The sequence below is a fragment of the Macaca fascicularis genome, chromosome 12, assembly GCF_037993035.2.
Source record: "Macaca fascicularis isolate 582-1 chromosome 12, T2T-MFA8v1.1".
Lineage (NCBI taxonomy): Eukaryota > Metazoa > Chordata > Mammalia > Primates > Cercopithecidae > Macaca > Macaca fascicularis.
In genome coordinates, this window is record NC_088386.1 from 49,192,647 (window position 1) to 49,264,735 (window position 72,089).

At 36.9% G+C, this 72,089-nt stretch overlaps 2 pseudogenes; both read right to left on the minus strand.

The window, feature by feature from the left end:
* Positions 1-28,964: 28,964 nt before the first annotated feature.
* LOC123567898 (large ribosomal subunit protein uL10 pseudogene) lies at positions 28,965-30,106 on the minus strand (annotated as a pseudogene).
* A 249-nt stretch (positions 30,107-30,355) lies between these two features.
* On the minus strand, positions 30,356-36,818 carry LOC102139253 (dnaJ homolog subfamily A member 1 pseudogene; annotated as a pseudogene).
* Positions 36,819-72,089: the final 35,271 nt, after the last annotated feature.

The window sequence follows — 72,089 nt, forward strand, 5'->3', positions numbered from 1 at the left end:
CATGAAATCAACCCAAATGTCCATTATTAAATGATTGGATAAAGAAACTATGATATATATATATAAGGGTATATAAGGGTGTGTATATGTTTGTGTCTGTGTGTGTGTCATATATGATGTATTTATATGTGTGTCATTTATATTTCACATATATGATGTATTATATAAAATATATTGTCATATATATGTTGCCTTTTGAAGCAACATGGATGAAACTGGAGGCCATAATCCCAAATAGAATAACTCAGAAAATCAAATACTACATGTTCTCATGTATAAGTGGAAGCCTAGTGATCTGTACACATGGACATCCAGAGTGGAATAATAGACTTCGGAGATTGCAAAAAGTGAGACGTGGGTAAGGGATGAGAAATTATCTATTAGGTACAACGTCCACCATTTGGATGATGGGTACACTAAAAGCCCAGACTTTACCTCTACACGATATATCCTTGTAACAAAACTGTACTTGTATACCCTGAATCTGTTAATGATAATATAATAATAATGTGTAGTGTGCATGGCTCCATGAACTCATTTTGCCACATCCTCATCCAACAGTGAAGCAGGATATTACTGATGCATAGTAACTATGGCACAGGACTATAAACATAGGATTCAAACTTTACCTTATAGGAGGCATTGGTTGATTAAATATACTTTTTAGATAAGTATTAATTGTTATTGAAAAACTAAGGTTTCAAGCAAAAAATTGGCATAGGAAATATTTTCTATTTGCCAATTTTGTATTTTGACATCATTTTTTTTCTGCAGTGCAGAGCTGCTATAAACTACTGTTGAGAAAGACGCTCTCCAAATAAAACTGGAGAACAGATCCTTGCCAGATATAAGACTAAATGCAGACAAGTGTTTTGTGTTGTTTGTTTTATATAAAGTAATGTGTTCTACTGTGGTATGTGGCACGACGACTGATGCTCGTTGTGCTACATACTGCACATGCAGTCACAACGACTGACTTTATAGTGATAAAGTCATGTGTTGCTGTTTTGAAATAAATATAATCCTCTCTCTTCTCATTTTAGAAAAAGGAACTACATTGTGAGTTTTTGAATTATCGGATACTCTACAGGAGCCATACAATGAGTAGTGGATCTCAGAAAATTTAACATTCAGAAAGATTTTCTGGACTAAAACTATCATTAGGTTATATGTAAATTTAGATAAATTTATACATCCTAAATCCACAGTAAATCATTAAGTGGGGTTCAAGGATACATCTCTCATGTTTTGAGATGGGTGTCACAGAAAAAAAATGATACCTTCTTGTTTCAGTGCCTTTTGAGTTCACATTTAATAGTTTTGAATCATTTGCCTAACTGATGTGATTTTTAGTATTTGCCTAATTCGTGAGCATGTGAGTGTATAATACTAATAATATTAAAATAATACGAACAGACATTATATATTATAATTTTGTTTTGGATTAATTACCACCACAGTTGATTTTCATACGTGTTTAATGAGGCAGAGGGCATGGATTTAATTTTTGGTTAGACCAGATAGCTTTTGTGTTGTAATATAACCATGAACTCTACCCTAGCACCTTTAAGACTTAAAAATGTGTACAACAGCTGAGTAAAGGTCAAGACCCGTGTAAGAAGGTAAAAATGTATCTGTTATACTAAGCATATAATTTCAAGTAAAAACAAATGAGAATATATTCATGTAAGTTGAAAAATCTGCAAATGAGTATTGAAACATGTACAGAAACTATGATTGGTTATCCAAGTATTATCTTATTAACTAACCCAACTCTGATTATTTTTTAGATAACAAGTTGGAAGACTTTGGATCCCAAGAAAAGTGGATTTGGCCTCTACCCTAGAGATAGGTATGTAATCCAATACTAGCCAATAAAATATAAGGAAATGTTTGTTAGTAGGAACTTACGGGATGTTTTGTTTTGTAATAAAAATAGAGACAGAGAAGAACTGCTTACTCTCCTAGCTTTTCTTGCTGCCTTTGAAGGTAGCTGTGTTTCTATGAGTTGAAATAGCCATATTGCAAATATGAGGCAACATATCTAAGGATAAAAATTCAACATGTAAAAATGTCAGAGTGGCAGAGTAGAAAGATGTTGAGATCTTGATGAATCATTGAGAAGATAAGCTAAGCCAACTACTACTTACCTTCATATTTCTTGTAATGCAAGGAAAAATAAACCCTTCTTTGTTTGTTTGTTTGTTTGAAAAACAAACCCATGTGCTTGTTATTATGGGTGAAAGTATTTCTACCAAACAAAACATTGGCATAATTGGGTTATAGATAATCTCACTTCATTTATCATGTATCCATTGACCTAGATTAGAATATGGAAGAAATTAAGCTACTGAAGTTAGCCTGCCCCTCAAGTTGTTCTGAACACTTCAAGATGGCAGCTTAATTTGTTTATTCATATGCAGCTACTAGCAACATTCCTTAAAGCCTCAATAAATATATGTAGAATGATTTTCTTTGTGCCATAGTGACAAAAATCAGTTGGATACAGCCCCTATTTTCCTAATTGTCTCTCGCAATACCCCCAGGCACACATATTTGCACATTCATCATGCCATGTTTCATGATGAACTCTCTATAAAAGGGCTATTTCCGCCAACCTTGTAATTCTGCCTTTTTTAGCAAAGACTTTTAGAATGAATGTTATTAGATCTTAAAGTCCTTCCTCTCTGTGTAAGGCATTTAAATCTGCTATTGGGCAAATGGTTATTGGCAGTAGCGTGATGGTGGAAAGTGGAAGCCACTGCAGGCACGTAGTGGTAGTATTCATTTCATAGCAGGTGAACATGTGGAGTGAGACTTAATCTAAGTCAAATAATTTTGAATAAAGCAAGAGTATGAACTCAGGGTCTTTAGTGGATTTTCCAGCAGACTGTCCTTTTAAAACACCTAAATCCCCTCTGCTACACAACAGTGTTCTCTTTCAGATTGCTGAATTCATCTTAAAGCCATCCCCTTTTTATTTCTTCAGTGTCTACATTGTGTTTCTCAGGAAAGCAGTCAGGTTGCTTCTTTGTCTCAGAAACACTGGTACAGCTCAGGACAATGTTGGTTGTCTATGTCTTTGCTTAAATCATTATGTCAGGTGACTGTCCTAAGACACACATGGTCAGAAGCCATGCTCCATGCAACTCAATTAAGTTTTCTGGCTTCTGGTGCCCGCCGTGTGCACTCAGATGTGCTTGTTTTTCATGTTGCACTTTGAGGTCCTCTCTTCTACGCTGTAAGACGTTGATCAGGAGAGGTTTTGCTTTTCAGTTTTCATGTGTTATAATGAATATCTCACATGATTGTTTTGACCTTTTCTCTTATGTGTGAACTCTTTGTAATAGTATTTACTAAGTAAATCAAAGCGTGCAGTGGATAAACAAAGAGGCAGTCACCTGAATTGTAATTGTTTTGACTTGTTGACTTACCAAAACAGAAATCTGGTAAGTCTAATCTGAATTTAGTGTAGGCAAACAAGAATGGAGTGGAATCTGAAGAAACATAAACAAGGGATCAGGGATAAATTTGCATATACAAGCAGCCTTCTTAAACTGCAGGCCCTCTAATTATTCAGTGTTATGCATACGTATTAGGTTGGTACAAACATAATTGCAGATTTGCTATTAAAAGTAATACTAATATTTTCAATTGGCTGCAAAAGGGGTGGATTCTGCCCTGTAACTCAGAGCTACTTTTCCTTTTAGGAGAAGCAACGTGGCTTAAACCTGCGTGGCACTGATTCCTCCCTAGGCTGTGACGCTAGATGCAAGTGTATCCTGTGCTACTTTTGAAGTTAGAAATTATATTCTGATCATGCTGACATTTTGGCCTAATTCATAGTTAAACATCTTGAGATATAAGTTGTATTATTTTCCCATAATTGTTGGCATTGTGTTTTTTAACTGGAAATACCAGCTTTTGTATTTTGGAGAGTAACCTCCTAGAGGGCCACAATCAAGATGTAGAGCTGTCTTTTCTCTTGCACCTCCCTGAGTACCTGACAATGCAGACTTGAACTGTGACAACTCCTTCAAAACCTGCAGCTTCCTGGCTGCCAGGCAAAGTGAAAGAACCACTGATTGATATTACCCGAAGGACAAACCCTAAGTCACAGCTACAGGGCTTCCACTCTGCAGTGTTCCATGTCTTGTTTGGAGCTGCATTTCTAAATTTTTATTTTCAGAGAGTTTAATTAAAATACATGGGCATGCTCTACCTGATTTTATTTCTAACAGCCAGTCTTGTTCAACTGAATTTTTAAAGTAAAAGAACTTTGAATTTTGTCTCTAGGGCTTACTGTTTTGTTTTTTTTAATAGTTTTAGTTTGTTGTTCAGCAGAGAGAATATACCTTTTCCCCCAAGATTTCATGCATCAAAGGCATTAAGTTGTCACATACATAGATTTTAGTGAGTAACACACAAAATAAGCTGCCTTTTTAAGCGGTTGCAATGAAAAATAGGTAAAGTTGATATTACTGAAAAAATTTGTAAATATTCTTTTTAGCATGTTATGATGATACTGCTAGGCCATCTTGATATGGACAGGCACAATGAATTTGCTTTTGTAATAACTATGGTAAGATAGATTACCACTATAATTCCACAGATCTTGCTCAAGCTTCCCCAGTTGTCTTAACAAGGGTCTTTATAGGTAACATATCCAATCCTGGATCATGTGCCACATTCCGTTGTCATATTTGTTGAGGCTCCTTCAATCTAGAAGGTATTCCCAGTTCCTCATTGACATTTAAGATCCCATTGTTGTTTAAGATCACAGAGCAATAATTTTGCAGAATATCCCTCAACCTGGTTTGTCTGCTTTCCAGGATTAGATTTGGGCCATTTATTTTGGACAGGAATATCACAGAAGTGATGCTGTGTTCATTCCATTGCTTTCTACCAGGTAGCGCATGATTTTAATTTGTCCCATTACTGGTCATGTTAACTCTGATCACTGATCACTTGATTTAAGTTGGTAGTTACCAAGTTTATCCTCTGTAAGATTATTTTCTTTTCCTCTTTGGAATAAATGTTTTGTGAAAGGGTACTCTGAAACTATGTAAACATTCCATTCCTTATCAAACTTTTATCCACTAATTCCAGTATCAGATAATGTTTTTTTAGTTAAAACAACAGTCACCATGACAGTTACCAAGTGATGATGATTCTTTGTTTCCCTCATCATTTCTTCTACATTTCTTCAGTTGGCACTCCATCGTAGATAAAAGCTTTGTTTCTTCCTCATTTACTTATTCATCCATTCATTTAAATCAGCATGCACTCATGGATTCTCACTCTTCTCCATGGGTTTTAGTCTGTTGCTACTGTTATTTTGATGTCCAAATTATCTCATATTTGGCCAACGGGAGCCCTTCAGGATAGCTCCTGTGTCCTTTTGACATGCTGCTTCAATCTTTAAGATGTTGCAAGTTCACCTGTGCTTTCCCTACTTCCCCAATGTAATCAAGTATTTCTTCCTCTCAAGAACTTTCGTTCTTTTTAATGGTGAATTCTGTTTAAAAACAAAGATCTAGCCACTAGATGTTTTATTGTTGTTGGTATATTGCAGTTCCTTGTGCCCTGTCAATGCACCATACTTAGGAACATGTATATGTTCATGTATATTAGCACCCAAATATCCACATTTTCATATGTTTTCTCTATATCATTATCTATCTATCTATCTATCTATCTATCTATCTATCTATCTATCTATCATTTATCCATCTATTTCTCTATAATCTATTGTTAAAAGTTTAGGTTCACACCAATACATCCAGTCTGAACCTAATACCAGATAATTCATTTTACATTTTACCTTCCCAGGTATTCTTGTTTCTTCCTTCCTTCTTTGACATTATCTTCAGTCTATTTTCATTTTCTTCAGTCTCTCTGAATACAACCTAGCTCCTGTGACTGCTGCCACCACCTCCCACCCCGGCCAAATGGATGCCCTCCTCATGTTGCCACCCACTTCGAGTGCAGTTGCCCTTTTCCAACAACCTCTGACATTCTATGTAGAATTGCTACTGCCTTTCCCACTGCCACCATCACTCTTCTGGGAGGGCAGTCCTCTGCAAGCCCACTTGGGATCCAATATTCTATGTTGTTCTATCATCGGGCTGGCACACACATCCACTTCATCCTGTTTATGTTCCAGCAGTCCACACTGGGCCATGCTGGGCCTTTCAAGCATGCGTGCCTGGTGGTTTATGAACCTAATTATTCAGGGAGGAAGAAGGGAGCACAGGCAGGCAGAAAGGGAGACAGGGTAGTAACAAAAAAGAGAATTTTAAATGATCAGGAAAGTCGGAACCTAAGAGGTCTTTATGAAAGTGTTATTATATTTTTTAATGGTTTGATTTTGAGACTTTTTTATTCTTGTTTTCTCTAGTCTTGTTACCTTTGTTCAAATATGTTGTTTTTCAACCTGTCTTGTATATATTTATTAGAATTGTGTTTTTTTTCCAATTTTTTTTTTTTATTTTGGTGGCCTTGTGTATTATCAATTTTTGGACATTCCTTATGTTATTTTTAAAATAAAGCACATTTTCTGTTTTCATTGTGTAATATATATAAATATCTCCTAGGTTGCATACATTCATTATAATATCCAGATTTTCTTCTTCCTTACTTATGTTTATCTACTCTATTTTTAAAAACTTAGGAAATCTATCAAAGTCTTCCTTACATAACAATTCTATTTCGATATCTCCTTCATCATCTAGTAGTTTTGTTTCCTATATCATGAAAATATATTATTTAGCATGTAAAGTTTGGCAAGAGTTTAGCATAGTGTTTAAGAGCAGAAAACAGGAGTCAGACTTACCTATTGTGTTACTTAAACTACAGTTTCCTCACCTGTAAAATAATAATTATAATTACCTCCTGGGTTTTTTATTTGTATCTAATTGTAAAGTTCCTAGAATAATGTCTAAGTTCTAATATAGGCTACTTGAGTTGTATTATAGAAATAAATGTAAGTAATATGTTTATGGGAATTATATATTTAACAAATATGCCAAACCATGTTAATCGTTTGCTGGTCTACTTAATATAGTCTATCTTGTGTTTAACTGTATCTAATGTTACTCTTTTTCTCTTGTTCTGTTTTGTTTTGCTCTTGGGTCTCATTTTTCCAGTATATCTTTGTGAATATTTTTATTTTTCTGGATCTTTTTTTCCTCTTACTTAGAACATTATGTGGGTTTGTTTACTAATCATGTTAAACTCTTTGCTTTTAATACATGAATTGAATATACCTGTGCTTATTTTTATAACAAACTTTGAACTTTCTATTTTCATTATAATTTACAGTTTCTGTTTTTATTCTTACTAGGTCTTTCTTGCCATTTCAACCTTTTACTGTATTTTCCATGTTTTATTGAAAGTAGCTCCACGCTCCCCATGCCCCAACAAGGAAATTTGCAAGTAGTATAGTTCACATCTGTTAATTTCATGATTACTTTTAAAGCCTTACATATTTGGGTGTAAACTTACACTTTTTATTTAGCAACTACTGAAATCTTGCCTCCCTTATGAACTACTTAAAAAATTAATTTCTATTTCTTCCTACTCTATCTGTGCCACCTCTGATTTCTTCACAATAGACAATGAGCTTTTTGTTTTACTCTCTTAGTATTGCTCTTTTATTTACATAAGTTTATGCTTTTCAAAAACTTTAGTATGTATATGTTATTTTACAATGAAACATGTAAAAAATATGATATCTACACAACTTCCTTTTTTTCTATTGGTTGAAATATGTCTTCGAGTTGATTTTTTAGGACAAACACATAAGCAATAGAGTTCTTGGGCTCTTTAATATTTGAGCATGTGTATCTACTGCCTATACATGTTATAATAAATTTATCTTAGTATACAATCCTGGAGTCACCCACTACTCTAAAACATTATAAAAATTGCTCCATTGTCTTCTTTTTCCTTCAGTTTTTTTTAAATTATAAAAATGTCCATATGTAGAGCAAAGTCAAAAGAATTTTACAATGAACACCCCAAAACTAACCAGTTATATTCTACCATTAGCACTTTACCATCTGTGCATGATCACACATGCATCCATCTATACATCTGTGCATCCATTCATTTATCCATTTTATTTTGTGATTCTTTTGAAATAAATTCAATTTAATAGTGCATTTCTCCCTCCAAATACTTCACATTTATATAACTAACTGGACTCTAATGTGTTTATAACTTTTAAATCAATAAATTACATTCAATGACATGTATAAATCTTAAATCTATATTTGCAACATTTTGGCAAGTGGATTTATCTGTGTTACCCAAACTCCTCTTTAGACACAGATAACTAGTACCATCACAAAGAGTTCCCTAATACCTCTCCCAAGTCAATTCACATCCTAGTCCCCTAAGCTTATAATTAACAACTGCTTTTTTGTATCAATATATGTTAATTCTATGTTTTTAGATTCCATGAAAAATGGAATTATATACTCTGTATCCTTGTGTGTGAGGTTTTCCTCATTTTCCATACTTTGAAGATGCAGCTAGTTGTGAGTATTACTATGTGCTTTCATCTTTGGTCTTCTTGAATTAGATTTTTATTTTATTTATTTATTTTTTAAGCTTTAGTCTTTAAATAATGTACGTTACCTTAATTGATTTATCAATGTTATCACATAAACTTACTTTGGATGAATTTTACTTGATCATGATAAATGATAATTCATATATGTTGTTCATTTTGATTTCTTAATATTTTGCAAGAAATGTTTACACCTGTAGTCGTGAGGCATATTGGTGTATAATTATCTTGTGAGTAATGTCTTTATCAGGTTTTGATTATAGGTTTAGGCTAGATTTACCTTCTAATACAGTTTGAATAATGTCATTTTTCATTTATTAAATATTTAATAGAACTCACCAATGAGAACATTTGTACTTGCAGTTTTATTTGTGGAAATGTTTTTTCTTCATAAAAATTGTATTTCTTCAATAGGATGTAGAAGTATTCAAATTTTCTATGTGATCTTGTGTCAGTTTTGGTATTTTGCAAAGAATTGTCTATTTTATTTAAGTTCTAAGAATTCTTTGCGTAGAGTTCTTCAAGCTTTTTGAATCTTTAAATTTGTCTTTTGCTATACTCACGAAATTATCTTCAAATATATTTTCAACCTGGCTACTTTTTTTCTCTTCTACTGGGACTCTGATTACATCTACACTATGTGGTTTGATATTGATGACACAAGTCCCTGAGGCCCTGTTCATTCTTTATAAATGTTGTTTCTATTTTATTCATATTGGACCAATATTCAAGGTCACTGATTGTTTTCTCTTCTACTCTATTCTGGTATTAAACCTATACAGTGAATTTTAAATTTTAGATATTATATTTTTAAGCTCTAGAATTTTTATTACATATTTCTACGCATACCTTGAAAATTCTTACTTTTTCATTAATTGCAAGCGTGTTTCCTATTACTAAATGGCTGCTTTTAAATTTTTGTGTGCCAATTCTAACATTAGTTCATTTTGGCATTCATCTTTTCTCTCTAGCCTTATTAAAATTTTCTGAACCATTATATGTATAATTTTGGATTTTATCCTGTACCTTATGAATGTTTTGTTTGTTTGTCTGTTTCCTTTTTTTGTGGAGACTTAGGTCTGCTAATATTCCTTTGGAGTTTTCTGTGGTTTTAAAAGGCAGTTAACTTCATTTAACTCGAACTGCAAACACTGATTTCTGGGTTACAGCTCAAAAGTTGGCTGATGGTTGGGCTAGTTTGTGAATGCTCTGTATATATGCTTTGTTCATTTTCCATTAGATAGTTGAGCAGAGTTTATGCATATCATTTGTGGCAGACCCCTTTCAGCTCTCTCCTTTGCAATATTCCTCTTTCACTTTCTGGTGGCTCACTTCTTAAACTGTGAATTTTCTAACAGTGTTTTAGCCTTTCTGTGTAGTGTTTGCACTTAAACTAAAAGTTATAAAAGTGGGAATTTTAGCCACACTAGAAACGGAAGTCCTACTCCACTGTTTTCTGTCATTAAATGTTGGTTAATAAATGAATGCAAGTATCCTTTGTATTTCTCCAGCTTCTTCTATCCATATTTCCTAAGATTCTTTCTTTGATTTTGAAATTTGGTAAATTCAACAATGTAAATCTCACTATCACATTTTATTTTTTTCTGGATCACTGTGAGTTATTTCAATCTATTTATTTATAAATACTATCTGTATTTTCTATCAAATATACTTTTCTATTTCATTATTTCAATTTTCTTCTCCAGTCATATCAACTATTCATATATTAATATGCTTTGCTTTTCCATTCTATTAGCTCCTCTCTAAACCTTTCATATCTGTCTTTTCCTCTGCTCTTTAAGAGATTTTTCTTCAATCGCTGTTATGTAAAATTATACTCTGATTCCTACAGTTTTTAAATCTATTTTTGACACAATGGTTTTGCATATAATCTATGTTTATTTTCTTCATTTCTTGGTATTTCTTGATTCCTAATTACCAGGGAATATAAGTACTTAATACATCTTAGTTGCTGATTAATACTCAGGAGTGGGGTTCCTTAATTATATAATTTTATTTTAGTTTTTTTATTTCAATTTTAATTTTTTATTTTGAACCTACTTTATTTTAAGGGCACTTTTTTTGAAGCTTTTGATTTATTTATATATTTTTATTTTTTGCGGATATATTGTAGAGGTATATATTTATCAGGTACAGAAGAGGTTTTGATACAGGCATGCAAAGATAATAATCACACCATAGAAAAGGGGGTATCCATCTCTTCAAATATTGACCCTCTGTGTTTCAAAATATTCAATTCAATTATTTTAGTTATTCCAAAATGTACAATTAAGTTATTGACTATAGTCACCCTGTTTTGCAATCAAATAGTAAATCTTAGTCATTCTTTCTATTTTTCGTACCCATTAACCTTCCCCACTTCCCACCCCTACAACACTCCATGACCCTTTCCAGCCTCTGATAAGCATCTTTCTACTCTCTGTCTCCATGAGTTCAACTCCTTTGGTTTTTAGATCCCACAAATAAGTAAGAATATGCCATGTCTGTCTTCCTATGCCTGGCTTCTTTCACTTAGCATCATGACCTCCAGTTCCATCTATGTTGCTGTGAATAACAGGATTATATTCATTTTTATGGCTGAAGAGTACTCCAATCCATTATGTATATGTACAATTTGTTTTTAATAGAGAAAGAAAAGTGATCCCAGGGGACCGGCACTCAGCATATGGAGGACCCACACCGGCACTGGTCTCTGAGTTCCCTCAGTATTTATTGATCATTGTCTCTACTGTCTCAGAGAGTGGGATGTGGCAGGACAATAGGGTAATAGTGGGGAGAGGTTCAGCAGGAAAACATGTGAACAAAGATCTCTGTGTCATAAATCAGTTTAAGGAAAGGTGCTGCGCCTTGATATGCAGGTATGCAAACATCTCAAACATCTCCGTGCATTAAAGAGCAGTACTGCCGCTAGCATGTCTCACCTCCAGTCCTAAGGTGGTTTTCTCCTATCTCAGTTAATAGAACATACAATCGGGTTTTACACCGAGACATTCCATTGCCCAGGGAGGAGCAGGAGACAGATGCCTTCCTCTTATCTCAACTGCAAAGAGGGGTTCCTCTTTCACTAATCCTCCCCAGCACAGACCCTTTACGGGTGTAGAGCTGGGAGACGCTCAGGTCTTTCCCTTCCCAGGAGGCCGTAGCTCAGGCTATCACACGGGGAGAAACCTTGGACAATACCTGGCTTTCCTAGGCAGAGGTGCCTGCGGCCTTCCACAGTGTATGTGTCCCTGGGTACTTGAGATTAGAGAATGGCGATGACTTTTAACAAGCAAACTGCCTTCAAGCACTTTTTAAACAAAGCATATCCTGCATAGCCCTAAATCCATTAAACCTTGAGTCAACACAGCACACGTCTCTGGGAGCACAGGGTTGGGGCTAGGGTTACAGATTAACAGCATCTCAAGGCAGAAGAATTTCTCTTAGTACAGAACAAAATGGAGTCTTTTATGTCTACTTCTTTCTACATAGACACAGTAACAGTCTGATCTCTCTTTCTTTTCCCCACATTTCCCCCTTTTCTTTTCGACAAAATTGCCAACGTCATCATGGCCCGTTCTCGATGGTCGCTGTCTCTTCGGAGCTGCTGGGTACACCTGCAGACTAACAACAGACAGAACAGGCACACAAGGATTAATATGAAATTTACAATAGTAGTACTTCCGATGGTCTTAACCCAAGTGACAGGGTTAAGATTTGTGAGACCGTAAGCAACTCCTGCTATTGCCTCAGTTCCTGGCACCAAATTTTAATGGGTTTTTGATGCTTCGAAAATTTGTTCTTTTAATTTGGAAATGTCTAAAGTGAGATTATCTTCTCTTCCCTGTAGATGGCATCTAACCATGTCCCACTGGTGCTCAGACTCAGTATAAACTCAGGGTTTAATACAAAAATCTGATGTATTCCAGTCACACTGTAACTGGAAAGGATGTTCTAAGCTCATGAGCCTATCTCCCATCCAAATGACAGTTTGTCTAAGATCATTAATTTAATTTCCAATTTTTGATCAATACCAGATTATGAATTCCACAATCTTGTAGAATTCTTTTGCCAATCGTTAACAAAGTTTACTGTCTGAAAAGAAGGGTGCAATGCAACTCCTGCCACAGCGGCTGTAGCTGTGACTGCAATTAATCCCATAATCACTGCAATTAAAGTAAAAATGAATCTTTTGGATCCATTTAAAATGTCTTTTAATACTTCAGTCAAAATATGGACAGATGGTGAAACGTCCCACGGTCAGTCCCTGGACACAGGGATCCACACGCCTTCTCTTGCTCTTACTAGCACAATACTGTGCTGCCAATTAAAAGTCAAATCAATACAAGTAAACAATCTGCAGTTTTCACAGGTTATAGTTTGGGAATCTCATTTAATAACTATATTTCCTACAACTAGCATATAAGGGGGCTTTACACAACTTTGCAAAGGAACTGTGAGACTGGAATTTTGGGCAATATGTAAATTAGTACAACCACTATAGAGAACAGTTTGGAGGTTTCTCAAAACAACTAAAAATTGAGTTACCATATGATCCAGCAATCTCATTGCTGGGTATATAGCCAAAAGAAAGAAAATCAATATATTGAATAGATGTCTATACTCCCATGTTTATTGCAACACTATTCAAAATAACCAAGTATGGAAGCAACCTAAGTGCCCATCAACAGGTGAATGGATAAAAAAAAAAAAGATTGCACAGAGGTTTTTTTTTCCTCTTGTTCTTGGCAGGTAATTTTTATTATTTCTGCAATTTCCATTTCTAAATTCACTGAAAGAAATTCTCAAATGATTGATTGAGCCTAAAATTCTAGTTTGGATTCATTCTTATTAAGCAAAAGTTTATTTAACATTAAACTTCAAATTTTAAGCATAGGTTAATATAGGCCAAAATATCAGTTATTTGTTTGTTTGTAGCTCCTATTTTTGGTTTGTTGTTTGTTTTTTCAAACATGGTCACACTCTGTCACCCGGGCTGGAGTGCAGTGGGGCAAACATGGCTCACTGTAGCCTGGACTTCCTGGATAATCAAGTGATTGTTCCACCTCAGCCTCCCGAAGTGCTGGGATTACAGGCTTGAGCCACCAGGCTTTGCCTGAAGCTACTGTTCTGTATATTGCAGTTTAAATATTTCATCAGAGTTGTTATTAACATCAGAAAACCTGAAACTGCTACTTATGATACATGGCCATAATATGGTACTGGTTTCCTAGAATGTAATAGAAAGTACATTGTTTATGATGTATATACCTGCCTTACAATAGTGATATGCTATGCTTCACTGAATAAAAGTAAAATTTCTTAATACACTCATTGTATAAATGACATTTTCTACTCATTGAATTATGATATACATGCATAGCATTGCAAATATCATAAGTGTATAGTTCAATATATTTCCCAAACCTGAACACACCTATATAACCGGAGCTCAAATTATTTTTTAAAAACAAAAATACCAAATAATACCAGCCACTAGTAAGTATATACCTCCCAAAGGTTACCACTATCCTAATTTGTGGTATCATGGATTAGTTAGGTAATGGATTGGTTTTTTTGTGAAATATTAATGGTTTTGTTGTGAAATATATATGTAGATATGTATGCAATTATTGAATCGTATAGTATGTCCAAATATTTCTCCCAATATTGTTTTAAAATTCACCCATAATATTAAAGAGATTCATAGTTCATTTACTCTTCTTGTGTAATATTTTATTTGGTATATTTTCCACAGTTCATTTACAGTAATGAATATCTGGATGGTTTCTGATTCAGCACTATTCTGAATGGTGCTGCTATGAACATTTTAGTACATGGCTTTTGGAGAACTCATGTATTTCTATTGGGTGCAGTGAAATTTCTGGACCATAGGTTATACTTATGTTAAATTTTAGTGGAAGCTGCCAAATAGGCAGGTCTTGAGAGTTTAAGTTATTCTGTATCCTTGCCAATATTTATTACTTTCAATTATTATAATTTTAGCCATTCTAGAGCCTGGGGACTGAAAACTTTCATTTCTCTAATGGCTGATGAAACTGAGCAACTTTCAATATGTTTATTAAATATCTGGATATAATTTCTTTAAAAATATTTGCTCAAGCCTTTTGTTCATTTTTCTGTTTGGCTGCCTATTGTTTTTTAAAATTGGTTTTGAGTCTTTGTGTATTTGATATGAGTCCTTTGTTGATTATTTGTCGCACAAATATCTTCTCCAACTTTCTGGGTTGCCTTTTAATTTTTTTGTAATTTTTAAAATTTTTAATCTTTGTGGGTTCATAGTTAGTGTATATATTTATGGGATACATGAGATGTTTTGATACAAGTATGAAACGTGAAATAATCACATCATGGAGAATGGGGTATCCATCTGCTCAAGCCTTTATCCTTTGTATTACAAACTATCCAATTACATTCCTATAGTGATTTTAAAATGTACAATTATCATTGACTATAGTCAACCTGTTTTACTATCAAATAGTAGGTCACATCCATTCCTTCTATTTTTTTGTACCCATTAACTTTCGCCACATCCCACCCCCTGAAGCCCCCACTACCCTTCCCAGCCTCTAGTAATCATTCTTCTATTCTAAAATCTCCAAAAGTGCTTTTTTTTTTTGAGGTATAGTCTCACTCTCGTCCAGGCTGGAGTGCAGTGGAGCAATCTTGGGTCACTGCAACCTCCGCCTTCCGGGTTCAAGCAATTCTTCTGCCTCACACTCACTAGAAGCTGGGATTACAGGTGTGCGCCACCATGCGCAGCTAATTTTTGTGTTTTTAGTAGAGACAGGATTTCAGTATGTTGGTCAAGCTGGTCTTGAACGCCGGACCTCAGGTCATTTCCTGCCTCGGCCTCCCAAAGTGCTGGGATTACAGGCGTAAGCCACTGCACCTTACCCAGTTGTTTTGGTTATTAGATCCCACAAATAAGTGAGAAAATGGCGTGTTTGTCTTTCTGTGCCTGGCTTATGTCACTTAACATAATGATCACCAGTTCCATCTATGTTGTTGCAAATGACAGGATCTCACTCTTTTTGTGGCTGAATAGTATTCCATTTTATGTATGTACCATTGTGTCTATGTATCTGTTGTTAGGCACTTAGATTGCTTCCAAATCCTAGCTAATGTAAATAGCACTACAATAAACATGGGAATGCAGATATCTTTTTGATATACTGATTTACTTTCTTTTGAGTATATACATTATAAGTATACATAAAATATTAGTTTGGTGCAAAAGTAATTGTGGTTTTTGCTGTTAAAAGTAATGGCAATTTGATCTTGTTGTGTAATATTTCATTTGGCATATATTCCATAGTTCATTTATCCTAAGGAACATCTGAGTGGTTTCCGATTCAACACTATTATGAATTTGGAGTTTCTTCAAAGAACTAGTTTTCATTCTTTAGAACTTGTGTGAGCAACTTTCAAAATGTTTATGAAATGTGTTCAAAAGTTGCTCATACCCAGCAGTGGTATTGCTGGATCATATAGTAGATACAGTTTTAGTTTCTTTAGGAATCTCCAAATTGTTTTCCATAGTAGATGTAATAATTTATATTCTCACCAAAAGTGTACAAGGGTTCCCTTTTATCCATATCCTTACCAACATTTGTTATTATCTGTCTTTTGGACAGATCATTTTAGCTGAGGTGAGATGATATCTCATTATAGTTTTGATTTGCATTTCTCTGATAATCAGTGATAAGTACCTTTTTCTATGCCAATATGATATTTGTATGTCTTCTTTTGAGAAATGTCTATTCAAATATTTTGCCAATTTTTTATTGGATTATTAGATTTTTTTCTATAGAGTTGTTTGAGCTCCTTATATACTCTGGTTGTTAATCCCTTGTCAGATGACTAGTTTGCAAATATTTTCTTCCATTTTGTGAATTGTCTCTTCACTTTGTTGATTGTATCCCCTGCTGTGCAGAAGCTTTTTAACTTGATATGATCCCATTTGTCCATTTATGTTTTGATTGCCTGTGCTTGTGAGGCATTACTCAAGAAACTTTTTCCACCCTTATTATAATGATACCTGAAAAAAAGAAAAGAAAAAGAAAGGAACATTTGCCTAGACCAATGTCCTGGATATTCTCCCCAGGGTTTTGTTGTAGTAGTTTCATCTTTTGAGGCTTAGACTTAAGGCTGTAATTCATTTTGATTTGATTTTTGTATATGTTGAGGGGGAGAATTCTAGTTTCATTCTTCTGCATATGAATATCCAGTTTTCATAGCATTATTTATTGAAGAGACTGACTTTTCCCTAGTTTATGTTCTTGACATCTTGGTCAAAAATGAGTTGACTGTAGGGTGTATTCATTTTTTTTCTGAGAGGTCTATTATGCTCCATTGGTCTATGTGTCTGTTTTCATGACAGTACCACACTGTGTTGATGACTATAACTCTGTAGCGTACTTTGAAGTCAGGTAATATAATTCCTCCAGTTTTGTTCTTTTTGCTCAGGATTGCATTTACTCAAATTATTCTGAGTCTTTTATGGTTTCATATAAATTTTGGCATTTGCTTTTTCTACTTTGAAGAATGTCCTTGCTATTTTGATAGAGGTTGTATTGAATTTGTTGATTTCTTTGCATAGTATGGACATTTTAACAATATTGATTCTTCCAATCCATGAACATGGAACATATTTTCATTTTTTGCTATCCTCTTCAATTTCTTTCTTCTGTGTTTTATACTTTTCATTATAGAGATTTTTCACTTCTTTGGTTAATTGCTAGGTATTTAACTTTATATGTGGCTATTGTAAATGGGATTCCTTTTTTATTTCTTTTTCAGATTGTTCACTGTTGGCATATAGAAATGCTACTTATTTTTGTATGCTGATTTTGTATCTGGCAACTTTGGTAAGTTTTTCAGTTCTAATGCTTTTTTTGTGACATCTTTAGATTTTTCCAAATATAAGATCATATCATCTGCAAACAAGGATAATTGTACTTTGTCCATTGCAGTTTGGATGCCCTTTATTTCTTTTATCTGATTGCTTTAGCTAGAACAATCAACACTACACTGAATAAGAATGGTGAAAGTACATTCTCGTCATGTCCCAGATCTTAGAGGAAAGACTTTCAGTTTTTCCCCGTTTAGTATGATACTAGCTGTGGGCCTGTTATATATGGCTTTTATGTTGAGATATGTTCCTTCTATCTTCAGTTTTTTATTTAGGGTATTTTATCATGAAAGGAAGTTGAATTCTATCAAATGCTTTTAATGATCAATGAAAGAATCATATGATTTTTATCCTTCATTCACTTGATACAATATATCACATTGATTGATTTGCATATGTTGAATCATCTTTGCATTACAGGAATAATCCCCCTTGTTCATGAAGGAAGATCTTTCTAATGTATTGATGAATTGGTTTGCTAGTGTTTTCTTCAGGACTTTTGCATCAATATTCACTAGAGATATTGGCCTGTAGTTTTCTTTTTTTGATGTGTGTTTGTCTGGTTTTGGTATCACGGTAATACTGGTCTAATAGAATGAGTTTTAAAGTGCTCTGTCCTCCTCTATATTTTGGAATAATTTAAGTAGGACTAGTATTTGTTTTTCTTTAAATGTTTCATAGAATTTCAGCATTGAAACTAAGTCCTGGGCTTTTGTTTACTGGGAGAATTTTTATTACATTTTGATATTGTTACTTGTTATTGGTGTGTTCACATTTTGGATTTTTTTTTAATGGTTCAGTCTTTGTAGGTTGCATGTGTCTAGGAATTTTACTATTTCTTCTAGATTTTTCACTTTGTGGACTTACGTTGCTCATAGAGGCCACAAATAATCCTTTGAATTTCTGGGATAGCAGTTGTAACATCTCCATTTTCATTTCTGATTTTATTTATTTGGACATTTTTTCATTTTTTCTTTGGCTAAAGTTTGTCAATTTTGTTTAATTTTTTAAAAAACAACTTTTTGTTTCATTGATTTTTTTGTTTGTTTTTTATTTCAATTTCATTTATTTCCACTCTGATCTTTATTATTTATTTTCTTCTAATTTTGGGTTTGGTTTGCTCTTGCTTTTATAGTTCTTTAAGGTTTAGAATTAGGTGTTGTTAGAGGTTTTTAATCTTATTTGTTTTAGGCACTTAAAGCTATAAGCTTCCCTCTGAGTACTGCTTTTGCTGTATCCCATAGGTTTTGGTATGTTTTGTTTCCATTGTCATTTATTTCAAGACATTTTTTAGTTTCCTTCTTAATTTCTTCATTGACCCACTGGTCATTCAGGAGCATATAGTCTAATTTCAATGTATTTGTATCATTTCCAAAACTCCTATTGTTATTAACTGCTAGTTTTATTCCATGGTGGTGAGAGAAAATGCTTGATATTATTTCAATTTTTTGTGTGTTTTAGGACTTCTTTTGTGACCTAACATATGGTCTATCCTTGAGAATGATCCTTGTGCTGAGGAAAAGAATGCATATTGTGCAGCTGTTGGATGAAAAGTTCTGTAAATATCTATTAGATCTATTTGGTCTCTAATGCAGTTTAAGTCTCATTTTTCTTTTTTTTTTTCTGATGTTCTGTTTGGAAGATTTACCCAGTGTTGAGTATGGGGTGTTGAAGTCTCCAACTATTATTGTACTGGGGCCTATCTCTCTCTTTAGATTTAGTAAAATTTGCTTTATATATCTATGTGTTCCCATGTTGGGTGCATATATATATATATAATTGTTATATCCTTTTGCTGAATTGACCCTATTATCATTATATAGTGACCTTCTTTGTCTTTTCTTACAATTTTGTCTTGAAATCTGACATAAGTATAGCTACTTCTGTTCTTTTTTAGTTTCTATTGGCACGGAATATCTTTTTCCATCCCTTTACTTTTAGTCTGTGTGTGTCTTTTCATGTAAAGTGTGTTTACTGTAGGCAACAGATCAATGGGTCTTGTTTTCTTTCATTCGCTCAGCTAGTTGATATCTTTTGATTGGAAAGTTTAGTCCACTTACATTCAATGTTATTATGTATATGTAAGAACTTACTCCTGCCATTTTTTTATTTGTTTTCCGGTTGTTGTGTGATTTTCTTTTCCTTCTTTCTTTCCTTCCTGTCTTTTTTTTAGTAGAGGTGATTTTCTCTGGTGACATAGTTTTCTTTCCTGCTTTTCATTTTTTCTGTATTCATTGTATGTTTTTTGGTTTCAGGTCATGTCAAAGCTTGTACATACTGTCTTATAACCCATTATTTTAACCACATAACAATTTAACACTATTTGCATAAAAAACAGACAAAACTAATGAAAACTCTATGCCTTAACTTCATCCCCTTGCTTTTAAATTATTATTTCTATTCATATCTTATTTTACAGTTGTGTCTTGACAAGATGTTACAATTATTATTCTTGATTGGTTCATCATTTAGTCTTTCTACTTAGGATAAGAGTAGTTTACACACCACAGTTACTGTATTATAATTTCTGTGTGTGTGTGTGTGTGTGTGTGTGTGTGTGTGTGTGTGTGTGTGTGTACTTGCTATTACCAGTGAGTTTTGTCCCTTTAGGTAACTATTTATTGTTCATCAATGTCCTTTTCTTTATGATTAAAGTAATACCTGTAACATTTCTTACAGGCAGGTCTGGTGTTGATGAAATCTCTCAGGTTTTGTTTATCTGGGAAAGTTTTTACTTCTCTTTCATATTTTAAAAATATTTTCACCAGATATACAATTGTAGGGTAAAAGATCTTTTTCCCTTCAGCAACTTAAATATATCATGCCACTCTCTCTTTTCGGTCCAGTAAGGTTTCCACTGAAAAGTCTGTTGCCACACATATTGGATCCTCATTGTATGTTATTTGTTTCTTTTCTCTTGCTATTTTTAGAATCTTCTCTTTATACTTTATTTTTGGGAGTTTGATTATTAAATGCTTTCAGTTAGTCTTCGTTGGTGAAATCTGGTGTCCTATAACCTTCTCATACTAGGATTTTGGTAACTTTCTCTAGGTTTGGGTCCTTTGTTATTATACACTGGAACAAACTTTGTACCTCTATCTCTTTCTCTGCCTCCTCTTTAAGGCGAATAACTCTTAGATTTGCCTTTTGAGGCTATTTTCTAGATCTTATAGGCATGTTTCATTGTTTTTTATTATTTTTCCTTTGAATTCCTTTGTGTATTTTCAAATAACCTGTCTTCAAGCTCATTAATTCTTCTGCTTTATCAATTCTACTATTAAAGGACTCTGATGCATTCTTCAGTATGCCAGTTGCATTTTTCAGCTCCTGAATTTCTGCTTGTTTCTTGTGAATTATTTCAATCTCCTCCTTAAATTTATCTGATAGAATCCTGAATTTCTTTTTTGTTGTCCTGAATTTCTTTAAGTTTCCTCAACACAAGTACCTTGAATTACCTATACAATAGGTCACATAATTCTGTTTCTCCAGGATTGGTGGCTGTTGCTGTATTTAGTTTATTTGGTGAGGTCATGTTTTCCTGGATGGTCTTGATACTTATAGATGTTCATCTGTGACTGGGAATTGAAGAGTTAGGTGTTTATCGTAGTCTTCACAGCCTGGACTTGTTTGTACCTGTCCATCTTGGGAAAGCTTTCCAGATATTTGAAATGACTTGAGTTTTGTGACCTAAGATGTATCTGTTTTATGGTGCATCCAAAGCCCAGTAATACTGTGATTCTTGTAGATGCACCGAGGTCCTACCTTGATAGTCTTGGACTAGACCCAGGAGAATTCTCTGGAATACAAGGCAGAGATTCTTGTTTTCTTCCCTTACCTTCTCTCAAACAAATGGAGTCTCTCCCTCTCCCTCTGTTCTGACCCACCTGATCCTGGGGGGTGGACTGACATGGGCACCCCTGTGGCCATTACCAATAGGACTGGGTCTCGCCTAAGGCTTGCTGTAACCACTTCCTGGCTACCGTCATTGTTCACTCAAGGTCATGAGGCTCTACAGTCAGCAGGTGGCAAAGCCTACCATGCCTGTTTCCTTCCCTTTAGGGCTGTGAGGTCCTGCAGGACCCAGGCAGGTTTAGAGGTGTCATCCAGTAGTTAGGGACTAGAGTCAAAAACCTTAAACATATATTTGGCATTCTATTTTACTGCAGCTGAACTTGTATGCAAACTACAAGAGAGAGCATTTCCCAGACTTCTCTCCCTTTTCTAAAAACAGAGGAGAGTCACCTCATGGCCTATGACGCCACAGTTCCACTGTAAGACTACCATCAATGTTTCCTTCAGGGCCAAAGGCTCTTCAGTCAGCTTGTGGTAAATGCTGGTGGCTGGGACACTCCCTTCAGGGCAGTGGACTCCCCTCTGGCCCAGTGCAGATTCAGAAATGCCATTCAATGCGAAGTCCTGGAATCACAGATCCCAAGAGCCAGCTTGGTATCTACCGACTTGTGGCCAGACTAGTACCTAAGGTGCAAGACAAAGTCTCTTTTACTATTCCCTCTGCTTTTCTCAAGCTGGAGTCTCACATCAAAGCCAGTGCAGCTGGGAATGTGCTCAGTCTCACCTGAAACCAGCAAGTCTCTGACCCTCAATGTAGTACCTGGGTATTACTGCTGGTTATTCAGAGCCCAAGGGCTCTTCAGTTTGCAAGTGATGAATCCTACCAGGACTGGATCCTTCCCTTCAAGACACTGTGTTCCCTTCTGGCCCAGAGTGTCTAGAAATGTTGCACAGGAACTAGGGCCTGAAATGGCGGCCTTGCAACTCTTGACCAGTGCCTATCCTGCTGTGGCTGAGTTGGTATCCAAAGTCCAAGACAGTCCCCTCACTCTTCCTGCTGCTCTGCTCAAGCAGTAGGAAGGAGTCTGTTTTGGAGCTGTGAGCTGTGCAGCCTGGGGTTAGAGGAGGGATGATGTCAGCACTGCCTTACTTTCCTGGCTGGTGTCTTAGTAGTTTGTGTGCCCCCTGAGTCCTCTAGCTCTAGGCCCAGTTCAACACTGGGACTCACTTAAAAGTTGTAATCCTTGTTGTCCAAGCTGCCTTTCAAGTTTATCAGAGCCCCAGAGGAGAGGGTTAGCCCACAGTGGCAAGGCTTTCAGGAAGTCAAATTTTGCCTGCTGGAATTGGCAATTTTCCTCTGTCTAGGGCTTGTTTAAATGCTTAAATGCTCCCTGCATGGGTGGATGCCAGCTGAGTTTGGTCCAGTTTTGCTTTCTTTTATAACAGGGTAGCACTGTGTTCAATGCCTCAAAATTGCTACACTATCCCTCTCTCTATTGTGCAGAAACACTCCACACCACACTGCTGCTGCCAGAAGATGAGGGAGGAGTGGTGTCTATAATTGGAGACTGTTTTCTCTACCTCTTCAGTACCTCTTTCAGTTATATGAAGTTAAAACCAAGTAGTACTGTGATTGCTCATCTGACTTTTTGTTCTTATAAAGGTTTTGTTTGTTTGTGTTTGTTTGTTAGTGTAGACAGTTGTTAAATTGGTATCTTTGTGGTTGAGATGATCAGGAGAGGTTTCTCTTCTGCCATCTCGCTCCATCCCTCTCCTTCATTTTTAGTTTTTTGAGGAACTCTATACAGTTTTCCATAATGGCTGTACTAATTTGTATTCCTATCAACTGAGTAATCAATTTCCCATTTGTCCACATCCTGGCCAACACTGTTATCTTTCATCTTTTTCAAAATACCCATTCTGACAGGTACTAGATAATAACTTGTGGTTTCAATGGGCATTTCTCTAATGAGTAGTGATGCTGAGCATTTTTAAATTTATCTATTGACCACTTGTATTTTTTTTTTTTTGAAAAATACCTATTCAGGTCCCTTGTCCAGTTTTAAATTATGTTGTTTTCTTTCTATAGAGTGTTTTGAGTTACTTATATATTTTGTATATTAACCCCTTATCTGATGCACGGCTTTCAGAAATTTTTCCTGAATCTTGTTTGTCTCTTCACTCTGTTAATTGTTTCTTTTGTTGTGTATTTTATTTTTTCTTTAAGTAGACTACATTATTATGGTTGGTTATTTAAAATATCTCCTTCAACATACTTAATAGTCCTCCAAATTATCATTACGATAAGTACCCAAATCTTTATCTTGAACATACCCTCCTCACCAGGCAAAAAGTAATGGACATTTTCTGTAGTCTTCAGTGATTATTCCTGATTAATGTTTACGCCATATTGATTTTGCAAGAAGTTACTTCTGTCATTCTCGGCAACATTTTCAACAAATAATGCCATTAAGTAGGCTATTGGAAAAATATATTCCTACAAAGGTGTTTCATCTATAAGGTAAAAATAATTTATAAGATTATATAGTACAATTGAAGAAGTTTGGTAAGTATACATTCTATCTTTCTTACCTTCTCTGATTTGATTGGAAAATAAATAGCATTTAAGCACGCAAATAAAAAATATTGTCTTCAGAGGGCAATTATGTATAAGATCACATTTATGAATACTATACTAGGATCAATTTGATATCTTTTGTGGAAAAGCCAATTATGAAAATAAGTATTTTACCTTATTTAGATTAAAAAGAGAAAAATGCTTTGGTGACAAAGAAAACATATTTATAAACCAAGTAAATAAATATGTGAATATAAGTGCTTATAAATTGTGCATTGCTCTGCTAAATGAACTATTTAAAGGAGACAGAACTAGTTGCCATAGCTATTTTATAAAATCAAACGTAGATTTTAGTTTACTTTTGTATCCTTGTAGTAGAACTTCATAAGACCAATAACTCACATTTTATCAGTTCAATTGATTTAAACTGGATTTTTGCTTTTAAATCACATGTTAAGATTGCTCTTAAAAAAAGCAGATGAAACTTGCTTCAAATACCTTATTTTATTTCCACTCATGTTGGGCACGAGTGCCTTTATCTTCTAATTATGAGAAACTTTTTTTTTTTTTTTTTTTTTTTTGGTGTGTATTTCAACATCCTTTCTGCTTTCCAGGTTTACCATTTTAGAATGTACCATTGACTAGCCTTTCCATTCCAAACTAGTATCTTCAAAATTCTCAGTGAAATTTATCAGTTCTATATCTTCAGGAACTACAGCTGGGCTTTCCTTGGCCAAAATGTAAACTACCTGTTCCAGTTCTCTAGGCTTTTTTTCCTATTCTATTTTTTTCAGGTGTTTTTGTTTGTTTGTTTTCTCATCCAGCCAGTATGCCTTTCACCCTCTAAACACTTGTGTCACAAATGTAGAATCTCTTCCTTTTTTAGACAGTATTTTTTAAAGAAAATTTATTTATTTTTGTTAGCTATTGACAAATTATAATTGTATGCATTTATGGAATACAAAGTGATGCTATAATATCTGTATACAATGTGGAATGATTGAATTGAGCTAATTAACATAACCATCACTTCAAAAACTTATTTATTTCTCTTGTCTAAATGAAACACTGTACTCTTTTATCAACATCCACCTATCACCCTCCCCCACAGTCGCTGGTTTCTGGTAACCACAGTTCTGCTTTCTTCCATGTTAGCTTCTTAGCTTCCACATACAAGAACATGTGGCATTTGTTTTTTTATAGCTGGCTGATTTTACTTAGCATAATGTCCTCCATGCTCATATATGTTGTTGCAAATGATATAATTTCCCTCTTTGTAAAGGCTGAATAGAATTTTATTCTGTGTGTATACTACATTTTTTGTCCATTACTTGACTGATGAAGGTTTATTCCAAAACTTGACAATTATAAATAAAGCTACAATAAACACGGAAGTGCAGGCATCTCCTTGACATATTGATTTCAAATCCTTTAGATATACTGCTGAAATTGTATTTTTACTTTTTTGAGGAACCTCCTCCATACAGTGTTCACCAATGGTTGTACCAAATAACATTCCCAAAAATAGTATAGTAGGGTTCTCTTTCTCCACACCCTCCCCGACACTTGTTATCTTTCATCTTTTTGATAATAGCTATCCTGATAAGTGTAAGGACATACCTCATTGTGGTTTTAATAGGCATTTCCACGATGATTAGAGATGCTGAACATTTTTTAAATGTATCTGTCAGCCATTTGAATGTCTTCTTTTTAGGAAGTATCTGCTCTGATCATTTGCCCATTTTTAAAATCAGGTTATTTGTTTGCTTTCTGTTGAATTGTTTGCATTTCATACATATTTTGAATATTAACTCCTTATTAGATGTATGGTTTGCAAATACTTTTCTCTCAATTCATAGGCTGTGTCTTCATTCTGTTAATTTTTTTCTTTACCCTATATAAGTTTTAAGTGTGATATAATTCTACTTCTCTATTTTTGGTTTTGTTCCCTGAGCTATCATGGTCAAATTTAAAAAAAAATTGTCTAGACAATTATTGTATAGTTTTCCTGTGTTCTTTTTCTCTTTTAGTAGTTTTACAGTTTCACTTTTTACATCAGTTTTTAACCCATTTTGAGTCAATTTTTGTATATGGCATGAGATGAGGGTTCAGTTTTATTCTTCTGCATGTGAATATCCAAATTTCCCCATTTCCTTTATTGAAGAGGCTTTTTTCTATATTGTGTTTTAGACAATTTTATCAAAAATCAGTTGGCAGTAAATGATTTTTTTTTTTCTTTTTTGGCTCTCTATTCTGTCCATTGGGTGATGGATGTGTCTATTCTTATGCCAGTACCATGCTGTTTTAATTACTATCATTTTGTAATATATTTTGAATTCAGATAGTGTAATGCCTCCAGCTTTGTTTGTTTCAGTGTGCAAGATTGTCTTGGAAATTTGTGCTTTTTTGTGGTTTTATATAAAGTTTAGTTATTTTTCCATTTCTGTGAAAAATGAATTTACATTTTGGTAGAATTTTCATTCAATATGTAGATCACTTTGGGAAATAGGGACAGTTTGTTTATTTATTTATCTACTGAAACAGAGTCTCAGTTTGTCACCCAGGCTGGAGTGCAATGGCATGATCTTGGCTCACTGCAACCTTTGCCTCCCAGGTTCAAGCAATTCTCATGCCTCAGCCTCCCAAGTAGCTGGGATTACAGGCCTGTGCCACTGTACCCAGCTAATTTTTTGTATTTTTAGTAGAGACGGGGTTTAATATGTTGGCAAGGCTGGCCTCGAACTCCTGTCCTCGAGTGATCCACCTATCTCCGCCTCCCAAAGCGCTGGAATTACAGGCATGAACCATCACACCTGGCTAATAGTGACATTTTAACAATATTAATTCTTCCAACCTATGAACATAAAATATCTTTACATTTACTTGTGTCATCAATTTCATCAGTTTTGAAAATTGTAGTCTGCAAATCCTTCACATCCTTGGTTAAATGTATTCCTAAGTACTTTTTATTCTTAGTAACTGTTGTAAATGAAATTTTTTTCTTGATTTCTGTTTCAGAATGTTCATTGTTAGTGCACAGAAACACTACTGACTTTTACATGTTGATTTTTTTTATCCTGCAAGTTTCCTGTATTCATTAATTAGTTCTAACAGTTTTTTTGTGGAGTCTTTAAGTTTTCATACATAAGAGCATGTCATCACCAAACATGAACAATTTTCTTAATCTTTTTCCATTTGGAAGTATTTTATTTCTTTCTCTTACCTAATTTTTCTGGCAAGGAGCGCTGTAGTCACTTGCAGTACTATAGTGAATAGAAGAGGTGAAATTAGACATTTATGTCTTGTTCCTGATCTTATAGGAAAAGTTGCCATTGTTTTCATCATTAAGTATAATGTTAACTGTGGGCTTGTCATGCATGGCTTTCATTGTGTTGTTACATTCCTTCTGTAGCTAATCCATTGGGAGATTTTATCACGAAAGGATGCTGAATTTTGTTAAATGCTTTTTCTGCCTCTAATGAGATTGATCATATGGTTTTTGCCCTTCATTCTATTAATAAGGTGTATCACACTTATAAATTTGGATTATGTTGAATCATCCTTGCATCCCTGGGATAAATTCTACTTGATCATATTAAATGATTAAATGATTCATTTAGTACACTGTTGATTAGATATTGCTAACATTTTGTTGAGAATTTTTTGCATTTATTTTCATTTGGGATATTGGCCTGTAATTTTTTTTTTCTTATAATGTCCTTGTCTGGCTTTGGTACCAGGATGATTCTGCCCTCATAAAAAAAATTGGAAATACTCATTTTTGTAAGAGTTTGAGATGGGTTTATATTAGTTCTCCTTTAGTGGTAGAATTAAGTAAAACCATCAGATCCTGAACATTTACTTCATGGGAGACTTTTTATTACTCATTCTCCCTTTAATGGTTATTTTTTATATATTTTCTATTTCTTCATGATTCAGACTGAATAGGTTGTGTGTATCTACAAATTTATCCATTTCTTCTAATTTATCCATTGGTTGCATACAATTATTCAAAGTAATCTCTTATGATGCTTATATAGCTATACTATCAGTTGTAATTTTTCTCTTTTTTCTGATTTTAGTTATTTGAATTGTCTCTTTTTTGTTATCCTAGTTGAAGTTTCATTGACTATGTTTATCTTCTCAAAGAAATTCTTGATTTCATGTATTTTCTTCTATTGTTTTTCTAATCTCTATTTTATTTATTTCTCTTCTAACCTTTAATTTCTTATTTCTTCTAACTTTGGGCTTGATTTTTTTTCTTTTTCTTTTCTTTGAGGTATAGCATTAAGTTTTTCATTTGAGATTTTTAAATATAGAACTGATTTTGCTGTATCCCGTAAGCTTTGGTATGTTGTGCTTCCATTATTGTTTGTCTCAAATTTTTAAAAATGTTCCTTTTGATTTTTTCTTGACCCATTGATTGTTCAAGAGTATGGTGTTTAATTTCCACATATTTATGAATTTTCCAAGATTTCTTCTGTTTTTGATTTATAATTGCATACACTTGTGATTAGAAAAAATATTTGATATATTTTCAATTTCTTCAATCTGTTCAGACTTGTTTTGTAGCCTAACATGTAATCTATCCTGGAGAATGTTCCATGTTCCCTTGAAAAGAACATATATTCTGTTAAACGAAAGGTTCTGTATGTGTCTATTATACCTGTTTGGTCTAAGGATATTTCAAAGCTAATGTTTTCTTATTAATTTTCTGTCTGAATGATTTGTCCATTGTTGAAAGTAGGGAACTGAAATCCTCACTCTGATTGTATTGCATTTGATATCTCCCTTCAGATCCTTTAAGATTTCCTTAGTATATTTAGGTGTTCCAATGTTGGGTGTATTATGTATTTATACTTGTTACATCTTCTTGGTAGATTTATCCTTAAACATTATGTAATAACCTTCTTTATCTTTTTTACTGTTTTTGATTTAAAGCCTACTTTAAGTATAACTAACCTTGGTCTCTCTCTTTTGGTTTTCATTTACATAGAATATTATTTTTCATCCGTTCACGTTCAGTCTATGTGTGGCCTGAAATGTGAGTTGAGTCTATTTGGGTAGCATATAGTTGGGTCTTGTTTTTTATTTTTTTATTATTTATTTATTTATTTATTTTGACTTTTTAAAGAAGTAAGCCTTTATTTCCTTGTTTTGCAAATAAAGCTGGCTAAGTTGGTTGCTTTTTGGTGATTAGTCAAAGAGACCAAATCCCATATCCTCGTCCGACTCCTCCGACTCTTCCTTGGCTTCAACCTTAGCTGGGGCTGCAGCAGCAGCAGCAGGAGCAGCTGTGGTGGCAGCAGCCACAGGGGCAGCAACCACAAAGGCAGATGGATCAGCCAAGAAGGCCTTGACCTTTTCAGCAAGTGGGAAGGTGTAATCCATCTCCACAGACAAGGCCAGGACTCGTTTGTACCCGTTGATGATAGAATGGGGTACTGATGCAACAGTTGGGTAGCCAATCTGCAGACAGACACTGGCAACATTGCGGACACCCTCTAGGAAGCGAGAATGCAGAGTTTCCTCTGTGATGTCAAGCACTTCAGGATTGTAGATGCTGCCATTGTCAAACACCTGCTGGATGACCAGCCCAAAGGAGAAGGGGGAGATGTTGAGCATGTTCAGCAGCGTGGCTTCGCTGGCTCCCACTTTGTCTCCAGTCTTGATCAGCTGCACATCACTCAGGATTTCAATGGTGCCCCTGGAGATTTTAGTGGTGATACCTAAAGCCTGGAAAAAGGAGGTCTTCTCGGGCCCGAGTCCAGTGTTCTGGGCTGGCACAGTGACTTCACATGGAGCAATGGCACCAGCACGGGCAGCAGCTGGCACCTTATTGGCCAGCAACATGTCCCTGATCTCAGTGAGGTCCTCCTTGGTGAACACAAAGCCCACATTCTCCCGGATATGAGGCAGCAGTTTCTCCAGAGCTGGGTTGTTTTCCAGGTGCCCTCGGATGGCCTTGCGCATCATGGTGTTCTTGCCCATCAGCACCACGGCCTTCCCTCGAAGGGACATGCGGATCTGCTGCATCTGCTTGGAACCCACATTGTCCGCTCCCACGATGAAACATTTCGGATAATCATCCAATAGTTGGATGATCTTAAGGAAGTAGTTGGACTTCCAGATCGCCCTGTCTTCCCTGGGCATCACGGCGGTGCGTCAGGGATTGCCACGCAGGGTTTAAAGACGATGTCACTTCCACGAGGACGCCTGGCGAGAGCGGGTCTTGTTTTTTAAATCAAGTCAGTAATTCTATGTCTTTTTATTGGACAATTTAATTCATTTACATTCAAAGTAATTAGTGATAGGTAAGAACCTACTACTACCATTTTGTAATTTATTTTCTGATTTTTTGAGCTTTTATATTTGTTTCTTATTTAATTTCAAAAACATTATTATAGTTGAATACTAAAACAAAAACAATAGCAGGTAGTGAACACATTATGATTACAACCCTTCACTCACTCACTCACTCACTACTGCTCATCAAGTGCCAGGAGTGAGTGTTACTCATTGGTCCTTTTATGAAGTTTGGCACTGAATACCACCTCTGGGATGATGTTTATCATCCTCATCTGTTTCTCCATTGTAACAGTGCTGTCTTTCCTGATATGAATCAAAGTTCTAACTTGATCCATTTCATCAATCTCTTCTATTTCCTTCCTGTCAGGTAGAAGTTTACCTAACTGAGAGAGCTTATCATGAGAGAGAAAACCATTCTCAGGAGTTTACCTTGAATTTGATGATTAGGTGATGCTTTTCAAATGCTCTATGAAAAATTGGCATGACTTCATTTAGCACACATTTGATATCTCCATGTTTGACAATCTGACCTGGGTGAGAGGTGATGACTAGTTCAGTAGTCAAGAGTGGATATTGGTTTTTGGAAACCACGCAATATTTTAACCAGTTGTCTGTCCATAGACATAAACTAGTCTTCTTGTCAACTAAAAACAGCATGGTCCTTTTCATCTAATTCAATTATAGTATCTCCTGGTTCCAATCCTGGTTCTTTGTCTCCTTCACTATGAAATGTTATCTTCTGGCCATCTTTTATGCCTTTGTCAACACGAACTTCTAGAATCTTTTTCCTTCAAACTGTCTTTCTTCCATTTCAGTTTTTACATCTATCTTTAGGACTGATTCATTCTCCATGACCCTGGCACTCCATGCATGCATACAGACTAAGTATGCTGAACCATCCCAGGCCCTGTCACATGAATTCTTATTTGCAGTCCAGAACTTGGCAATTGGGACAACATTATACTTCTCTCCTCTTTTTTTCCCCACTTCTGCGTTCACATTAGTCACAAATTACATTCTTGTGAAGTGCCAATTTTCTTGTTGTACCATCACAAACATTTTCTAAGGTTTTTGAGAGCTGATGCACAACAAAGTTACTCCTCTTTTCTCTCTGCATTCTTCTTCCTCCATAAATAATTATATCGAAGATGTCCATAGGGGACCCAGAACTGCCACTTGCTCAGTCCTCTTATTTACCTGTTATCTTCCTTTGTTATGTAATTCCCTTTTCTTGGCATCAGAAATAATTTTGTAAGCTTGAGAAATCTGTTTAAACTTCTCTCCATTTGGATTTTTATCAAGGTGGTACTTCAAGGCCAGTTTCCTATAAGCCTTTTTCAATTCTTCCTTAGTGGTACTTTCTTTGACCCTCTAAAAAATAATGGAAAGTGGTTTATTTCACCATTTTCTACAACTACAGCTAGTAAGGGGGATGAGGCCAGTGTGAGAAAGCAGAAAGGACTGTAGTAGCTTTTTGAAGCTCAGGCAGCTGCCACTTCTCTGCATCTCACTGAGTCTTCTGGAAAGTTCTGCCTGGTGAACTGAAGCCCTTGTCTTTTGTCTTCTGCTTGTTTTTTATACACATTTTTTCTTCCTCTATTGCCATCATCATTTGTGACTTAATGGTTTTCTGTAGTGAATTGTTTATATGTTTATATTTATATTTTTAAAATCTAGTATAGATTTTTGCCTTTTTGTTATAAGACTTACACAAAACATACTTATAACAAACTATTTCAAGCTGATAACAATTTAACTTTGATTGCATTTGATTTTACTTGTAGAGTTACAAAACTCTACACTTTTATTCTACCCACTACATTTTATGTTTTTGATGTCAAAACTTACATCATTTTATAATTTGTATTCCTTGAAAATTAAATTTTACCTATTGTTGTTTTGATGCATTTTTATTAACTATCATACTGAGATAAAATTGGTTTAAACATCACCATATCAGAGTATATTGAATACGATTCTGTATTACTTATACCATGATTTTTTTTTGCTTTTGTATGTTTAAGTTAATAATTAGTGGTCTTTGGTGCATCTTAAAGAATGTCCTCTAGTCATTCCTGTAGGGCAGGCTTAGTGTTAGTGAACTATCTTAGTGATATGGTTTGGCTATGTCTTCACCCAAATCTCACCTTGAATTGTAATAATCCCCATGTGTCAAGAGCAGGGCCAGGTGGAGATAATTGAATCATGGGGGCAGTTTTCCGCATACTGTTCTCATGATAGTGAATAAGTCTCATGAGATCTGATTGTTTTATAAATGGGAGTTCCCCTGCACATGCTCTCTTGCCTGCCACCATGTAAGACATGATTTTGCTCCTCCTTTGCCTTCTGCCATGATTGTGAGGCCTCCCCAGCCATGTGGAACTGTGAGTCAATTAAATCTCTTTCCTTTATAAATTACCCAGTCCATCATATGTCTTTATTAGCAGTGTGAGAACAGACTTAATACAGTAAATTGGTACCAGGAAGTAGTGGGGATGCTACTATAAGGATACCCAAAAATGTGGAAGAGACTTTGGAACTGGGTAACAGGAAGAGGTTGGAATACATCAGAGGGCTTCGAAGAAGACAGGAAAATGTGGGAAAGTTTAGAGCTTCCTAGAGACTTGGAGGTCTCAGAAGAGGAGAGGAAGATGTGGGAAAGTTTGGAACTTCCTAGAGACTTGGAGGGCTCAGAAGAAAAGAGGAAGATATGGGAAAGTTTAGAACTTCCTACAGACTTGTTGAATGCCTTTGACCAAAATGCTGATAGTAATATGAACAATGAAGTCTAGGCTGAGGTGTTCTCAGATGGAGATGAGGAACTTGTTGGGAACTGGAGTAAAAGGTCACTGTTGCTGTGCATAGAGATTGGTGGCATTTTCCCCATGCCCTACATGTCTGTGGGACTTTGAACTTGAGAGAGATGATTTAGGGTATCTGGTGGGAGAAATTTCTGAGCAGCAAAGCATTAAAAAAAAAAAAAAAAAAAAAGCAGAGGCCAGACACAGCAGCTCACACCTGTAATCCCAGCACTTTGGGAGGCCAAGGAGGGCAGATCACCTGAGATTAGGAGTTTGAGACCAGCCTGACCAACATGGAGAAACCCCATCTCTAGTAAAAATACAAAATTAGCCACGCGTGTTGACACATGCCTGTAATCCCAGCTACTCAGAAGGCTGAGGCAGGAGAATTGCTTGAATCTGAGAGGCGGAAGTTGCAGTGAGCTGAGATGACACCATTGCATTCCAGCCTGGGCAACAAGAGCAAAATTCCATTTCAAAAATGAAATTAAAAAAAAAAAGCATAAATGATAAAAGCTGGAAAAATTTGCAGCCTGATGATGTGATAGAAAAAAACCCATTTTCATGGGAGAAATTCAATCTGGCTGCAGATATTGGCATAAGTAAGGAAGAGCCAAATGTTAATCATTCCAAGACAATGGGGAAAATGTCTCCAGGGCATGTCAGAGACCTTCACCTGCAGCCCCTCCCATCATAGGTCCAGAGGCCTAGAAGTAATAAATGGTTTTATGGGCTGGGCCCAGGGCCCCCCTGCTGTGTGCCGCCTAGGGACTTGGTGCCCTGCATCCCAACTGCTTCACATCCAGCCATAGCAAAAAGGGGCCAACATATGGCTCAGGCCATTGCTTTAGAGGGTGCAAGTGCAAGACCCATGCCTTGGCAAGTTATACATGGTGTTGGGCCTGCAGGTGCACAGAAGTCAAGAATTGAGGTTTGGAAATCTCCACCTAGAGTGCAGAAGATGTATGGAAATCCTGGATGTCCAGGAAGAGATGTGCTGCAGGGACAGAGTCCTCATGAAGAACCTTTGTGAGGGCAGTGCAGAAGGGAAAGTGGGATGGGAGCCCCTACACAGAGTCCCCATTGGTGCACTGCCTAGTGGAGCTGTGAGAAGAGGGCCACTGTCCTCCAGACATCAGAATGGTAGAGCCACTGACAGCTTTCACTGTGCACCTGGAAAAGCTGCAGACAATGCCAGCCTGTGAAAGCAGCTGGGAGGTGACTGTACTCTGCAAAGCCACAGGGTGGCACTGCCTAAGCCCATGGGAGCCCAACTCTTGCACCGTTGTGACCTGGATGTAAGACATAGAGTCAAAGTAGATCATTTTGGAACTTTAAGGTGTAATGATTGCCCCATTGGATTTTGGACTTGCATGGGACCTGTAGCCCCTTCATTTTGGCCAATTTCTCCTATTTGAAATAGGTGTAATTACCCAATGCCTGTACCCCAATTGTATCTAAGAAGTAAGTAATTTTTTAAAAAATTTTACAGGCTCGTAGGCAGAAAGGACTTGCCTTATGTCAGATGAGACTTTGGACTGTGGACTTTTGAGTTAGTGTTGAAATGATGTTCAGTAATATTCACAGACTTTATTCATTCTTATTTTTTCTTGGCTTATTTTAATGGTTAATTTCAGATATTCTGTCTTCTAACGTACTGATTGTTTTCTCTGCCTGATCAACCCTGTTGAAGCTTTCTATTGCACTTTTCCTTACATCCATCATATTATTTATCTCTAGGATTTCTATTTGTTAGTTTTTTAATTTTTGAAATTTCTTTGTTAGTGTTCTCATTTTGTTCATTTATTACTTTTGAATTTCACTTAATATTATATTATTTTTTACATGTATTCTTGAAGTTATTTGAACTTCTTTAAGAGGATTATTCTTAATTCTTTGTCTGCCACTTCATAGAACTCCATTTCTTTAGAGTCATTGTTGGAGTTTTCTTGTTTCTTTTCACTTATTTATTTATTTTATTGTTAAATTTCTCTTATTATTTTTTAAAATGTACTTTATTTTAGATTTATGGACTATATTTGCATGCTTTTTTACATAGGTATATTGTGTACTGGTGGGGATTGGGCTTCTGGTACATTCATTAATGAAATATTGAACATTGTACCCAAAAGGTAATTTTTCGAAACTCACTCCATGTCTATTATTTTGGAGTCCCTAGTGTCTATTTTTCTATCTATCTATCTATCTATCTATCTATCTATCTATCTATCTATCTATCTGTCTATCCATCCATCCATCCATCCATGTGTACCCATTGTTTAGCGTATACTTACAGGTGAGAACATGAGATATTTGGTTTTCTGTTTCTGCATTATTTTGTTCAGAATAATGGCCTCCAGCTCTATCCATGTTGCTGCAAAGGACATGATTTTATTCTTTTTATGACTGGGTAGTATTCCATGGTATATAGATACAATCTTTTCTTTATCCAATCAATCTTTGATGGACACTTAGATTGGCTTCATGACTTCACTATTGTAAGTTGTACTGCAATGAATGTATAAGTGCAGATGCCTTTTAATATAATTATTTCTCTTCTTTTAGGTGCATACACACTCATAGGTTTGCTGGGTCAAATGGAAGTTATATTTTTAGTTCTACGAAAAATCTCTGTACTGTTTTCCATAGAAGTTGAACCTATTTACATTCCCATGAACAGTGTATCAGTGTTCCCTTTTCTCCACGTCCATAACAACATATGCTGTCTTTTTACAGTTTAGCAGTAGCCATTTTGAACGGCTTTACATGATATTTCATTGTGGACTTAATTTGCATTTAACTGATCATTACTAATCTTGAGCATATTTTTATACAGTTGTTAACCACTTGTATGTCTTCCTTTGAAAATAGTGTAGTTCATGTTCTTTGCCCACTTTTTAATGGAGTGTTTTGTTTTGTTTTGTTTTGTTTTGTTTTCCTGTTTAGTTGTTTGAGTTCCTTGTGGATTCTGGATATTAGTTCCTTGTCAAATGCATAGTTTGTAAATATTTTCTCTGATTATTTAAGTGGTCTATTTACTCTATTGATAATTTCTTTTGCTGTGCAGACACTTTTGGTTTAATTAAATCCCATTTGTCTATTTTTGCTTTTGTTGCATTTGCTTGTAGGGTGTCATCACAAATTGTTTGTCTAGGGCAGTGTCCAGAAGAGTTTTCCTAGTTTTTCTTCTATGTTTTTATAGTTTCAGGTCTTACTTTTAAGTCTTTAATACATTTTGGGTTTCAATTTTGTTTATGCATCCAAAAGACCAACAACTTAGTCCAAGAAAATATTTGTTATAATTTAGAGTTTTCTGAATTTATTAAGACTTGCTTTATGGCCAAGTATATGGTTAATTTTGGAGAATGTCCCATGCACAGATGAAAAGAATGTATATTCTGTGGTCGTTGGATGCAATGTTCTGTAAATGTCTTATAGGTACATTTGTTCTATAGTCCAGTTTATGGCCAGAATGTCACTGTTGATTTTCTGCCTTGATGATCTGTGTAGTGATATCACTGGGGTGTTGAAGTCCCGTACGGTTATTGTATTGCTATCAGTTTGTTTTCTTAGGTCTAGTAGTATTTGTTTTTTGAATCTGGGTGCCCCTGTATTAGATGCATACATATTTAGAATAGTTAAATCTTCTTGTTCTATTGAACCGTTTATCATTATATAATGCATTTTTTTTTTGGTGTGTTTTTACTATTATTTAAAATCTGTTTTATCTAATGTAAGGATGGCTACTCTGGCTCACTTCTGTCCTTCATTTGTGTTATATATATTTTTCTATCTTTTTACTTCGAATCTGTAGCTGTCGTTAGTCATTACGCCTTTCTATTGTACACAGCAAATGGCAGAGACTTATTTTTTAACCCAATTTGCCACTCTGTATCTGTTAGGAGTATTGAGGCCATTTACATTCCAGGTTAATATTATTATGTGGGATTTTGTTCTTGTCATAGTGTTGTTAGCTAGTTGTTTTGACGTTTCAGTTGTGTAATGTTTTCTAGGATTTGTGATTTTTGTACTTAAGTGTTCTTTTATGATGGTGAATACTATCCCTTCATTTCTATCTTTACAACCTCTTTGAGCCAGTCATGTGGTGACAAATTCCCTTAGCTTTTGTTTGTCTGGAAAATACTTTATTTATTTTTCACTTATGAAGGTTAGTGTAGCAGGATACAAAGTTGTTGGCTAGCTTCCCCCACCACCACCCAGTGCTAAAAATGGCCTTCTAAGCTCTTCTGGCTTATAGAGTTTCTGCTGAGAAATCTGCTATTAGTCCGATAGAATTTCCTTTACAGATGATGCTTCTCTATTGCCACTCTTAGCATTTTTTCCTTCCTGTTGACTTTGGATAGTTTGGTTACCATATGCCTTGGTGTGGTTCTTCTTGGATTGTATCTTGCAGGAGTTCTCTGAGCTTCTTGTATCTGAATATTCAAATATTTCCAAAGGTCAGAAGATTTTTCCTGAATTATTTTCTAAAATATATCTTCCATACTTTTTACTTTTTCTGTTATAGGTTTTCCTGTTATAGGTATGGAATACCTATAACTCATAAGTTTCAATACTTTACACATCCCATATTTCTCAAAAGATTTACTCAGTTTTTAAAATTCTTCTTCATTTTTGTCTGAGTGAGTTAATTCAAAATGCCTCTCCTTCAGCTCTGAAATTCTTTCACTCAAGTTAGCCTATTGTTAAATATTTCAATTGTATTTTGTAATTTCTTTAACGGATTTTTCATTTCTAGGAGTTCTGTTTAGTTTTTTTTGTAATGATGTCAATCTCTTCTTTATATCCTGAATTGCTGTTGTGATCTATTTGTGTTGTTTTCAGCTCTCTATTTGATCTCATTTAGCTTCTTTAAAATGAACATTTTGAGTTTTTTATGTGATATTTCAAACATTTCATTTTGGTTAAGATTCATTGCTGGAGAATTAATATAGTGCCTTGAGGGCATTGTGACACTTTGTTTTTTTCCTACTTTTACAGTCTTCCCCCCATCCCCCTGGCTGCTTCTCCTCTGGATAATCTATCTCCCCTTATTTTTTGCATTTGATTTCATTTGGATGAAATTTCCCACCCTACCGCACATTGTGGAGGTGTCTATAATATATGTTGTCTATGGTCCTTTGACTTTGGTCTGGTTGCTTTCAGTGACCAAGAGTCTGTTTTTAAGGTCCTTGGTTATAGATGGCCTTTTTATAGTGCCTTTTCTAAATTCTGGTTGTAGTAGCCATGTTCTAGGCATGTGAGCAGATTCACTGGCACCTATGGGACTGAGGTGATATTGGTATCAGGAAATTTACCTTGCTACCCAGTGCTATGCACTGGTTTCGAAAGATTTCCTATTGTGTTGTGCTGTTCCTCCTCCAGGCCAGTGGGTGGAGCTCATGGGTAAGAGCCAGAGAACTTCTCCCAGTAAACAAGGATTAAGTAGATATTCATTTGCGTCAAGGATCAAGTATATACCCATCTACATCATCAGTCACAGCTGATACATATAGGTATATATACTTATTCCTTGTTAACCTGGAGAAATTTTCTATTTCATCAGATAATGGGCTGATTTGTGTAATGCACAGTAGTCTGAGCTCCCTGCTTAGCCCTGGAGGGAAGGACCAAGATGACGGGGACTGAGCTGGGCAGACCCACCTACAGGTTCTCAAATGGTAGGCATAGGCACCATCTTTGAGGTGTGGTCTTGTGGATAGCCATCAAGCACTTAGAGGTGTGTCTAGGCATGGAATTGGAAAACACACACTTCCCTAAGTTCTCTTCATGGGAAGGGGGGTGGCCTAAACTTCTAATCTAGAAGAGCTGGTGCTCCAAACACCTGGAGATATGTCTAGGTGTCAAGCGGAGAGAATGCCACTGCACTAAGATCTCTGCAACTGAAAGGAAAGGTGGCTCAGGCTCCTAATCCATGCAAATAGATGTGCCTAATGCATGGAAATATGCCCCAGCAATGATTGGAAAAACTGCTATTACATGGTCTTTGCAGGGGATGGGAGAAACTACTTAAGTTCCTAATCTGGTGTGGGGGGCAGATGTGTCTCAAGGTGGGTGATATGTCCAGAGAAGGAGCAGAGAAACTGCCACCATAAGATCTTTGTATAGGAAGGGCAGGGCAGTTCAAACACCCAATATGTGAGAGTGAGTGTGCTAAATGCTTGGAGTTACATCCACGTGTGGAGCAGAAGAAGTGCCACTGCACCAAGTCCTTTGCATGGGAAGGAAATGGTGCCTTAGGCTTCTATTCCAGGAAGGTATGTACACCAAAAGCCTGGAGATATGTCCAGGTGTGGAGCAAAAAGTTTACCTTTGCACCAAGATTTCTGCAAAGGGGATTGTGTAGTCTCCTAATCTAGGGTAGCTCAGTCTCCCAATCCAGGTGAGTGATTACTTCGATTGCCTGGAAAAATGTCCCTCTGTGAGAAGGGAAGTAATCACTGCTACAACAAAGATTTTGTAGGAAAAAGGAGGGGCACTGCGGGCTGATAATCCAGGTGATCAGGTGTGTGCTGAATGCCCTGGAAACATGTCTAGGCATAAAGCAGAGAGGACTCCAGTGCCCCAAAATCTCTGCATGGAAAAAGAGCAAAAACTAATCCAAGTGAGTGGTGATTCAAATGCCTGGGAATATGCCTGGGTGTGAGGTGGAGAGAGGTTCTCTACACACAGATGCAAGCAAAGGATTGATTGGACCGTACTTCCAATTCAGGGGAGCAGGACTAGGGTCTGCCTTGCTCTTGCTTCTCAAGACTGGTGGGGCACTCTCCCCTGGTTGACCAAGGGAGCAGTCCGGGACACCTAGCAATGGCATATGCAGGCTGGTTCCAAGTGACAAACCTGTCCCTGGCTGCAAATCCCAGATTAAATCTTGGCTTCAGCAACTCTTCCTGCTGCAGTCCTGTGACTGGAGAGAGCAGATTCCAGTGCTTACTGCTGCGGTGCTCTCCACACTTGCCATTCAATTCTGGCTGTGAGCATTATTCCTCCAATGCAGAGCAGCTACTCCAATCTCTGGCCTTTGACCAAAATGCCTGCAGTGGCTGCCGCTTCCAGGTTAACAAACAATGACTGACTTTCTATAAGCCTGGATTAAAAATGATTTCCTCCTCTCAGTTCTGGGCATGGGAAAATGCCTACAGCGTTTCTCAGTATCTTTTCCTCTGGCTGTCTCTTCAAGTTTTCTCCTGGGCTTCAGAGGAACTAGGTGCTCTCTCTTGGCCAGGGTTGCATGGCATCCTAGTGGAAAGGTGAATCACAGCAGGAGACTCTCCTTCCTCATGTACTGGAGCTTCTCTCACTTTTATCAGCGGAATGCCATCATGGAGGCTGCTTGCCCACTCTCTCCTCCCTGAGATCTGGGTTGTTGTTCACTATTCCAGTGAATTCTCATTTTCCTTCTTGAATTAAAGTTCAGAGAGTTTATCTTTATGCATTGTTTTGCTATTTCCAAGTGGTTGAGACATGCTAAAAGCCTCTAGTACACCATCCTGGGGAAAAAAGACTTTATTAGCTTTTTCTGGAGCCGTTGTGATCTCCTGATCCCTTATAGTCTTCACGTCCTTGTCATAATGTCACATTTGTAGAGACAGCCACTCCTCTGGCTTTTATAGGTATTCTTTGGCAGAGATAGGCCTTGCCTATTTAGTCTAGCCTATGATTCTAGATGGGCCAGATGGTAACAACCCTGGGCAAGCAGGGCTTGTTTTAGGCTCTCTACATGGCTGGGCTGCTGCCCCTGCTCTAATTTTAGGTGAGACTGCTCGCTGGACTCCCTCTGCAGTGAAACCACTGGCTGAGCTCTGCAATTGAGGAGAGCTGCTGGATGGCCACTGCAGTTGCCTTTGATTGGGCCAGGCCACAGAATGTGACTCTGCAATTGACCACAGCTGCTGGATGTCCACTGCAAATGCCCCTGATTGGACCTGGCCAATCAGATCTCATTGGGTCTGGCCTGGTATTCCTTGTCCGGGTAGTACTGCTATTTGACATTTGTAGTTGGACAAGGTTGCAGACTGGGCCCTGAAACTAGGCTGAGTCACTGCTTGGGATGGATGGGACCAGTTTCTATGCTCAGTAGAAATGATAGGTTGAGGTTTGCTTCCCTACCTAGGTAGGGTAGGATTTGAGACTGAGCTGAGTACTGTTTAAGCTCCCAGTGTAACAGAACTAGTTCTGGCACTTGCTGTAATGTGCTGTGGCAAGTTGTCTACCTCTCTGGGCAGGTGACACTCTTCATTTGTCAAACTAATAATATTATAGTATTGGATACCAAGCCAGTAACGTGACACTTTAATTTGAATAATTTAGATCAGTGAGATTTTTGTCGTATTGTGTATTTGCATTTAAGCTCTATGTGGAATAGAATATAGATGTCCCTTATTGACAGTAATTTTGGATGTCAGGAAGAAAAGATTTCCCTTCTTTTTCTAGATATTTTTTCTCTTTCCCTTACTTTTAAAGAGAAGAATGGTTGTCATAGCATTTGCAGTCAATGTAATATAAGAGATTAACCTCTCTGAGAAACAACTCACAATTTAAAACAACTATTTGTGGTCTGTCTCTTTTCTTTAACTCTTATCCCAAGACAATTATATATAGCTCAATTTGTAAAACTGACCCTAATCTTAACTCTACCTGCAAATTCAACTGTAACTCTAATCATGAACACTATATTAATGTACATTGATGTGCATTCATTTATTTCTGACTGATATATATTGATATAATCAATTAGTGATTGATTAGTATAGAATGAATCATACTTTGCTGATGGGGTATAATTTGAATTTTAAGAAACTATTTTTCTGGAAAAGTAGTTGAAATACATATTCATGTTTTTATATTATAGAAACTATGGCATATTTGCAGACTTTTAATCATGTATGTAAAGAATTTTTATTGATTAAAGTAATCAATAAATGTAATACATCATAAATATATAAATCATAAATATCTTGAAAAACTCAAGAATAAATGCTTAGTAAATATTGCTAGATATTTATGGGCTTATTGGTGACATTTCTTTTCTCTCTCCCTTTACTCTTTTTTCCATATTTTTCTAATATGTACAAATTAATTTCATAATCAGAAAAATAATAGGAGAAGATGACATTGCAATTATGAAAAAAGTAGAAGCTAAATTATATATCCATTGGGTTTTATATAAAGAGAGAATGCAGAGTTCAAGTAAATGCAGAGTTTACTTGATTCATCAAACCATTTATATAGGTAGAAAATCTATATTTATACTTCCCCATAATACTTTTGACAAGAAAACTTTGTTTTTGTAAACTTATTCTTGTTGAAATTTAGTCAAGAACAAAGATAGGCTGGGCATGATGGCTCACACCTGTAATCATAGAAGTTTGAGAGGCTGAGGCAGGAGGAGTGTTTGACTCCAGGAGTTCAGACCAGCCTGGGTAACAATGAAACCTCATCTCTACAAACATTTAAACACAAAACAAAACAAAACAAAAAGCAGGCATGGTGGCATGCACCTGTAATCCTAGTTACTCAAGTGACTGAGGCAGGAGGATTGCTTGAACCCAAGAGGTCGAGGCTGCAGTGAGCTATCATCATGCTGCTGTGCTCCTGCCTGGGAAACAGAACGAGATCCTGTCTCTAAAAATTAAAATTAGAACAATAATTTCTGCTGTTGTACTTCTGATCAAATACTGCACATGTCAAGCACATTCTCTGATGGTAGAAAACATCCAAATCATGTGTCATTATTACAGAAGTAAAAATTAATTTTTCTGTCACTTTATTATAGAAAGATAAATATTGCCTTGACTCAAGAAGTAATGCAAATTTTCCTTTTCTAAGAATAAGTAGATAGGAGAGGATGGGGGAGGGTTTAGAGACAGAGGAGGAAGTTTCTTTGCTCTTTAGGACACCTAATATTTCACTAAAATAATGTCATACTGACTTACAAAAATAGATCACAAATGCTTTCACTTTCTAAAACTTAGGGCATTCATTTGGATACAATACATTGATAGAAGCAAAACCAAGTCAAATATTAACACAAAATACATTATTAAAAATTTATTCATTTATTAAGTCAACTTTGAAATTTAGTTTTTCAATATATTGCCGGAATTGATATAGAGGTTGCATAGTGACTCCTAACTGCCTCATTCATATGTTGATATATTCTACTTACTTTTCAGATTTCTATTGAGGGCAAAATGCCAAGTTATTAAATGGAAATCAGTCACGTTATCATGCAAACTATTCTCTTACTAAAAGTAACTGAAATTTTCTATAAACTTTCTTAATTTTTTTTCATTATAAAAGATACATAATTCCCAAGTAAGATTAGGGACACTAAGTCTAATATCTTTTTCATCATGTACTCAGCTTATGTAATTTAAGTAATCTAATATATGTAAATATAAGTAATATGTCTTTATGCTGCCTTAAAAATATTCAAAGTTGTGCACTTATTTAAGGGCAAGAATCACATCATCTTTCTAGAGCCTTCTTTGGACACAATGCAACACACTGAATAATATTGAATGACTATGTCTTGTATAATTACTAGAAATTAGGCTTATACTAAATAAACTCCTTCAAGATTTGTTTGAAATTTTATTCTTTCTTTTTTTAATCTGCTTTCTACTTGTACCTTTATTAAAACTCTAAGATTATTCATTAGAAAATTTGTCCATAATAAATTATAAAATCACCTTTGAAATTAGGTGGTGATCTTCTCATTGCAAACACAAATGAATCAATAGGAAACTTTGAAGAAATATTTTAATGTAGATACTATAATAAACAATAAGAAAAACCTATTATATCTGTTCAAGCACTCTTTTAACTCAGAGATTTGACATAGATGTGAAATATTATTGTGGAAATAAATCAAAAAACAAATAATGAAATTTGCTCTTTCTTTTGTGGTTCGTTTTAAAAAGTGGTTGAAAGTAAAATATTTTTGAAAATTTTATCCAGAATTGTTTTAAAAAACTAAAACACAAAAGAGGGAGAGTTGTTTATGTTTCACTCTTCACAGTTAGTTGTGAATACATCTGTACAAGGCTGGTATTCTTACTGTAACTCAGCTTTGAGAGGCCATAAAATTTCCCTTGAAATGTGTTCAATAAGGCCAAAGAGCACAATGCTTTAGATTTCCCTGTTTATCCTTCCCATAGCACCCTAGCTCTCTCCAAGGACAAAACATCTTTAGTGCTTCACTACAGCTATTAAGTTATTTTTTATAGCTTCAAAATGTCAATTCCAACAAAGCATTAACATCCTAAAGGAGCTTCTTTCAATTTCTCAGTTGCCCATGTCTTTCATTCCTGATGCTGTCTACCCCAAAGATTTTTGAACTAACTACCTATAAAGCACACATTTATGAAAACATTTGTAAAGTGAATGTTTTTTTTTTAAAAAGACTGTCACCTTCTATAACAATCTTTGTAGCTTCTCTTCTCTGTGCAGCTCTGACATTTCAGTAATTGCTTCAACCTTAGTGCAGCCGGGCTTTGTACTTTTCCTAGATGAAACATTTCCTTGACTCCTTATTTTAGAACTTCTCTACTTTGGTTATTAAGGCACTAAGTTTCTCTCCCTTGGCCAAGGCTGCTTTTAGCCTGTCAACATGTCTGAATCAAGTTTTCCCTCAGTGAATATGGAAACCCATGGTGAAAAGTGGTTCTACCATTTCTTGTCTTTTAAGGCTCATTCTGGATGAACTACACACACCTGTGGAAGTGTTTTTCCTTTTTTTGGTAACTTAATGAAGTAGATTGACATTTTGTAACAACTACAAAGCTACTGAAAAGATATAGTTATAATATGCAGATCAGATGTTAGTGTCTTCTGTATGGTTTGTGGACAGTCAAGATTGTTTCAAATTGAAATAAAATCCTGCAAGGAAATGTAGATGCTTGAGGAGGAAATAAACCAAAACGAAGCAAATGAATAAGAAGTCACTTCTATTATCTTTGTTTAGGGCAGCAGACACTTTCCAGTGTTTCTGTTATCTGTTTGAGAGGTGGGATGGGGTGGAAGTAGAGAAGACTTAGATGCAGTGCATTTCAAAGAGGACGCTATGGTTTGAATGTTTGTGGTCCTCAAAAAGCCGTATGTTGAAACTTAATCAGCAATGCGATAGTTTAAGGAGGTGGGGCTGTTGGTTGGTGATCAGGTCATGAGGGCTCCACCAATCATTATGGCAGAAAAGAGGGAGCTGGGGGATTGAACGGACAGTTCATTGTGCCCATGTACAAAACTGAGACATTTCTCTTCTACTCATATTTTATTGGCCAATGCAGTAATGCTGAAATGGGAAAAGCTCCCTTGTCCCCCTCGCAGGGTGTGCAATGGGGGTGTGCTTGCTTTTCAGTGCCCCCACTGTTCACACCTCTAGGGAAGCATACAGATGGGCAGCCTTTGGGGCTTTGACCCCACAGCAGTATCTAGAGGTGGATGTTTACAGCTCCTGAAGCCCCAGTGAGTGTGTGTTACAGGGTGCTCATTTAGTTTAACCATCTGTAGGTGGCTTGGCTTAGTCAGCTCAATTAGACCCTCTACCTTGTTGCGAGGATGGAGGGCTTTCCGCATCCCGGGTTCTTGCCTTGGTGTACTGGAAAACTTGGATCACACATGGGCTTGGAGAATGAGTGCAAGGTTTTATTGAGTGGAAGTAGTTCTCAGCCAGAAGGGAGATGGTTTTCCCCTGGAGCTGGGCTGCTTGGCTGCCCAATCTCTTCTCTGACTGTTCTGGCCAAACTTTGCCTTGTTCCACCAGTCAATGGCCTGCTGGCATGCCTTGTTCCACCAGTCAATGGCCTGCTGGCATGCTGGTATGCTCCTATGCTGGTGTGCTCCTATCCTGGTATGCTTCTATGCTGGTGTGTTCCTCTCGATGTCCTGCTGTCTGTGTGTTCCTCTGCTGATGTGCTCCTGTCGACGTCCAGGAGAGTCTGCCTGTTAGAGTCTCAGAGTATTTATAGGTACAAGATGGGGACGTGGCAGGCCAGGGTGGTTTTGGGAAATGCAACATTTGGGCGCCAAGGCAGGAATGCCTGTATTCACCTGGGTTTGTAGACACAGGACTGGGGTGGAGCCCTAGCCAAGGACCACGCCCTCCTCTACCCAGCACTTCCCTTCACCCCTTCTCCACCATTTTAAGGGACCATGCTCTTCCCTTCCCAGAACTTCTGTATCAACATGACAGGCTAAATTAAAAAGGTGAGGAAGTGCAATTCTCCATTCATAAGGAGAAGAGATAATGGAAACAGTAGAAATGCCTACTTCTTTTATCTAACCTACTAAACTCTATTTCCAAGTTATCTTATGACTCATAATAGAAGACAATACAAAAACGATCACATTAAAAGACTTTTAGCCCTATTCTCTCTGCTAAATAATCCCAACTCTTCTCAATCTCTATTATAATCTCAACTTCTAAACTTTTAAAAAAATTTGTACAAATTTAAGTGGTACAAGTGCAGTTTTGTTACATGGGCATATTGTGTATTAGTAAAGTCTGGGCCCTTAGTGTAACCATCACCCAAATAGTTTTTCTTCATTATTTTTCTGTACTCCTCTTTGTAAAGCTAGATGTTAATTTATATAGCAAAGTGAGAAGGTAGAAAAGCAGAATAATAGGAAATCAGTAAGATTCATATTCAAATCTCAGCTCTAAAACTGATTAGCTGTGTGGTCTTCGACCCATTACTTAATCTCTTTAAACTCAGCTTCCTCAGCTGAAATTTAGGGTGATCTATTATTAAGGTTTTGCAGAGAACAATTAATGTTTGTGAGCTCCTAATCCAGTGCCTAGTATATAATAAGTACTGAATAAATGAACTAACTTCAGAGATGGGCACATATCCAGGACAATATATTTTTCCTTTTTTTTTCTTTGAAGAACTCTTGTTCTAGATGCAAAACATGTAATTTCATTTATGCTATTTGTTGAAAGTTTGACTTTTGTTCTGAGCCTGTGAAGAGATGCTAATAAGTAAAGCGTTGGAAGTTGTGTGGTGTTTCTATTAAAAGCAGAGCCAATGGCACTAACACAGTTTTCAAGTTATAGACTTGACACAGTTACTACAAAGACATTGATTCTGCTTCTCAGGCACCTCATTTAACAATGCACTGTCGTGGTTTAATTATTAAAGTGCATATTCTGTATTATACTTGGATTTTAAAACTTTGGTAAAAGTAGGTAAGATAGAGTTCATATAAACTCTCTTTTAACTTCAACTACTGTGATCTACAAGATTTTTAAAGTAGTGTATTTATTATTTCATATTCTTATAAGCAGGAATTTCAATGTTAGTCCCAAATGCATTGCTATGTTCCACTTTTATATTATAAAAATAATATGGAAGGCAAAGCTGATCTGTGTATTTCTAGACTCACAATAAAAAGGTAATTTCTCATGAGTGATGGTTTTACTAGAGACCACAGTTTTCATAAAACATCTGGATAACAACAGCTAAAATGGTTCCAATTTTTCTTAGATGTAAATACAATATCCATATGTAGCACAACATGAAGATTTTCAGCTTTTCTTTCTTTTTGTCAGCCTCTGAAGTCTCAGAATAAATCAAGAACTGTTTACATTTTTTTCACTGTTCAGCTTCATTTCCATCTAGTTTAACATGTGTGGTGAATGTAATGTATTCATTTATTCAAGAAAGTTCTCTATTTTTCTGACACCTTGCATGATTCAGCAAGACATCATCAGAGTCAATAATAGCTCGGGTGAACTGCCTTCTTATCTCAGTTAGACTTCCTGAATATACTCATAAAGTAGCCTGCGCGTTTTCTTTCTCATGCCAATGATCAATTATATAATGGTTCCATACAGCTTATATCTTAAATCATCCCATCCTAGGTAACATAATCTTCTTTTGGAAAGAATTTGAAGATATATATATACACACACACACACACATATATGTGTATATGTATGTGTATATATGTGTATGTATGTGTATATGTGTGTGTGTGTGTATATATATCTCAGAAGCTATCATTCTGTACATTTGACCTTAATATAATTCCTCTTAAGCCTCAGTTTAACCTAATTCTGGAAACATTAAAGTCCTTTAAACTACCAGGGTGGGCTGCTTATCCCTCAATGCTGTTCACTGTAATCACACAGGGCAGTCCTTGCTTATGCCTAATCTCTGATTGCTACAAATCTTGCTCAACTTCAAACCCTTGGTTGTGTATTTCCAAGTTTAATCATGTTTCTGGTTCTAAGGATTTAGTAGAAATCTTTGCTTTTACTAGCAGACTCATATGAAAGAAACTCTTGCTCTATCTACCCATAATATCTTCTTGATATTTACACAGTCATGCTCTAACACTAACCACTAGATCGTACCATTGCAGGTATTACAAAATAAGACATCCACATGGGAGAACTACAGAACACACAATGAATATATTTTTGGGGGAGATATGCCCCAAAATGTATAATATGCCCAAAATAGTAGCCTACTTTCCACTCAAATTTGAGAACAGCAAAAATATTGCCTGCTCATTACGGCAATAAATTGAGGTGTTATTATGTGCCAAGCACTGAGTTAAGTGCTAGGGATATAGTGATGGCTAAGAGAGAGATGATTCCTACCTCCCCAGGACTTACTTACAGTTTAATGGGTAAGATGGATAATTAAACATGGGGTTACAATGTCGTGTGATGAACTCTATGATAATTTGTTGGTGAATGCATGGAATGGTCGTGTGCCTGTTTCTAAAGGACAATTACATAAACTTGGACCTGAGAGGCAATTAGGTATTAACAGAGTGAAGTGGTGGGCTTATGGGAGAGGGTGACAGAGGTAAATAATCCAGGCAGAGGGAACATCATATGCCAAGGCACTAAAGATTTTGGTTCATTTGCTTCCATTGAATTGAAGTTTTGTTGCGTAAGATACTGAAATTATCACATAGTCTTAATATTACATTTTGCCACTTTAAGATGTAGCATATTGGATTGAAAACAATTGTGATGTCAGAATCTAAAAAATTGTTAGATTAGCTTTGCCACTGAGCAGGTACAGAGATGTGAAGTGACTTTCTATTGCCTCATTTTGCTCATCCTCACCCTGCCATCTTGTCCTGTTACAAGAAAATGCGCTTACATACTTTTTGGTGTCACAGAATTAGAATGAACACATCTGTTGAGAACTGATTTGTTTTCTTTCTAGTTGAGATGTACACCATGCACTGGATGATGAAGCTTCGGTATGCATGCTGGACAAGAATAAGTAGTCAGCTACTCCCTGAAGTGTGAATTCCCCTCTCCATGGCAAGAAAAACTCTCTGCCATTAGAAGAGTGGGCTTTTGTGTATACAACATATAAATATTCTTTATTTTTATGTATCTCAGAAAAGTACTAAAGATGAGGTACTTTTTAAAATTAAAAACTTGTCTTTGAGTTTAAAAAAAAACACTGATATCTAAATATAGCAGATTTAACATTTTCTGTTGTTCCAGAATTAGTCAACAAAAATCAAAGTTGAGGAAAAGAGATGAGAATTACTCTAAATTCTATACAGAATTGCAAATGATTTGGATTAGATATCACTTCCAATTAATAGAATATGGAAAATGTCACTTCCAAGATTAGGTTATGAAAAAGTGCTGACTTTGTGTGCTTGCTCTCCTCATTATTTCTCTTACTTACTCTAAGCGAAACCAGCCACCATGTTTTGACCTGCTCTGTAGACAGGTCCACGTAATAAAGAACTAATGTCTATAGTCAACAGCTCAAGAGAGAACTTGAGGCCTGCTATTGTGGGTTGAATTTCATCCCACCACCCCCTAAATTCATATGTTGAAGACCTAACTGCTAGTACCTCAGAATGTGACTGAATTTGGAGACTGAGTATTTACTGAGATATAGTCGTATATGGCTTAATGATAGAGACACATCTGAGAAATGCCTTCATTAGGTGATTTTGTCATTTTGTAAATATCATAGATCTTTCTATGTATCATGGATCAAATATTTCTCAGATATATCTTACACAAGCTAGATCACATTTCTCAGTTGTATCTTACACAAGCTAGATGATATAGCCTACTACACACCCGGGCTATATGGTATATCATATTCCTCCTAGGGTACAAACTTGTACAGTCTCCTGTTCAGTTCCTGTAATGAGTACTGTAGGAAATTGTAACACAATGGTATTTGTGTATCTATACACATCTAAACATAAAAAAGATACCATAAAATACAATATTATAATTGTGTGGAACCTCTGTTGCTTATGTGGTCTGTTGTTGACCAAAATGTAGTTATGCAGTAAATGACCGATTAAGTTAAAATGAGTTATTAGGGTGGGTTGAATCTAATATACCTGGTGTTTTTATAAGAAGAGAAAATTTGGACACAGACAAAGAGAAGACAATGTGAAGATATAGGAAGACAATGGCTATCTACAAGCCACGGAGCCTTGGAACAAATCCCTCTCTTATGGCTCTCAGAAGAAACCAACCCTACCAGCACCTTGATCATGGTCTTCTAGCCTTTGGGAATCATTAGAAAATAAATTTCTGTTGTTTAGACTACCCAGTCTGTGGACCTTGTTATAGCAACCCAAGCAGACTAATATATCTGCCAACAACCATGTGAGTGAGCTTGTTAGTGGTTCTTTTGAGGCCTGTCAACACCCAGGTGAGTGCGCTTGGAAGAAACTTCTCTCCCAAATCGAACCCTGGGAAATGGTTACAGACATACTGGAAACAGGTAGGCCCCCCCAAAAGGGAATCTAGAGTGAGTGAAAATTGAGGATGCTTTGGGCTTACTGTAAAGGTAGAAGTGAATTCATCCAAAGGGCTGATGGATATTTAAGTCTAAAGTTTAAGAGTGAAGCCAGTTCATATTGATATAAAAATCTAAATTATGAGAATACATTACATTTCTGAGCTAGAAAATACATATCATGGAAATCAATGTGGCAGTAATAAAGCTTTGGAAAATATGCAGTTTGCAGTTTTAGTATTATAGTGGGAGAGAGGAACCAGCAGGAAGCCAAGGAAAGAAAACTCCCAGAGGTTACATATATCTTGAAACCAAGAGGAAATGACTTCATCTTAAAATTAACAAAATAAAAGAATCATCTAAGATATTTGTTTTTGTTTTTTGTTTGCTTTTCCTAGATGAGAATGTATACCAGAAATAAACCTCATTTTCCTCACCTTCCATATTTCATCAGTCACCTTCAATGGTACCATATTTCTTTCAGGCTCCATTTTAATGTCAACCTGGACTTCAAACCCCTTTATCAGTTGTCCAAGGCCAAGCTGATAGGGTTTGACTGTGTCTCCACCCAGAATCTCATCTTGAATTTTAATAATCCCCATGTGTCAAGGGTGGGACCAGGTGGAGATAATCCCTTCTCAGGAACAATTTCCCCCATACTGTTCTCATGATAGCGAGTGAGTTCTCATGAGATCTGATGGCTTTATAAAGGGTTTTCCCCTTCATTCAGGGTTTTCCCCTTCATTCATTCAGGGTTTTCCCCTTCATTCATTCAGAAAATGGCCATACTGCCCAAGGTAATTTATAGATTCAATGCCATCCCCATCAAGCTACCAATGAGTTTCTTCACAGAATTGGAAAAAACTGCTTTAAAGTTCATATGGAACCAAAAAAGAGCCCGCATCTCCAAGACAATCCTAAGTCAAAAGAACAAAGCTGGAGGCATCACGCTACCTGACTTCAAACTATACTACAAGGCTACAGTAACCAAAACAGCATGGTACTGGTACCAAAACAGAGATATAGACCAATGGAACAGAACAGAGTCCTCAGAAATAATACCACACATCTACAGCCATCTGATCTTTGACAAACCTGAGAGAAACAAGAAATGGGGAAAGGATTCCCTATTTAATAAATGGTGCTGGGAAAATTGGCTAGCCATAAGTAGAAAGCTGAAACTGGATCCTTTCCTTACTCCTTATACGAAAATTAATTCAAGATGGATTAGAGACTTAAATCTTAGACCTAATACCATAAAAATCCTAGAGGAAAACCTAGGTAGTACCATTCAGGACATAGGCATGGGCAAAGACTTCATGTCTAAAACACCAAAAGCAATGGCAGCAAAAGCCAAAATTGACAAATGGGATCTCATTAAATTAAAGAGCTTCTGCACAGCAAAAGAAACTACCATCAGAGTGAACAGGCAACCTACAGAATGGGAGAAAATTTTTGCAATCTACTCATCTGACAAAGGGCTAATATCCAGAACCTACAAAGAACTCAAACAAATTTACAAGAAAAAAACAAACAACCCCATCAAAAAGTGGGCAAAGGATATGAACAGATATTTCTCAAAAGAAGACATTCATACAGCCAACAGACACATGAAAAAATGCTCATCATCACTGGCCATCAGAGAAATGCAAATCAAAACCACAATGAGATACCATCTCACACCAGTTAGAATGGCGATCATTCAAAAGTCAGGAAACAACAGGTGCTGGAGAGGATGTGGAGAAATAGGAACACTTTTACACTGTTGGTGGGATTGTAAACTAGTTCAACCATTATGGAAAACAGTATGGCGATTCCTCAAGGATCTAGAACTAGATGTACCATATGACCCAGCCATCCCATTACTGGGTATATACCCAAAGGATTATAAATTATGCTGCTATAAAGACACATGCACACGTATGTTTATTGCAGCACTATTCACAATAGCAAAGACTTGGAATCAACCCAAATGTCCATCAGTGACAGATTGGATTAAGAAAATGTGGCACATATACACCATGGAATACTATGCAGCCATCAAAAAGGATGAGTTTGTGTCCTTTGTAGGGACATGGATGCAGCTGGAAACCATCATTCTTAGCAAACTATCACAAGAACAGAAAACCAAACACCGCATGTTCTCACTCATAGGTGGGAACTGAACAATGAGATCACTTGGACTCAGGAAGGGGAACATCACACACAGGGGCCTATCATGGGGAGGGGGGAGGGGGGAGGGATTGCATTGGGAGTTATACCTGATGTAAATGATGAGTTGATGGGTGCAGCACACCAACATGGCACAAGTATACATATGTAACAAACCTGCACGTTATGCACATGTACTCTACAACTTAAAGTACAATAATAATAAATTAATTTAAAAAAAAAAAAGGGTTTTCCCCTTCATTCAGCTCTCATTCTTCTCCTTGATGCCTCTATGTGAAGAAGGATATGTTTGCTTCCCCTTCTACTATGTTTGTAAGTTTCCTGAGGCCTTCCCAGCCATGCTGGACCGTGAGTCAATTAAACCTCTTTTCTTTATAAATTACCCAGTTCAGGTATGTCTTTATTAGCAGCATGAGAATTGATTCATACAGTAAACTGGTACTGCAGAGAGTGGGGTGCTGCTATAAGGCTACTCAAAATGTGACCCAAAAATGTTCCTAAGCAACTTTGGAACTGGGTAACAGGCAGAGATTTTAAGAGTTTGGAGGGCTTAGAAGAAGATAGGAAGATGTGGGAAAGTTTGGAACTTCCTAGAGACTTTTTGAATGGCTTTGAGCAAAATGCTGATAGTAATTTGTCCAGGCTGAGGTGGTCTCATATGGAGATGAGGAACTTGTTGAGAACTGGAATAAAGGTAGCTCTTGCTATGCTTTAGCAAAGAGACTGGTGGCATTTTGCCCCTGCCCTAGAGATCTGTGGAACTTTGAACTTCAAAGTGATGGTTTAGGGTATCTGGCAGAAGAAATTTCTAAGCGGCAAAGCATTCAAGAGGAAGCAGAGCATAAAAGTTTAGAAAATTTTCAGGCTAATGATGCAATAGAAAAGAAAAACCCATTCTGGGGGTAGAAATGAAGCTGGCTGCAGAAATTTCACAAGTAATGAGAAGCCAAATGTTAATCACCAAGACAATGGGGACAATGTCTCCAGGGAATGTCAGAGACCTTCACAACAGCCCCTCTCATTACAAGCCCAGAGGCCTAGGAGGGAAAAATGGTTTTGTGGGCTAGCCCCAGGGCCCCCCTAGTCTATGCAGCCTTGGGACATGATCCCCAGAGTCCTAGCTGCTTCAGCTCCAGCCATGGCTAAAAGGAGCCAAGATACAGATCAGGCCATTGCTTCCGAGGGTACAAGCCCTAAGCCTTGGCAGCTTCTACATAGTGTTGGGCCTGTGGGTGCACAGAAGTCAAGAATCAAGGTTTCGGAACCTCTGCTTAGATTTCAGAGAATGTATAGAAACACCTGGATGTACAGGTGGAAGCCTGTTGTATGCACAGAGGCCCCTTGGAGAACCTCTGCTAAGGCAGTGCAGAAGGGAAATGTAGGATTGGAGCCCCCATGCAGAGTCTCCACTAGGGCACTGCCTAGTAGAGGTGTGACATTTTCCAGACCCCAGAAAGGTAGATTCACCAAAAACTTGCACCGTGCACCTGGATTATCCACAGACACTCAACATCAGCTTGTGAAAGCCAGGAGGTGGGCTGTACCCTGCAAAGCCACAGGGGTGGAGCTTCCCAAGGCCATGGGAACATACCCCTTGCATCAGCATGACCTGGATGTGACATATAGAGTCAAAGGAGATCATTTTGGAGCTTTAAGATTGGACGGCCCCACTGGATTTTGGACTTGCATGGAGCCTGTAGCCCCTATCGTTTAGGCCAATTTTTCCCATTTGGAACAGGTGTATTTACCCAATGGCTATACCTCCATTGTATTTAGGAAGTAACTAATTTGCTTTTGATTTTACAGGCTCATAGGTAGAAAGGACTTGTCTCAGATGAGAATTTGGACTGTGGCCTTTTCAGTTAATGCTGAAATAAGACTTTGGGGGACTGTTGAATTGTGATTTGAAATGTGAGGACATGAAATTTGGCAGGGGTCAGAGGTGGAATGATATGTTTGGCTGTGTCCTCACCCAATAGCTCATCTTTAATTGTAACAATGCCCACTTGTTAAAGGCAGGACCAGGTGGAGACAATTGAATCATGGGGTCCTGTGTTAAAGGCAGGAATAGGTGGAGATAATTGAATCATGAGGGCAGTTACCTTCATACTGTTCTCATGAGTTCTCACAAGATCTGATGGCTTTATAAGGGGCTTCCCCCTTTGCTCGGCTCTCATTCTTCTCCTTGCTGTTGCCATTTGAACAGGAACATGTTTGTTTCCCCTTCTGCCATGATTGTAAGTTTCCTGAGGCACCCTCAGCTGAACTGTGGGTCAATTAAACTTCTTTCCTTTATAAATCACCTGGTCTCCTGTATGTCTTTATTAGCAGCCTGAGAACTAACATACCAGCCTTATACCTGTCAAGCGTATATCATCTTCTCAGGGTAATTCTTCTTCTTTGGCACCTCCTATCTCCTATCACAGCTTTCGTACAGTTTGCTCTTCCTAATTCCATATCCCAAAAACCTAATATATATTACATTTTAGTGGTATGCCATTTGTGTTATTTTCTATACATATCTATCTTTGAAATATTTCTTAACTTATAAACTAAACCAAAATAAAAGAATATTCAAAAGCCACATAACATTTTTTTTTTTTTTAGTAAAAATTGTGGGCTGGCCAAAATGGCTGACTAGAAGCAGTTAGTGTGTACCACTCTCATAGAGGGAAATAGAAGGGGCAAGAAAAATATAGCACCTCCAACGGAAACATCCAGTTACAAGCATTGGGATACATCAAGGAAACAACTTGACCCAGGAGAATGGAAGAAAGCAAGGCAGGATGACCACTGCCAACCAGGAGGAGCCACCCCAACCCAGGGAATTCATGAGTGGGTGAATGATCCTGGGGACCCACACTTTTCCCATGAGTCTTTGTGACACTCAGGTCAGGGGATCCCCTCATGAACCCACTCCACCAGGGCCTTCAGTCTGACATGCAGAGCTATGTGAAGTCTAGGCAGAGCAGCCACTCAGGCACACCCAGAGCCCCAGGAGCTTTAGATACCCAGGCTTCCCAGCAAAAGAGACTGCAACTTTGGCAAAGTAGAAGGCTAAACCCACGTACAAACCCCTAGGGCTGAATCCAGGGGGCTGCACAGTGACGTCTGTAGGTCCCACTTCCACAACACCTTGCGAGATAAGACACACTGGCTTGGAACTCTAACCAGCCATGGGTAGCTGCATTACACCTCCCTGAGGTGGAGCTCCCAGAGGGACAGGTGTTTTTTTTTTTTTCTTTTGCTGTTTAACTGACTTAGCCGTTGTTGCCTTGGGGCTCTGGGGAATATGAGACAACTAGGGACTGAAGTGGTCCCCTGTTGCAGTATAGCAGCTCTGTGGAGAGACAGCCAGACTGCTTTTTAACTCTAGTGCTGGATCTTGGCTCTCTTCACTGAGTGAAGTCTCCAGACTGAGGTGAGGTCTACAACCACCCTCATCAATTTTTTCCAGCCAGCAGCAGTTCCGAACCCACCTTGGAATGGAGCTCCCAGAGGGAATGGCCGAGCTCCATCTTTGCTGTTTCTTAGCCTTAGATGCTGTTGCTTTCAGGCTTTGGAGAGTCTGAGGCAACTAGGGGATGGAATGGACCCTCAACACAGCACAACTGCTCTCTAAAAACTGGCCAGACTGCTTTTCTATGCAAGTCCCTGATCCTGTTTCTCCTCATTGGGCAGGACCTGCCAAATGGGGTCCGCAACCACCCTGGGCAGTGGATTTAGGTGGGTGACAGGTTTGTGCCCCTCTGGAGTGGAGCTCCCAGAGGAAGGGGCAGGCTGCTATCTTTGCTGTTTCATAGCCATCACTGTAGATATAGCCTTTAGGTACTGGAAAATCTGAGGTGACTATGGACTGGAGCAGACTCCCAGTGTACTGCAGCAGCCCTAAGGAAGTGGCCAGACTCTTTGTTATGTGGGTCCCCAATCCAGTATCTCCTTACTGGGTGAGTTCTACCAGCCTGGGTCTCCAGCCACCCACTCTGGGGCTATTGAGCCTGTAGCAGCTCTGCAACTCCCTGTGACAGAGCTCCCAGTGTGGGCATGGGGGATGCCATCTTTGCTGTTTCATAGCCCTGGTCCTTGCTGTCTCCAGGCTCCAGAGAGTCTTTGGGGATCAGGGGTTGGTCCTGACCTCCAGCACAGAGCACCCACGTCACAGAAAAGTGGTCCGATTGTTCCCCACGTAGGCCTGAGTCCTCACTTCTCACTGGGCAGAGCTGCCTGATGTGGGACTCCATCATAACCACCCTGCTTGTAACTCACCACTTCAATCAGAGGCAGTCCAGTATTTCTCTAAAGAGGAAACCCAGAGTCAACCAACAACCCTTCTGGCAGTGCAGTTGCAGTGGTATTACCCTAATAGTCCTTGGGCTGGGGAAAGAACAAAGAACAAAGGGCCTAGTAACTATGCTGATACCTCCAGCACACTGCAGCCACCATATGGAGAGGAGTCCAGCCCCTCTTCACCAGTTGGGACTTCACCAGTTGGGACTCCTGGAACAGTCACCCTACATGGCTGAGCATACTCACTTCTAGTGGCCCAGAGTTTTCCTGGGAAGAGACTCCCAGAGGCATTTGACAACTTCTCTGCCACTGCCATAGCAGCACTTTAATCCCTGCTGCCCTTGGGGAAGAAACAAAGAACCTAGGGCTACACTGAGCTTACAGCAACCCACAATTATGATATTGAGAGGAGATGAGTCTCTCCTCCTAGTGAGCCTTTGATCCCCTGCTCCCCAACACGCAGGACCCCAAGCTTATGCCAGCAGTGCGGCTGCCCCACCCCACTGGCTGAACACTCCCAGTAACAGCGGCTCCAAATTCCTTGGAGGTGGAGCCCCCAGGGGCAATTGAAAGCCCCTCTTCCACTGCCACTGCAGTGGTACTACCCCTGTACCCTCAGACTAACAAAGGAGCAAAGACCATAAGTATCTGTCCACACCTCCAACAAGTAGCAGTTGATCCAAGGAGAGGAGGCCGGTCCATCTTCCACGGGTAACACCCACTCCCACTGTTCATAAATAGGCAGGGAACTGCTGGCTGTGTCCAAAGCACAGGAACCCCATCTTGGGCTAATCACACTGAGTGATTGCTAACCTGAGTTTCCTGGGGTGGAGCTCCCAGGAGACAAGTAAAAGACCTTCAGCCACAACCACTGCTAAGGTCCCTTCCTCTGCTGCCTCGAAGCTGGGGAGAAAATATAAACCCTGAGATTATACCAGAGATATGATGGGAAGCCCAGGAGTACTAAGCTGTGATCTATGTCCAGCACTCAAATGAGAGGAGAGCTCACACTGTCAGAGCATCAAGAGGGAGAACAGCTGCAAATGTGAGGAAATACAGGGGAGCCACACAACTGAGCAAGAGCCTACCAACTGACCGCTACACTTAAGTGCCACCTACTGGATCACAGCCCAAAGCTTCAACACCAAAACTACCTCATTAGCATAACCCCCTGTGAAACCAAATATAAGTCAGCTACATATAAAGACCCTGTACAAAGTCTCAGTCCTGTGAAGATTCAGAAAATAAGTCTACTGACTGTGCTCAATGTATACAACAAAGAAATACCCAAATTCAGAGATGAGAAACAAACCAATGCAAGAACTCCAGCAACTAATTGGCCAGAGTATCTTATGTCCTCCAAACAACTGCACTAGTTCTCCAACAAGTGTTCTTAACTAGGGTAAGTTTGCTGAAAATACAGAAATGGAATTCAGAATATGGATAAGAATAAAAATCATCAAAATTTGGGAGAATACTATAACATAATCCAAGGAAACTAAGAATCACAATAAAACAATACAAGAGCTGACAGACAAAATAGGTAGTATGAAAAAGAACCTAAATTATCTGATAGAACGGAAAACACACTACAAGAATTTTGCAATGCAGGCCGGGCGCGGTGGTTCAAGCCTGTAATCCCAGCACTTTGGGAGGCCGAGACGGGCGGATCACGAGGTCAGGAGATTGAGACCAGCCTGGCTAACACGGTGAAACCCCGTCTCTACTAAAAAATACAAAAAACTAGCCGGGCGAGGTGGCGGGCGCCTGTAGTCCCAGCTACTCGGGAGGCTGAGGCAGGAGAATGGCGTGAACCCGGGAGGCGGAGCTTGCAGTGAGCTGAGATCCGGCCACTGCACTCCAGCCTGGGTGACAGAGCAAGACTCTGTCTCAAAAAAAAAAAAAAAAAAAAAAAGAATTTTTGCAATGCAATGGCAAATATTAACAGCAGAGTGAACCAAGCTGAGGAAGAATCTCAGAACTTGAAGGCTGGCTCTCTGAAATAATACAGTCAACAAAAATAAAGAAAAAAGAACAAAAGGGAACAAGTAAAACCTCTGAGAAATAGGAGATTATGTAAAGAAGCCAAATCTACAAATCATTAGCATCCCTGAAAGTGACAGGGAGAAAGCAAACAACTTGAAAAATGCATTTCAGGATATTATCCATGAAAACTTCCCAAACCTAGCTAGGGAGGCCAATATTCAAATTCAAGAAATGCAGAAAACCCCTCACTTGGGTCCGTTAAAAAATAGATCATCCTGAAGACACATAATCATCAAATTCCCCAAGGTCAAAATGAAAGAAAAAATAATAAAGGCAGCAAGAGAGAAAGGACAGGTCACCTGTAAAGGGAAGCTCATCAAACTAAAAGCAGACTTCTTAGCAGAAACCCTGTAAGACAGAAGAGATTGCAGGCCTGTATTCAGCATTCTTAAAAAGAAAAGTAACTCCCACCAAGACTTTCATATCCAGCCAAACTAAACTTCATAACTGAAGAAAAAATTAGATCCTTTTCAGCCAAGTAAATGCTGAGGGAATTGTTTTTTATCACCAGATCTGCCTTATAAGAGCTTCTAAAAATTTACTAAATCTTGAAAGTAAGGACCATTACCAACCACCACGAAAACACACCTAAGTACACAGACCAGTGATACTATAAAGCAACCACACAAACAAGTTGGCATAATAAACAGCTAATAACACAATGACAGGATCTAATCCATACATATCAATATTAACCTTTAATGTAAATATGCTAAAAGCCCCAGTTAATAGGTAGAGAATGGCAAGCTGGATAAAGAAGCAAGACCCAGTGGTAAGATGTCTTCAAGAAATCTAACTCACATGCAGTGACACCCAGGCTCAAAATAAAGGCATGGAGGAAAATCTGCCAAGGAATGGGAATCAGAAAAAAAGCAGTGGTTGCAATCCTAACTTCAGACAAAACAGACTTTAAACTAACAAAGATCAAAAAAAGGTAAAAAAGGGCATTACATAATGGTAAAGGATTCAATTCAACAGGAAGAGCTAACTATCCAAAATACATATACACCCAACACAAGAGCACCCAGATTCATAAAGTAAGTTCTAAGGACCTTCAAAGACACTTATATTCTCACACAATAATAGCGGGAGACTTTAACACCCCGATGACAATATTAGATCACTGAAGCAGAAAATTAACAAAGATATTCAGGATCTAAACTCAACATTGGACCAAATGGATATGATAGATATCTACAGAACTCTCCACCCCAAGACAACAGAATATATATTCTTCTTATTGCCACATGACACGTACTCTAAAATTGACCACACAATGAAACATAAAACAATCCTCAAAAAATGCAAAAGAACAGAAATGACACCAAACACACTCTCATGCCACAGCAGAATGAAAATAAAATCAAGACTAAAAAATTAATCAAAACCATGCAACTACAGGAAATTAAACAACCTGATCCAGATGAGTTTTGGGTAAATAATTAAGGCAGAAATCAAGAAGTTATTTGAAACTTATAGAACAAAGATGCAACCTGCCAGAATCTCTGGGATATAGCTAAGGCAGTATTACTGGGAAAATTTACAGCACTAAATGCCCACATCAAAAAGTCAGAAAGATCTCAAATTAACAGCCTATTATCACAAGTAGAAGAACTAGAGAACCAAGATCAAACCAACTCCAAAGCTAACAGAAGATGACAAATAACCCAAATCAGAGCTGAACCAAAGATCAAGGCACAAAAGTGTATTCAAAATTTCACCAAATCTAGGAGATGATATTTTGAAAAAAATTAATAGATAGGCCACTTGCTAGACTAACGAAGAAAAGAGAGAAGATCCAAATAAACACAATCAGAAATGATAAAGGAGATTTTACCACTAACCTCCCAGAAAAATGCATAACCATTAAAGGCTGATATGAACACCTCTACGCACACAAACTAGAAAACCTAGAAAAGATAGATAAATACCTGGACACATACACCCTCCTGAGACTGAAGCAAAAAGAAATTGATTCCCTGAGCAGACCAATAATGAGCTCCAAAATTGACTCAATTATAAATAGTCTACCAACCAAAAAAAGGTCCAGGACTAGGCAAATTAATAGTCAACTTCTACCAGATGTACAAAGAAGAGCTGGTAATATTCCTACTAAAACTTTTTCAAAAAATTGATGAAGAGGGACTGCTTCCCCACTCGTTCTATGAGGCCAGCATCACCTTGATACCAAAACCTGGCAGAGACACAACAAAAAGTAAAACTTCAAACCAATATACTTGACGAACATCTGTGCAAAAACTCTCAAGAAAATACTTGCAAACTGAATCCAGTAGCACAACAAAATGCTAATCCACCACAATCAATTAGACTATCCCTGGGATGCAAGGTTGGTTCAACATACACAAATCAATAATGTGATTTATCACATAAACAGAACTAAAGATAAATATTACATTATCATCTCAATAGATGCAGAAAAGGCTTTCAATAAAATTGAACGCCCTTTATGTTAAAAAACTCTCAATAAACTAGGTACTGAAGGAACATACCTCAAAATAATAAGAGCCATTTATTACAAATCCATAGCCAACATCATAATGAATGGACAAAGGCTGGAAGTATTCCCTTTGAAAACTGGCACAAGACAAGGATGCTGTCTGTCACCACTCCTATTCAATATAATATTGGAAGCCCTCGCCAGAGCAATCAGGCAAGAGGAATAAATAAAAGGAATCTAAATAGGAAGAGAGGATGCCAAACTATCCCTGTTTGCAGATGACATGATTCTCTTACTAGAAAACGCAAAGTCTCAGCCCAAAAGCTCCTTAAAATGATAAACATGTCAACAAGGTTTCAGGATACAAAATCACACAAAAATCACTGGCATTCCTATACACCCACAAAAATAAATCTGAGTGCCAAATAAGGAATGCAATACCATTCACAATTGCCACAAAAAGAAAGAAAATACCTAGGAATACAGCTAACTAGGGAGGTGAAATATCTCTAAAATGAGAATTACAAAACACTGCTCAAAGAAATAAGAGATGACATAAACAAATGGAAAGATTTCGTGATGAAGACACCAAAAGCATGGCAACAAAAGCAAAAATTGGGGATCTAATTAAACCTAATTGTTTTCTGCATGGCAAAATAACTTATCAACAGAGTAAACAGGCATACTACAGAATGGAGAAAATATTTGCAAACTATCCATCTGACAATGGTCTAATAACCAGCATTTATAAGAAACAAACAATTTTACAAGAAAAAAAGCAAACAACCCCATTAAAACATGGACAGCCACTTCTCAAAAGAAGACATACCTGTGGCCAACAATAATATGAAATAAAAGCTCAACATCCCTGATCATTAGAGAAGTGGAAATCAAAACCATAATGTGATACCATCTCACACCAGTCTTAATGGCTATTATTAAGTTGGTGCAAAAGTAATAGCGGTTTTGGCCATGATTTTTGCACCAACCTAATATTAAAAAGTGAAAAAATAACAGATACTGGTGAGGTTGTGGAGAAAAGGGAACACTTAACACTGTTGGTTGGAGTGTAAATTTGTTCAACCATTGTGGAAAACAGCGTGGCAATTCCTCAAAGAGTTAGAACTATCTACCCAGCAATCCTATTGCTGAGTATATACACAAAGGAGTATCAATTTTTCTACCATAAAGATACATGTGTATGTTCATTCCGGCACTATTTACGATAGCAAAGTATGGAATCAACCTAAATGTCCATCACTGGTAGAGTGGATAAAGAAAATATGGTATGTCTACACCATGGAATACTATGCAGCCATAGAAAAGAACAAGATCATATCTTCTGCAGGAACATGGATGGAGCTGAAGGCCATCATTTTTAGCAAACTAACACAGGAATAGAAAACCAAATATCGCATGTTCTCATTTATAAGTGGGAGCCAAATAATGAGAACACATGGACACAAAGTGATACTGGAGCCTACTTGAGGGTGGAAGGTGGAGGAGGGGGAGGATTAGAAAAAATCGCTATTGAGTATTAAGCTTAGTACCTGGGTGATGAAATAATCTGTACAACTAACCCCAGTGACAAGAATTTACCTATATAACAAACGTTCACATGTACCCCTAAACCTAAAATAAAAGTTAAAAATAGAAAAAAAAATATTGTTTATAATCCTACTACGTGTTGGTAACCACCATAAACTTTTGGCTTTTATCTTTGCAGTAGTTTTCTATATGTATGTAATTACCATCAGTCCTATGTATTTGATGGGTTCTACACCCATGTATTCAACCAACTGAGGATTGAATGTATTTTAAAAAAAGATAGTTCCATGGTTGCATTTATACTGAAAATGTACAGGCTTTTTTTCTTGTCATTCTCCAAACAATATAACAACTATTTATATAGCATTTACATTGTTTTGTGTATTATAAATAATCTAGAGACTACTTAAAGTATACAGGAGGATGTGCTTGGGTTATATGCAAATACTACACAATTTTACATAAGGGACTTGAGCATTTACAGATTTTGGTATTCACAGGGGGTCAGGGGGTCCTGGAACCACTCCCTAAAGAAACTAATGGCTAATTTGGGATTATATTTTATATTGTATGATAACCTGCTTTTATCACTTAAAATTCACGCTGAAAATTTTACACCTTTTCACATTTTTCCAGGCATGATTTTTAATGGCTATGTAATAAATACTTGTACGGGTATATTCTAAATGGTGTAATCTGTCTGCCACTATTGGCCACGAAGGTGATTTTCCTATATCATAGAAATCCTCATTTGTATTTTACCCTCTGTCACTGAGAGAAATTCCTAGAAGAGAATAGGAATATTCTTAAGGCACTTGATTTGTATTGTCAAATTGTTCTCCTAAAAAGTTGTATTATCAATTTGGGAAGAACTGGGATATTTACAAAATGCATGTTTCCTAACAGAAACATACTAGGTCTCTCCATTTATTTAATTCAACTTTGGTATTCTGAGGTAACTTTTTTGTTTCTTTTCTTTTTTTTTTGAGATGGAGTCTCACTCCGTCACCCAGGCTAGAGTGCAGTGGTGCTATCTCAGCTCACTGAAACCTCTGCCTCCTGGGTTCAAGTGATTCTCCTGCCTCAGCCTCCAGGGTAGCTGAGACTATAGGCGTGTGCCACCATGCCCAGCTGATTATTTTGTATTTTTAGTAGAGACAGGGTTTCACCATGTTGGCCAGGATGGTCTGGATTTCTTGACCTTGTGATCTGCCTGCCTCGGCCTCCCAAAGTGCTGGGATTACAGGTGTGAACCACCGTGCCCAGCCCTTTGGTAACATTTTATAGCTCTTATATGCTTTTAAAAAAAATACAGGTTTTTCTACCTTTTGTGTTAAGCTATGAATTTTTTATATTGTTCTTTGAGGTAAAAATGTTCTTGCACTTTGTCTTTACAGTCCAAACCCAGGACATCTTTTTAAAACTGAGCACAATATTAGGTACTCTAAAACTTAGCTTCTTAATCCTTTAATGGTTCAGTAGAGTTTCTCAACCCACAGCTCCTCAAATGACATGGGCAAACTGTATTATTTCATACTGCTCCTTGTCTCTGTTCTCTCACTTCAGAAATCAGAGTTATAGAACTGAAACCTAATATTTTCAGTTAGAAAACACTCTTCTAAAGTTAGACAACACTGTTGTTATTTTGCTTTAAAAAAAAAAAAAACACTAGAAAACACTCTTCCCATATTACATGTTATGTATCAAAGGAAAATCCAAATCTTTGGATTTAAGGACTAGTAATCCACCCTGGAAGAGTAAAATGAAAGGAAAAGAGCATTTTCTTATACTTTATCCACACAATATTTCATTTGCCTCTATAATACCTATAATACTGCAAGCAAAACAGAAACACATGTTAAATGAATAAATACTCTAGAAAGTTGGTGGTCACAATGATGTAATCTCCCACAGTGTATGTAGATTTTCTCTTATAAGGGGGTTGGTCTTGTTAATGCTATATACAGTATATTGTAGTTCCTCTTAGGGCAGACTACTTTGAGTTTTCAGAAGGTAGAAGGATTGTTCCATTTGCTATAAAGTATCTGTTTTAGCTTTTAATATCAAAGAGTTTAGTTCCATTTTAAGTCTGAAAGCCAAGAAACAAAGCATGGAAAGTTTTAATCTTGAAATTCAAAACTATTCATCACAAATAACTTAATTCTATTTTTGAGACCCAGGTTAATAAACTTTTAAATTAAACTTCACCTAAAATTTTAAAAATCAAAAAATTTTGATTTAAAAATTATAAACATTAAGTCATTACGTAAGGTACTATTTTAGTGTTCTACTTTTTTTTTAATTTAGGAAATTTTACCAGTGGTTCCCTTAAAATGTCTCTCTCTCCCAAGTCATTATCTTTTAGAGTTAGTTTATTATTCGTTATTCAGAAAAATGTACAGCACCATAAAAGAGCATTTCATATAGCAACCTGCAGCTAAACACAATTGTGGTTAACAATTTTAAAACGAATGCATGTTGGGTTATTTTCCAAGAATACACTGTGTTTGGTCGATTAGGATAATTATTTTATTTTTGAGATGGGATCTTGCTCTGTCATCCAGGCTAGAATGCAGTGGTGTGGTCTCAACTCACTGCAACCTCCACCTCCCGGGTTCAATTGATTCTCCTGCCTCAGCATCCCGAGTAGCTGGAATTACAGACGCCCACCACTGCGCCCGACTAATTTTTATATTTTTAGCACAGATGAGGTTTCACCATCTTGGTCAGGCCTGGTCTCAAACTCCTGACATTGTGATCCATCTGCCTCGGCCTCCCAAAGTGCTGGGATTACAGGCATGAGCCACCGCGCCCAGCCTGGATAACTTTTTTATTAATGTGATACTTCAGCAATTTTTTGTAGCAGAAATAAAAGAAATTTAAGCAATGATAAATATGGTTAGAAGAATTGTCATTCGTATCTGGTAAAGAAATATTTTATTTATAGACAAAATAATGCTCCAGTAGAGTTAGTTCCATTTTTTTCTTTGCCATAGTTTCAAAACAAAAGTGACACTTAAATTAAAAAGAAAGAAACAAAAAGCTAAACAGGCCTCACAGGTTTGGCTTTCAGCTGAGCCAGGAAGGGTGGTTGCGAGTGCTCCAGATTTGTGACTTTTTCCTCACCATATTAGTTTGCACTCATTTCTCTTTAAAATAATTGCACTAGAAATATCTTGCTAGCAACTGACAATTCATTTATAATATTCTAATTTTATAGACAAAATAATGCTCTCACATTATTTAAAACATTTAGTTTGATTGGAAATCTGCTGAAAATTGAGTCAAGTTTTGGAAAATAATTGTACCGTACATGATTTTGTAGACATTCCTTGACTAAGGTAGTGGAAAATTTGCTCCCTGTTTACTTCCATCAAAGCTAAAAGGGACATTCTCAGTGGTGAAAACAGAGCTCAATTACTGGACCTTGGATCTGATACATACTTGCCAAAGACCACATGAAACTACCTGATGACCTCCTGGGCCCAAATAAAGTGATTTATTTCGGAAAACAAATCCCAGCTAGGTACTTTTTTTGTTCCTTTTCTTTAGCTTTTGGAGGGAAAAATGTATCCTGTTTAAAAAAAAAACAAGCTTTGTAAGTTTACTTTATGAACTCTACATGAAATATGCTTAATTTATTCTTGGATTCTAGTCAACTTTAGGTTACAATTGATTCCTTGAAGACAGATATTTATGAAAATTCACTGTTGAAAAAGATTATTTCACATTTTTACCATTAGTTCTGTTGACTTGTTTGTGTTTTCAATGGTAAAAGATTACTCTCAATTTGATAAGCTTCATACGTGCTCCTACTATATCAAGGAAGAGAGAGCTATGAACACAGGCAGTCCATTTACAATTATTTACTTAAGCTATCTGTGGCATATTTTATACCCATAATATGGTATGTATCTTGCAGTATTCTCTTAGAATTAGTACATGCTCTTGCCTCCATTCTTGAGTGTTTTCACCTGCAGATCAAATTGTGCCAGAATGCAAGTCGAGAAGAATGCCCTCACCTGCACCCTGTAGAGTGTTCTTAGTCCCGGTCAGAGAGTTCAAGCGTTCACTTCTACTTCTTTTCCATGTACTTGCTACTTTAGCAATGATGGCCTTTGTGTGCAGATGATGGGTTTTATATAGATGAAGTATTTAATACAGGAAAAGACCCATTATAATGCAACCACATCAATATTGTCCACTTGACTCATTGCCCGTGGTCAGGCTTCTGGTATGGCACAGACTGGGAGAATGTGGTGTCAATTATTGCAAGAAGAGAGAAGAGAAAACACAGAGTGGGGAGCAGTTTCTCCCTACTGCAGTGTGTGCCACACACAACACATGCAAAAGGTGAAGGTGACCTGTGCTGGGATCCTGCATTATGCATTATTTAATAAAATGTATTATATCTGTCATAACTCAAATGTTTAAATTCCAAAAGCAATCAGATGACTTGGTAAAAATGATCATGTCATGTTGGAATAACTAATTTGAAGCTCTATTTTATCAATTGCCATGGTAAATAATCTTTTATAAAAATAAATATTACAGTAACATATAACAAAAATTATATCACAAATTTACTACGTTGAGATTTAAAGAAAGCATTCTTGGCAGTATAGAATGTTTGAAATTCAATACATGTATCTAAGAAATAAACAATATTGCTAAAAATATATTCTTTGGTCAAAATATTCTCTGTTTTTAATGTGGTAAAGTACATATCCATAGAAGTTTGTGTAGCATCTCAGGAAGGCAAAAGTAGACGTGTTGTTTCGCAATACTTCCTTTGGTGTCATAAATTTAAAAAAATATATAATGGCAGGTCTTCTCCTGCCAGTTTAGAGTTAACTCAGCTTTTCCATTATGGCCAAAAAGCTGTATTTTATAATTTCCACGGATAAATGTAAATCATTAGTGGGAAAAAATTAGAAAATTTATCTTCTCCCACATGTTTGATGCAGTAAGTTAAAGAGTTTATTTCTATCATTAATTTCACTTTAGTCACTTTTTTTGACAAATGGAAAAGAATGTTTAAAGCTTTAATTTTATATGATCTGTATTATCAAAGGAATGCATTTGATGAGTATTAACATGAAAGCTAGCACTTGGGCCACAATTAATGCCGACTTCATCAGCAGATGTAGAAGACAAGTAAATAACAGAGAGCCTAATGGCAAGTCTGTTAGATGTGTCATGGGCAGAAGCTTTTTGAAATTCAGTAAAAGCATCTAGTACTCAATTTCAATCTGAAAGAACAAATATCCGGAAGCATTGCAATTAGGCTATAAATAACTATTGGAAAGAGGTATGCCATATTTCCATAAATGGTTAGAAAGAATGACTTGGTGATGCTCTTAGTCTTCTTTAAGGTGTTATATTGTAATGTGAGCAAAGGTCCTTTTTGCACTACTCTCTGCACTGACAAAATAACGTTCACTTTATATGGGTCACAGAAGCTCAACCATCCTAGAAATTAATCACATTGGCTCAACATGTTTAATCTCAAGGGATCCCTCCAGGACTTTTCCTGTCACTCTGCTTCCTATGTCACCTCCAGTCTGCATGGGTAGAGATCAGAGGCTTAATGTGTTTCCCTGAAGAACCCATCAACTACGTTTCTTTTGGTCACTGGAAGTGTGTTGTAAAAGAATTAGAAACCTCCCCTTGCGATCAGAGGCTGGTACTCCTGTGGGATTCAGTTACATCTTTAGACAAGAAGCTTTGAAGTAAAGATAAAATTATGATAAAGACAGGCAGTGCAGAAGCCTGCTGTTTGACCTTGCTGAGACTCACACTCCATGCTATTGCTGGCCTATGCCCACTGAAGTATACCCATAAGCAGGCTGGAAATACAATGACTTTTTGTCCAAAGGTGATGTGGAATGCCTTCTACATTTTACTGGGTTTTTCTGGAGTAACTCTGACATAAGCCCTACCATCATCTAGCACCCAGCTTTTCATGGGCCACAGCATCAGCATTACTTGGAAGCTTGTTAGAAATTAAGAATCTCAAGTTATTTCAGACCTACTGAAGCAGAATCTGCATTTTTAAAATATCCCCAGAATATTTGTGTGCACGCTGAAATTTTAGAAGCCCTGCTCTACATTGCCCCTATTTGATTGAAGTCAACACACAACTTCTTTTGTGCTAGCCGGTAGCTTCTCTTGATCTTACAGTTCAGGATTTGCTGTGCTTACTCTCCTACTACCTTTTTCCTCTTCACTGGATACATAGAAAATATTTGATGAGGGAAGAGTTTAGCATTTACTTAAACAAGTTATTTAGTTTCCAATTAAATATTTGAACAATTTTTACTATTGTATGTATAATATAGTTTGAGTTGGGCAATTAGAGGTAAAAAGAAATGTGTGAGTGAATTGAATACTTTGAGTTTATGACTATATATGTTCGTGTTTGCATCACTGTCCAATCCTTTATGTTTTATGTGAGTGCATCTACTAAGATAAATGCAATGTTTACTTATACTGACACAATAATTGCAAATTGAATTACAAAATATTTATATGCAAACTAGGAATTTTAACAGGTACAGCATAAAAATGTCCTAGTAAAGATACAACCAATTACCTCCTGTTTCCTAATGAATAGGGAATAATTAAAATAAAAACTCCCATGAAGAACCAGTTTTAATAAGAAAAGCTCACTCTAGTGTTATATGTGGAGAAATTATTTTATCTAAGTTGTTATAACAGATGCATTAATTTTCAAATTGAACTCTTAAAAAAGTTGTCATACTTCTGGTGTCTTTCCATGTTATAGTTTAATTAATTGCCAAGTTTTACTACCCTTTACTTAAAAGTAGTTAAACTGTTTTCCCCACATTTCTATCTGCATAACGTTGAGCACTATTATTGCTGATATTTTCTAGGTGATGTTACAAATGTTTGTGTATAAGCATATGTACCTGAGGAATACTGACGTATTATTTTCATATCATCTAGATACAAACTCTGTATTTGTTTACTAGTTCTAATAGATTTTAAGGATTAAAATTTTACAGGAGATGAAATGCAAGCTCACAGGCTGCCTAACTGGGTGACTTAACAGGTGTTCATATGAAGAAAAAGTGGGCATTGTGACCCCCGTAAGAAGAAACACAGATATAAATAAAGATCATGTCTTTTGGATATTTTCCATTAAGATTTAGTATTTGTTTTTTTCTGTGGTTAGTGTTAAGTTTGTTCTCTTTGTGTGTTCTTGCTAAATGTAAAACATTCGTCTTGCTTCATTGACCTGGAAAAATGAAAAGGACAGCTGCATAGAGCAGGGATTCTTGGAACTTCTTAAGACTTCTTCAAGTGCCTTCAGGCCCTGTCTACCTTCCCCAGCCTCCTCAACCAGAATGGCTCTGATAGTTGATAGAAATTGTATTCATTTATGTATATGCATACCCTGATAGTGTTTGTATATGCCAATAAAACTGGGAGTAATGCAAAGGAATTGGACAAATACTCAGGAGTCTCAGCAATCACCATGTCAGATCTCAGAGGCTGGAAAATCATCCAGAGCACAAGAATTGTCAAGTAGGTGTCCATTGCTTCCTATTCAAATGCTCTGCCATTAGAGTAACTATAGTCAGTTTTATTATTGTCAGAAGTTATTTGCTATCCATCCCTATGAAATAATTACATTGTCTTGGCCTATATCACCCTATCAGGTATGATTCTATGACTTAGTTTGGCCTATTAAATGTGAGAAAACATGTGACAGACGGCATTTCCAAACACAAACTCTAAGTGCTACCTGTATTTTTCCTTAGCCATGGGAATGATATGTACCATAGAGTCCTGTCATTCAGTCAGAGTCCTGAAATGAGGGAACAGAACAAAGCTGCAACTGAGCCACATTGGTATATATTTGAGGGAGAAATAAGCATTTGTTTTTGTTAGACATTGAACATTTGTGCCATTTGTTACTGCAGCATTATTTTGCCTAGAATGACTGGCGTGGTCATCAGCTATTCTATGTTGCTATCAACTGATTTCTTTTATGCTTATTCCATTTAGCTTGCACTCTCTCTCTCTCTCTCTCTCTCTCTCTCTCTCTCTGTCTACACCCCCACCCTGCCACACACACACACGCATATCTCAGAGAAATTGCAGGTTTGTTTCCAGACCACTGCACACTGCAATAAAGCAAATATTGCAATAAATCAAGTCACACAAATTAGGGGGGCTTTCTCAGTACATATAAAAATTATATTTACACTGTACTCTCTTATGTGTGCGGTATTATTATGTCTATAAATGCACATACCTTAAAAAAATAATTTAATACAATTCCTAATGATCATCTGAGCCTTCACTGAGTTGTAATCATACCGCTGGCAGAGGATCTTGCCTCGATATTGATGGCTGCTGACTGATCAGGGTGGTGGCTAGGAAGCTTGGAGTGGCTATGAAAATTTCTTAAAATAAGACAATAATGACATTTGCCACATGGATTGACACTTTCTTTCATGAAAGATTTATCTGTAACGGGAGATGCTGCTTGAAAGCCTTTTACTCACAGTAGAATTTCCTTCAAACTTGGGTCAATCTTCTCAAAACTTGCAGCTACATTATCATGTAAGTTTATATAATATTATACATCATTTGTTGTCATTTCAATGATGTTCACAAACATCTTCACCAAGAGTAGAACCTAACTCAAGAAACTGCTTTCTTTGCTTATCCAAAAGAAGCAACTCATTTGTTGAAGTTTTATTGTGACATTGCATCAATCCAGTCAGATCTTCAAGGTCTACTCCTAATTCTACTTGCTATTTCCATTACATCTGCAGTTAC